This window comes from Talpa occidentalis, unplaced genomic scaffold (assembly GCF_014898055.3).
Source record: "Talpa occidentalis isolate TD23 unplaced genomic scaffold, MPIMG_talOcc4v2.1 talOcc4.16, whole genome shotgun sequence".
In the NCBI taxonomy this organism is placed as follows: Eukaryota; Metazoa; Chordata; class Mammalia; order Eulipotyphla; family Talpidae; genus Talpa; species Talpa occidentalis.
Window position 1 is genome coordinate 67,763,702 of NW_023601653.1, and position 72,089 is coordinate 67,835,790.

The window sequence follows — 72,089 nt, forward strand, 5'->3', positions numbered from 1 at the left end:
ATTTTCTTACCTTCTCGGTATCCATCAAGGTCCACCGCGGCATCGACTTGCTCTGAAAATTGGTTGTGCTGGGCTTGTTCTTCTATCCTTGGTTGTGATTAAGTCGAGTATTTTAGGTAAGTGAGTCAAGATCATTTGCTTTAAAACATATACTCAACTGCTATCATAACATAATTATCTTAACATAATTTGACCACCCAGACATAGTGAAAGACCAGTGAAATAAAAATAATAACAAAACAATGCTTTTAATAATCGGCCCCTATCCACTTTGCAATTTTAGCGTTTCATATTTTCTTCTGAATTTTCTGCTAAGTCTCCATAGGGATTTCACATGTGTGAACTTAAAAGAAGTTTACAAGAACATTAAAGAAGATTACAATTATGACAAAAATATGACAACAACAAAGAAAATTTAAGTTTCTACTCATTTACAGTTCCTTAACTATCAAAACATTCCAGAATGCGCACCTCCCTGATGGTGCAGGCGATTGGGCGCAGCGCTGTGAGGCTGTCCATGGCCTCTGTGGTGTGGTTTCGATCCCGGCCAGCCCAGAGGATGCCCACGTGGCACAGGGGATGCCCACATGGCGCGGCAGACCCCTCTTGTCTCACCCGCTGCTTCCCTCAGCAGTGTATTTCCTTCCCTCTGCCTTTTCTGTTCCCCGCTCTGTCTCTGGTGGGTCCTCTCTCCCTCCCATACATTTGGCCTATACCCCAGTTCTTGTGTGTGTGCATAGATAAATCTTTGAGAAAAAAAAATTCCAGAATGCAGTAACACTCTCTCTCTCCTGGGATAAATATAGTTATACTCAATCTGAAGAGGAAAAGTTTCAGAAAGATGTGTAAACACTTTAAGAATTTAACACCTTTAGTTTACTTGCCTAAAAAAAAACAGGCAACTCAATTTCCATGTGAGTTCACTTGTTCTGTAAGTTTTCTTGTTTGCTTATACATGTTGTCTTCTAACTAAACACTTTGTTACTGCACATCTGTTGTTTTAATTTTCTCTTAATATTCATGTTTGTTGAGCTCATTAGTTCCCTGTAGGGATAAATATTTTCATTTCAGCATTCATTTCAATATTTTAACCTTCTTAATTCTTATTTACTAGTGATATTCTTGCAACGGCAGTCATTGTCAATGGAAAAAAACATTGTGCATTTTCAAGATGTTCAAGAGAACAGAAAAGAAACTACAGGTGATCTTGGGGTTTAAATTTCTAAGAGTAGCCACTGGGATTTGATAGATACCCTGCATTACCTGAGCTAAGGCTCGTAACATTACATCTATTAATATGCCTTAACCACTTTAATTTTATGTTTTTTTTAAGATTTATTTATTTGTTTGTTTATTTGTTTATACAAGCACTGGGTACAGTCAGAAGCGCGGGAGGGTGAGAGTTTCACCAGAGCCAGAGCGGGGAGCAGAGCAGGCAGAGGGATTGAAGTAAACTGCTGAGGGGATCAGTGGGTGCTGCAGGAGAGGTCTGCACGCCATGCGGGACCCTCCTCCTGTGGCCGGCGAGCAGCCAGGGATTGAACCGGCGCCGCAGAGGCTGTGGGTAGCTTTGCAACCCAGCGCTCAACCGCTGCACCAGCGGGGAGGCCCTTTAATTTTATGTTTGACAAAACTGAAGCATGAAAAAATGAACAACTCACATAAGGTCATATGACTAGTCGGTGGTGATCAGATGGTACTTTAGTAATTTCTCCTTAGAGTCTGTGACGATCCAAATCACCAGAGCAAATGCCACATGACAAATTGATGCTCAGATAGTCAATAACCAGTAGTTAGGTTCTAAGGGGAAAAGTAAAATATGCATGTAAGTGGGATATTTTATTTTAATGAATACATTAGACTGATGTTAATCACACTCAAACATAAAGTGAATGTTCAATATTTATTGCATTAATCATTCAGATATTTTTTGTATTAATCATTAAGACATTATTGTATTAATCATTAAGACATGTTCCAATAAGTAGTGTATTTTGTTAGCCTATTGTTGGATGTACCAGAATGTGATATTTATTGTACATATTATAACAAAACAGAAATTTTAGGCTCTCTGAAAAATACTCTGGAAGTTGTTATGCCATAGGTCACATTAATTAGAAAATATGTAACTTGGCAATTGGAATGTTTCTGAAGACTTTTTTCTCCATGTTTGTCTCTAATTTAGGAAAGGAATTATTTGTTATTTGCTTTGCCTTATGCATGCTGTCTAAAGTAAGCATTTTTGGATCATTTGCATATGCTATCTATGTATCGACTGGTGGCAAATTTAAGGAAACTCTGAAATGTTTTGACTCTACCATCATCAGATTATGTGAGCTTGAACAAGTTGTTCTGTGTGTCAGTGACTTAGAATGGAAGATGTGGCTGCTTAAGTTACTCTGAAAACCTCTCCTATTCTAATATTCCTTGATTCAATGCATGTCCAGTGTAACGGCTTACCAACTCCTTATTCATTATACCAGAATAGATAGCCTGTCACAAACCACTCAAGATTATGATAAAATCACCAGTTTTACTTAAAGATACATGCAAAGACTTCAGAGCATTCATGATAACTTGTGCATGTGTGATGAGTTGTGGTGGGATGGAGACAGGTTAGAAATAATTACATAAAACATTGAGTAGAACTTAGCAGTTTCTTCTGCCACAGCAAGGTGGTAGCTTAGCAGCTTCTGCCACAGCAAGGTCTTGGAGCTTTAGCTTAAAGATTCCAGGATAATGGAAGTACTGACTTTGACTTTAAGAAGCTCACCATCTGAGAGACTAAACAGACAGGCAAAAAATAGAGGGCAATTGGATGAATACAATACAAATCTAAATAGCCAGAGAGAAAAATCACAAAGGAATAATTAACTCTAAGGGGGAGGCAGGGAGAGGTTTCACAGAGGAAGTGATACATGAACTGGGTTTTAGAGGGTGAACTGAAGGGGAGTGCAAGCCACGGAAAAACATTTAATGTTGAGTCATCTCTTCCGTTCCATTTATAGACACTCATACAACACCAGCTACCTGATAAAGGACTTCATTTTGGATTGGATTGAATTTTACATTATCAGAGAAGAAATGGAAGTGGATAAATGGCTCATTTTTAAATTCTAATATGTGAGTATGAGATAGGCTATATGAACATTCAGGTTACGTTAGGTTTTCATTGTAGGCCAGTAACATTGTTTTTATTTATTTATTTAATTTTTTATAGAGGCAAGTTATATTTATTTATTTATTTGTTTGTTTTGTTTATACAAGCACTGGGTACAATCAGAAGCGTGGGAGGGTGAGAGAATTCACCAGAGCCAGAGCGGGGAACAGAGCAGGCAGAAGGACCAAAGTACACTGCTGAGGGGAGCAGCGGGCAGCAGGAGAGGTCTGCCCGCCATGTGGGACCCTCCTCTGGTGGCCGGGGAGCAGCCGGGGATCGAACAAGCGCCACAGAGGCTGTGGGCAACTTCACAACCCAGCACTCAATTGCTGCACCACTGGGGAGGCCCAGTAACATTGTTTTTAAAGATTGAGTTTTGTAGTTTTAATTTAACTTAAAAATATTTAAGAGTTTCAGATTTAGCTGAGATGAGTTAAGTCTGATATCACATGACAATTTCATATACGAAAAGATTCATATGCAGTGGAGTTGTAGAAGAAAAGGAATTGAGGTCCTCCTTGGTGGCGCAGTGGTTGAAGACAGCACTGTCAAGCCATTGCCAGTCACTGCAGCAAGAGTTCGATCACAGGCCAGCAGGGAGCAACCCACATGGCGCAGCAGACCTCTCCATTCTCGCCCACTGCTCCCCTCAGCAGTGTATCACAGTAGATCCACCTGCTCTGCTCCCCACTCTGTCTCTGGTGAATCCTTTCACACTTCACACCTCTGGCATGTACCCCAATTCTTCTACACACACACACACACACACACAAATTAAAAAAAAAAAATCCCTAACTGGAGCGTATTGGCACATAGAAATTTTAAGTATTTTTTCAATACCTTAGTGGTTACAACCAGCATTGGAAAATGATTATGAAAGGGAAAAAAATACTAAGTGTCAGAGTGTGGAGCCCAGTCACTCAAACTACCCACATTGTGAGAAATTGTGTAGTATACTCTAACTTTGAGTAAAAGACATTTATGTAACAAATATACAAGGTCTGCAAAGGAGCTATGTGCTGTTTGCTACTGGGTGTCTCAGTATAGCATCTTGTGAAAATGACCAAGATAACGTCACTGTGGAAAGGCTATGGCTACACAGACTTTGGATGAGGTTTTGATGACATGTCATTGTGTATCCATGAATGATTTAATCAAGTTTGCATGAACCCACCACATTACTGACCACATGCTTTGCTTAATCACAGTCACGCTTTCAAGCACATCGTCTCCAGGCCACCCCAGATAGCCAGTGACTTTATCCTGTAGATTGAAGAAAATTCAGGCTGTGTGAAGTGAAGAATTTTTTCACATGACAAGTTAATAACAGACTATGGAGACTCAGTCCCCAGATTCCACAGCTTCTCTTCTGTAGATACATTATGAAGTTTCTTGCCAGAATGATTCTTCTTCAGTAAAGGTCCAGAGATTGACATTAGCCTTACATGAAAGAGTTGTACCATTATATTTATGAATTACTGGGACATTTAGCAGCCCCACTCTTTCCAGAGAGCTGTAGAAACACTGGCCAGATGAGGAGAAACATGTGAGAAAATCCCAAATACTAAAAGATGCCTTTTTTGCTCCATAGATTGCAGATTAATGGTGAAGAGAAAGAAAACAACTGCGCTTACATTTCAAAGACAAAAGTAGTATCTGGGGACTGTGCAGGGGATATTAACTGGATTTGCCAAAAGAAACTTAAACATCAGAAATAAAGCCTGTTCTGTGTGACCCTGGGGTGTGCATCCCCCTCCTGTCCCTGCCCCAACACACACGTCTAATTTTAGCCCTTAAAATGTAATTTAATGTTGAAATGGCCCGAGGTGACTTTAGCTGCACAAAGTGAACATATACAAAGATTTCTAAATATGGTTGTGAATCTCACAGAATTTCATGTCAAACCTATACGTTCTCTAAGTGAGAAACAGACATATAGAAAATCATACAGGGCCAGTGGCGCAGCGGTTGAGCGCTGGGTTGCGAAGCTGCCCGCAGCCTCTGCAGCGCCGGTTCGATCCCCGGCTGCTCCCCGGCCACCGGAGGAGGGTCCCACATGGCTCGCAGACCTCTCCTGCCGCCCGCTGCTCCCCTCAGCAGTGTACTTTGGTCCTTCTGCCTGTCCTGTTCCCCGCTCTGGCTCTGGTGAATTCTCTCACCCTCCCATGCTTCTGACTGTACCCAGTGCTTGTATAAATGATAAATAAATAAATCTTTAAAAAAAAAAAAAGAAAATCATACATCTCATTTTAAGAGGCACTGCTGTTTGTGGGAAAATGTTCACACCATTAAATGGTTTCTAATGCTGGTCTCTGTACATGGATCCTCTCTGTGCCTAAGCTCACATGCAGAAAAATGTAGTTGTAGTCAATGATTTCTAAAGATTGTGGATCTCTCATAGATTTTTCACACCATCAACTACCAGGTTGTGGCAGAACAACCACCAGAGTCCATAAAGACATGAAACAACTAATCTCACGTGGCCTGGCAGGCTCAGTCTTGCGGTTTATCCTGGACAGAATTCACATTACATCCACAGTAGTTCAAATGGGCACCACTTCTGTGGTGATTTTCCAAGCAAAAAAAGGAGAACAAAGGGGAAAAAAACAAACCTCATCAATGAGAAGAGGGTTATGCATTTTGCTGCTTTACAACACCTTGATTTCTTTCGTAATATACGTGGTTAGAAAGCTATTTATTTGCGTATTTTGTTATTATTAATATCATTATTGTTAGGAGGTTATTATTGCTACTACTACTACCATTAGGTCCTCTTCAGGGAACTGAGAGCAAAGAGAACAATGACATTCCTAATATTGCTACCCAATGCATGGTAATCGTTGATGCTCAATAACCATTTCCTGAACAAGGATGTAAGTAATTTTATCATCAAATTTAATATTTATTGAGTGGTTTACCCAGATGGTCACTTGGGGTCTCTAATGCCGTTGGAGTGACATGGTACCAGCCAGCTCTCCTGCTCACCTCTGGGGCTGCTGATGCAAGAACCTCACCAGGGCAGCAGAGTGATAACAACAGTTTTTCAAAAAGGATCTTTGCTTTTTTCAAATAATAATAAAAGCAACATAAACTGATTCTTCAACATGTAAAAGGTGACCCAATCACAGAGCTTGAATGAAATCTGGTCTCGCAGTTAAATGAAGCCATTTCCACTGTCCACCCCAGTGGACCATTTCAAAATTAACATCAAAACACCGCCCAGCTGATTAGCCTTAGCCTTATCCTTTGTGCTTTGTGGGAAATCTCCAGTGTTCAACTTTAGGAAATAGGCAAGTGTGACATGGCAAAAATTTCCCAGGTAAAGACATTCAATGAGAATCACTCCAAAATGTGACTGAAACCTACCCTCCAGGTAGTTTGTTTCCTTCTCCAAGTTTTTGTTTCATTATTTCTGTTCATTAGTAATAATGTCAGGTTGGAAACATGAAAAGCAATATCCAATTGTTACTGCAGTATTTCAATTTATTATTTGGTGCTGAAGTGAATACAGGATGATTTAAATTGATGCTTACCTCATAGGCGAAGTGATTCTGCAAACCAAGGGCTGGATCTGGAATAGAAGCACTTAATCAAACTATCCTTGCCTGTTTCTTCACTGATGGTTCTCAAGACCCTATAAACACGGCTGGCCCTGGTGGGCACACACTGTGGGTCTTGACTGGAGGATCATGCAAAATTCCTGTACATATCTAGGACAGAGTTTAAGCTCTGTAGGAAATTCAGGTGGCTAACAAAATAATGCTTCAAGAAAAACAGTCTGGGTTGAGAATGGCTTTGTTCCTGCTGTTTTTCTGATTGAATGCCACGTTTTCTTTATCTGGCGAAAACCTTGAATTATATTGTAAGATTCAAATAAAGTCTGTCTGCTGTGTAGATACCCATAATTGTTTCAGAGGGCAGTCATTGCTGTATTTTAATGTTGGTCACATACTTTGGATTAAATATATCATCTGTTTGGTGGTCTCTGGTTTTATTATCATGCTAAAATATTTCTAGGTCTTTAAGGCCATTTTCATGCACCTTAGCCCTAGTGCAGCATATAGTGGAACTACTTCTGGCTTATCCCTATTCTTGCGTATAGTTATGTTCATTACAGTTTATCAATCAGAGACAGACAAAAATAACCTAGAGGAATTGCTAAAACAAACCAAAATTACCTCCAAAATATCTAGTCCATAAAATCAGAATGAAAAAGTCAGTGGCCAATTATTCAAATTGAATTAATGAAATTATATAATGCCAAAATAGAATTATGAAACAGGAACATCTGTGCTCACTATTTCAGTGAATTTTGTATTTTGTTACAAAACTCAGTAACTTAAAAAAGCAGTTTTTAGTTTTGTTCATGCCATTTAGTTTTGCACAAGACAGCAGGAAGTTTCCTCTCATCTGGTCCTAGTTCAAGTTGTATTGTCTTGGGATTCTGTGTGCTTCTGTTGTAGAGCAACCCCGATACAAAACGGGGTGCCTGACTGTGGGTCCTCACCCGCGGGCTTAAAAGGACTTATCAATGCTTTACTGCAGGCACACGTGAAAGGTTAACAAAAGGTTTATTTACAAGGGAAGGGGAAATGAGGAAAGGTACAGCTCTGGGAGAAAAGTGGGAGACAAAGTTTTAAATGAGTCCTACCCAATCCGCCGATCAGGAATCCCAAAATGGCGCTCTGAGAGCTGGCCGCCAGCCAGGAGCCGTGAAGCCAGGAGGCGAGCGATCGCGAGCCAGAGAGAGCCCAAGGCCCACGTGTTTGGTTTTTATATCCAACCTGGCTACCCAACTCCACCCTCAGGTCCCAGCCACCCTCCCTTGGTGGTGATGGGAATTGTCTTTCCCAATGTCTTGATGGCTTTAATCTGGAGTGGGGGTGGGGTCCACAAAGCCTGTATGGGATTAACTCAGGACATCATTTCCCCCTAACACTTCTAGGAGTAGTTGACCAATCAGCTAAGGACCAACTGGACTTGGATGATTCAGTTTGTTGGGGTGCTGGGAACCATGCTACTCATGTCACCTGAGAAGGATCCGGGCATGGGGCAGATTCCTGAAAAGTCAGGAATCTGTTAGCTGACTCCTGCTAGATTCTCCTCATTTGTTTATGGCTAGTTTCTACCATTGTTAAAATACGCATTTAAACATAAAACTGTAAATGCTGTTTGATCAATTACTGAATAACCAATTTGATGGCAAATGGCACTGTGTGATTCATTGATAACATTGGTTAGTGAGCATACTAATTGTTGACACAGGAAAAGGGGAATGATACAGACCTTTGAGAATGGCCCAGGAAAACAACCAGCCTAGGAGGCTGCCAGGACTTGTTTAGATATACTTGTTAAGGAAGCAAACTTCCATGTCTATGGCTCTTTAGCAGGGAGACAGTTACTTTTCTTTAATAGTTCCCTTTTTCCTTAACAGTTCCCTTTCAGTAACAATGGGTATGGAAGCTGTTAGAGTGTGCATTCAAGAATAAGTCAGCAACATTTTTGTGACTGGTTAAGCTAATAACCATGGCAGCACAAATAATGCACTTGGAAGTAGTCAATGTTACAACTACTGATATGTCACGTATGAACCACACTGAAAACCAAAAAATAAAACCATCTCCAGCCCTGCCTCTGATGAAATATTTGTAATTCCTTAAAACAACAATCAGCATCTTACAGAAAAAGGAATTTTCCCTTGATCTAAAAGTTCGATACAGAAACTAGGCTGATGAGATAAGTATAGGAGTAATAGGGAGAAAAACTCTTCTGTTAGATTAGAAAAAATTCCTCCCTTAATTGAGAGCTTGGGGCTGGGGAAGTCAGTGTGGCTTGTCTAGCATTGATGCCCTCCAGGCCCTTGGTTCTTGAATATTGAATTAATACCTTATTAAAACAATATACTATTAGATGATGGTTTCTGTATAAAAGCCTTCTGTTTTTTGCTTTAATCATATGGTTATATGTTAGTCTACACTTTATAGGTTAGTTAGAAAAAATCCCTTGGTCTCTCTTCCCCAGGTAACTTCCTGCTCTTTATTTCCCCTGGCCTTAGTTAATCCTTCACCATAGTAAACATAGAAATGTTAGTTTCAGTCACATAAGTTATTGCTAGTAATAAAATAATTGTTTAAAATAAATGGCTATTCTAAGAACACTTTGGTTTAAGCCACTGTGCCTTCTTCAAAGAATGGTAAGACCTCTGTTGAAGGGTAGATGAACCCCTGGCGGTTCTAGAGGAAGATGTGATGATTGTTATCTTACTACTCTAATACATATGCTTATGTATCTTGTAATGTATACATAAAGGGCTGTTGAGACCCTCAGCAGGATGATGTCCACACCCTGATCAAGTGTTTGCATCTCCTCAACCCCACCCCCATTTCTACAATAGCACCTAAGCCTTCCCACATTTCAGGAACACCTGACACCCAGGTTGCTTTGGCTGGTTCACAGCATGGGGGCCAGGTGGTTTCCTGTGTGATTAGCAGAGAGGGCCACATGCTTATTCATCAGGTTATTGGAGGTTATTCACAGGCAGCTGAACAGAAGTCCAGAAGTAGGGGGGTGCAGGTTTACAGCTGAACACTACTCTCCCCTCATTTGGATACATCAAACGAAAATGCAGTCAAGGCTCAAGGAGTGAGAGTAATGGACTCCTGGTGGGATGGGGTGATGCACAGCCACAGTACACAGGGTGGGAGTAAATGAAGGGGAAGAGACCAGAACTGGTGCTTATTCTTCTACTTAATTTACAGAGGAGCCTTTCAAATTATTTCTACTCATACTATACTTCACACATTGTACATGGAGAGATTTCTTCTGGTAGTTGGGATGCTGGGACTAGATTGCCACAGAGGCGGTTTTTGAAAGGATTCAACAATCCTAAAATAGGCACAAACATAAGAAATGTAGGGCATAGGCAAGGTATTTTTAATCAGTAGATTCAATTAGTCTGGAAAGACATGTTCCCTCGTGAATGGACTTTAATTTTGAGCAGGGAAAAAATGCAAATGGTTTTATAACAGTGGGCATGACAAAGAGGGAAATAGTTACTTTCGAAGTAATCAAAAGATAATAAAAGAGCAATAGGCTCCTAGATCCGTGGTGCCAGAGGAATTTATATCATTTCATTTCAGGACCTCTTCTGACGTTCTACTGTCCACTGATCTTTTACTTTACTCCCCCATCCTTGCTTGTCTATGGAGGACAACACAGGGGACAGGAAGAAGAGTATTCGGCTCTAACTAGCAATTTCTATGGTCAAAATTACAGGAATCCAGTGTGTTTAGTTATGATTTTAGAAATACCTACCCGTATGCTGCAAACGTGTCAGACAGTTACTTATGTCAACTGTCATCACATCCGTTCACATTTTAAGAACTATATGTCCCTTTCCACGGGACTCTCTTCACAGCCACACAGTGACACTTGAGTTTGTCAGTCATTTTCCTCTAGTGTCACTGTCTCTGAAAACCAGACCTCAGGAAAATAGCATTAGTTACCACATTCAGGTCAAATCAAAAAGAGGAGTCATTGTTTAAATCTGGCAAGAAGGGCCTCGCTGGTGGCGCAGCAGTTGAGTGCTGGGCTGTGAAGCTGCCCGCAGCCTCTGCAGCTCCGGTTCGATCCCCGGCCACTGGTGAGAGTCCCACATGGCGTGCAGACCTCTCCTGCCACCTGCTGCTCCCCTCAGCAGTGTACTTTGTCAGTCTGCCTGTTCTGTTCCCTGCTCTGGCATTGGTGAATTTTCTCACCCTCCTGCGCTTCTGACTGTACCCAGTGCTTATATAAATAAATAAATAAATCTTAAAACTGGCAAGAAAGTCAGACTCCTGAGTTTCATTTCTACATTTATATGTGAGACCTACTCGCCGCTGTCTCATGGAAGGTCACGGAGTTGAACATTGTGGAACAAGTAATGAAACTAGATTTCTCCAACTGATGGTTTCCTCAGCATTATCCCAGCTTTCCAGCCAAGAAAATTCAGAGAAAATTCAACCTGCAATTGAGTAGTTGAATTTCTCGGTGATTCTTGCCTTCTCAGAATTTTTTTTTTAACACATTTCTCATCCTAGAGCCAGCTTTTGGGAGAGTAATGTTTCTTGTTCTTTTCCCTGCAGTGTGTTCAGAAAAATTCAAAAGTGAGTCTATTGCCACATTGTGGCCATAGCTAATAGCTGCAGCACTAGAAGGGTCAGTTTTAGGAGGATTCACATTACCAAAAGGGTTCAAGGATAATTCAGCAAGCATTTTCTTCACCTTGATCAACTTATTACAACTCTTCTACATAAACTTCACCTTTCTCTTACTTCCTTTACCTTTCTACATAAACCTTCTACATAAACTTTCCCTTTCTCTTATTTCCTGTTATTTTTCTGAATGATTTGGAAGTAACTTTTCATGTTAATAAAACTATGAAAAATAAAAATAATTCAGTATCTATTCTAACAAAATTTTATACCCTTATTTTCATAAAATGTCTTTTACATACTGTTTTCTTCTTAACTCTGGATCTAATAAAAATTTTAGGTTACTATTATTGGGTATAAAGAATAGTCTGTTTTATTTTATCTCTGACATTCATTTATTTCTGAGTCTATGCCAATATTATTATAAATTGCCCAACATTGTAGATTCTGATTTTTTCCTCATAATTTCAGCATCTATTTTAGAATGTGCCCCCCCAACTTTTCATTGAGAGGAGGTCAACACCCTTTAAAGTGATTGGACTTTGACTAGGTCAATAAATTGACACCTGATACAAATCAGAAAATCCAGTGTACTGAGAAGCTCTTGGGAACTTTGCTCTTGTAACTCGACCTCAGGCTGAAAAGAAGTGAAAACACACTTCTGTCCTAGTCACACTGGCACATGCACACACACCCAAGTGTCCATAATCAGGCACACGTGCCCCCACCTAAGTGCCACCTGCATAAAAACAATCAAAGCCACGGGTAATAGCCATCCAGGCTAGTAGCAGAAAAAGCCCAATGAATCCACTGACCCTACAGACAGACTTGAGAATCTCTACTCAGACTTGTTCAAAATCCAAGGAATTCCTAAACTAGACTTATTCTGAGCCTGAAATTAGAGGGAAAGGGCAGGAAGCAAGGAGTGGCTTGGAAAGTGACTAGGCACTTCAACAGTGACTTCCTGACTTGGAATAAAGGTTTTTAGGAATGTGAGTTAGGTTAGGAGAAATGGCTAGCTGACCCAGGTACTGCCTCCTGCCGCTGCTATATTGGGAAGTGTAGAAAGGAAAATTCCTCCTGAAAGTAGATGGAGGGAGTGGGAAATTTATAGACTGTGTTCCTCTTGTCAAAAAGAAAACAAAGAGAACAGTGTGTATTAACTCCCATGTCACAAAACCAAAACTTAATCAATTTTGCTTTCCCCAAAATGGAGTCTTCAATCAGTGCCGCTCAGCACTAGTTAGTGCACCTGCCTGATGCACCCTGCCAGCCCCCAGGGAGAGTAACCCAGCAGTAACCAAACTTTTTTTTTTTTCCAGTCTTCCAGATCTTGCTCCCTTCGACCTGTAGAAATCTCCCATTATGTACAGCTCCTTGAAGTGCCCTTGTATCTACTGCCAAATTCAAATTGATTTTTGTTCATATAAACTCTAAAAATGATAAATATCTCAATTTCTCTTTAACTGTGGGATGATGTCTCCGAGGGAGCAGGAGAAGGAAGGAGTGGGAGTGAGCAAGAGAATATGTTTCCTTGGCGACCCACATGCAGGTCATGCAGACATCAAACAAGAGGTTGACAGTAAAGATCAGACTTTACACCTGTGCTTCCTGTACCAAACTGAAAATTACAACCCTAGTTTTAGTTCAATATTGGGCATATAGAATAATGTCTTATTTCCCTTCTTTGCAATTTACTTAATATAAATAATGACACTTTTTCAATGAGTTTTTTTTTAGTGACTAAAGGATGCCATATGCATACTTCATATGCATATTTCATGTTATATTTTTACAGCGACTATCTGAAGTCAGGCAGAACACAGACACTGGGTTGGCCATAGAGGGGGCCTACCACACAGCCAGTGCTCTCTGACCACTATTGCTCATGTTGTCTGAGACCCCAAGCACCTTATTTCCAGAGTGCACTCTGATCACAGAGATGATACAAACTGACAGCCGAATACCCACTCTATTACACCTTCTAAGGAAAAGTTAGGATTAAAGCACAGTTCCCAGGTTCTGAACCGAAGCTGTGCCCTCTCCTTTGTACTGAGCTGGCCTTTAGTGCAGGGAAGTCCACAATACATATGACTTTGCCCTGGGATAAAAACAATGACTAAATGACAGGATCAAATATTAAAATCTTGAAATACTGTTTTCACCCTTCAAATTAGCAAATACCAGAGAAATTTAAAAAAAGTATTTGGGATTGTTAAGGGCAGATAAGAATTGACGGATATATGTTAGTGTTGTAAAATTAAATTGATACTGCTTTTCTGGAAAGCAATTCACAAGATGTCAGGATCCGAAATTTTCTCAAACCTTAGACCCAGGGAAATCCAATGTGGACAGAGATCCATTTCTTCTTATTTGTTTCACAGATACCACATTAGATTATTTGTATGGTTAAAAATAATGGTATCATGCAGCATACATTCTGAAGTATTAAGGAGTCTATTGTTCTAGATTCTGGACTGATCTAGGGTAATGTTAGCAGTCTTAGTGCTGTTTACATACATACTTGGATTTCCCTCCCTCCAGAAACATAATAGGATGTAATTCTCTGCCTCCCTGATATAAGGCATGGCCTCATGGCTTTTTCAGTTTTTGAAATACAAACCATGTGTGTTTAGCTGGAATTTTTAACCAATTTTCCCCAAGTGTGCACATCCCCAAACACTTTTCCCACCATTCACAATTGATAACAGCATTCCTGATGCCACCTTCCTTCTGCACCTTCTATTTTCGTGCCTACGAATCCCGCGGGTAGGGACAAGTACATGAATGGATAAACAAAATATGTTTCTAAGACTCTGCCCACTTCATCTAGGTGAAATTCTTTGTTTTTCTTGGTTTATAACATTGTATATGATTCAGAGATACAGGCTCTTAATATGGTGTTACCAGAAAGTTTTTGTCTGATTGTAAAACAGATATAATTGATATTAACAGATATAATTGATATTAAAACAGATATTATTTAAAACAGATATAATTGATATTAACACTTTAAAAATAATGTATAAATATATTCAGCATGCAAAATCTCCAAAACAAGAAGAAAGGTTAAAATCTATTTATACGAGGGGCCTCCCCGGTGGCGCAGCGGTTGAGCGCTGGGTTGCGAAGCTGCCCGCGGCCTCTGCGGCGCCGTTCGATCCCCGGCTGCTCCCCGGCCACCGAAGGAGGGTCCCACATGGTGCGCAGACCTCTCCTGCCGCCCGCTGCTCCCCTCAGCAGTGTGCTTCGGTCCTTCTGCCTGCTCTGCTCCCTGCTCTGGCTCTGGTGAATTCTCTCACCCTCCCGCGCTTCTGACTGTACTCAGTGCATGTATAAACAAAAAAAAAAAAAAAAAACAAAACAAACAAATAAATAAAACATGCCTCTATAAAAAAAAAAAATTAAAAAAAAAAAATCTATTTATACGAAACACTGAAATACCGAGACAGGAACAAAGAAATGGGGACCTAACCAATACAGCTGGACCCTGATGAGTGACAAGACCAAGCAAATGTCTAACAAGCTACAGTCTGATGAGAAGGTCTTCAGTGGTTGGAATTTATTTATCATATTTGCCTGAAATCACATCTGTCCTTGAAAACTTATACATTTTAATACTTACACTTAGCAGGAATAATTTTGTTTCTAATTCCATACTGAATAAGCAAGTCAGTGGCGCACACAGGTTCCCGAGACAAGTAAATGAAGTGAAACAGAAGTGGGTGAGTCCTCGGAGGCTCTTACTATTCTCCTATATCCACTGTCTCTCTGATTTCCTCCAACTGTTTCCCTCATCTCTGGTGGAGGAGACAGAGACATTCCATCAAGACCACTGTCCCAAATCTTTGATATTTTTAGAGTATATTCTCTCCCTTCTTTGTCTGTTATTACTGAACGTCAGTTTTCCCCCAATTGCACAAATTTTCTTCTGTATGTTGTTCTATTTTCTTTTTTTTTTTAAGATTTATTTATTTATTCATTTAAATAAAGAAGAACCGGGGTACAGGCCACATTTGCGGGAGGGTGAGAGGACTCACCAGAGACAGAGCAGGAAACAGAACAGGCAGACTGACAAAATACACTGCTGAGGGGAGCAGTGGGTGACACAAGAGAGGTCTGCAGCACCATGTGGGACCCTCCCTGGACAGCCTAGATAGAACCTGCACTGCAGAGGCTGCCAACAGCTTCACAGCAGTGCACTGAACCGCCTGCGCCACCAGGGGAGGCCCTTCTATTTTCTATTATGGTAAAAATACATAAGACAGTGTAACTTCATACCAAATTTTAACTGCACATTTCCATAGTGTTAACTTATTTGCATTGTTGTAAAACAGATCTCCAGAATTGCTTGTCTTACAAATCTGAAATTCTATACCAGTTTAGTAAATTCTTTGCTTCCCACACCCCAGTAGGTCACCTACTTGTTGTTCCTGTGAATTTTGCTACTTTAAATACCTTATACAAGTGAAATAATACACTCTTTGGACTTATTGCTTATAGAACCTAAAGACTCATCCACAATATAGTATGAGTTAAGTTTCCTTCTTCTTAAAATGGAATGGTATTCCACACCACCTTTTGTCTCTCTCTGGGAGTGGAGATTTGGGTTGTTTGAACTATTGTGAACAGTGAACAGTGCTGCTAAAAAAAAGTGATGTAAATATCACTAAAAGACTCTGCTTTCACAGTAATTCCAAAGGGCACCTGCACGCCTATGTTTATAGCAGCACTATTTACAATAGCTAAGATATGGAAACAACCCAAAACCCAAAATAGATGACTGGATCAAGAAGATGTGGTACATATACACAATGGAATATTACTCAGCAATCAAAAAAGATAAACACATGCAGTTTGCAGCAACATGGATGGAGCTAGAAGGGATCATGCTCAGCCAAATAAGTCAGAAAGAAAAAGAAAAATACCGGATGGTCTCACTCATAGCAGGAATTTAGAAAACCTAAATAAGAGACCAGGAAAAGACTAATCAATGCAAAGTAATAATAAAAATCAACAAGCAACTATAAACCAGAGAAACACTACGGGGGGTGGGGGAGAGGAGGGAGGGGCGGGGAGAGGAAGAACTAGAGTCAAAATAAGGGGGGAGGTGCAATTGTATGGGGAATATAACCAAAATGAAAATGCACACATTGTACAAAGTTGAAAAATGATGTAAGAATTATATAAAATAAAATATTAAAAAAAAAGACTCTGCTTTCAATTCTTGTGAATATACATGCAGACATAGGATTCCTGGATCACAGGGTAGTGTTTTTTGTTTTGCTTTTTTTTAAAGTTCAAGGACTCTATCATTTTCACAGTGGTTACACCATTTAACTATTCCACAACAATGTACTAAGATTTCAAGTTTTTCCCATTCTTTCTCATATTTGTCATTTACTGGTTTTGTTGTGCATTAACCATTCTAACTGTTGTGAGGCAATATCACATTGTGGTTTTGATTTGCATTTTCCTATGATTAATGATAATGAGCATCTTTCCCGATACTTTTTTTTAAAAAGATTTATTTATTTATTTATACAAGCACTGGGTACAGTCAGAAGCGTGGGAGGGTGAGAGAATTCAACAGAGGCAGAGCGGGGAGCAGAACAGGCAGACTGACGAAATACACTGCGGAGGGGAGCAGCGGGCGTGGCAGCAGAGGTCTGTGTGCCATGTGGGACCCTCGCCAGTGGCCAGGTTTTGAACCGGTGCTGCAGAGGCTGCAGTCAGCTTCACAGCCCAGTGCTCAACTGCCGCGGCCGAGGGGAGGCCCCCTATACTTTTTTTCTAAGATGTATTTATTTGTGCGTGTAAGAACTGGGGTAGAGGCCAGAGATGTGGGGGGTGAGAAGATTCACCAGATGCAGAGTGGGGAACAGAAAAGTCAGATCAACTGAAATATACTGCTGAGGGGAGTAGCAGGCGAGCCAGTAGAGGTCTGCTGCACCATGTGGGTGGTTCCCTGGCTGGGGATCGAACTCGTGTGGCAGTGGCTGTGGATAGCTTCATAGGTTGCGTCTTAACCCCTTGCGCCACCAGGAAGGCCCATTTCCATTTACTTTTGACCATCTGTATATCACCTTTGGAGGACTGTCTACTCAAGACCTTTGCTCACTTTTTAACCAGGTTCTTTCATTTTGTTGCCATTGACAAGGACCCATAGAAGTTCTCTGTATGTACAGGATATTACCTCCTTATCAAATATATGATTTGCAAATATTTTCTTCTATTTTGTAAATTGACCTTTACTGATTATGCCCATTGGTGCAAAACATTTTAAAATTTGCCTATTTTTGATTTTGTTACCTATGATTTGGTATTACATAAAAGAAATAATTTGCCAACTACAATGTCTTGAAGTTTTTCCTTATGTTTTCTTCTAGAGTTTCACAGTTTTAGGTCTTCTACTAGATCTTTAATCCACCTGCCACATATAGAGTGTAAAAGAATCCACTTTAGAGAAAAGAGTGATCCATCATCATTCTTTTGCATATGACTATATCGTATTTTCCCACAACATTTGATGAAGGGACTGTTTTTTCCCCATTGAGCACCCTGGGCCTCACTGTTAAAGATCCTATGGCCATTTAGATGATGTCTATCTCTGGATTTTCTAATCTTCATTGACATTTTGTCTGTGTTTATACAAAGACCAAGCTGTTTTGATTAGTGAATGTTAGGGTGGCTTTTTCAGTTTCTGAAAACATATATATCTTGCAATTTGGATAAGGATTCATTGATTGATTGAATTGACTTATCTATAGTACACAGCTTAACAATATTACTTTTCTAAAACAAGTATATAGATGTATTTTCATTTACTTACTGGTTTATATTTTTTCAGCATAATTTTATAGTTTTCAGTGTACATGTCAAACCTCTTCAATTATATTTATGCTGGGACATTTTATTCCTTTTGATGATTTGTGAATAGAATATTTTTCTTCATTTCCTTTCCAGATGGCTCATCATTAGTGTATAAAATGCAATTGAGTTCTGTGTATTGATTTCATCTTGCAAAGCTGGAAATGCTAGTTCTCTACATTTCCTTACCTCTTCGCCCCCAATGTCTGCTTAAAGAACTGCAGCATTGTCTGTGGCTCACCTCACTTAACAGTGGTTTCCAAACTCACCTGATCCTGTAAAATCTCCCAGTCAGGAAAGACTGAATGCAGTCCCTCCTGCGCTTCTGACTGTACCCAGTGCTTGTATTAATAAATAAATAAATAAATAAATAAATGAATAAATAAATAAATAAATAAATCTTTTAAAAAAAATAAAAGAAGTATTTTTAAAAGTGTTTGATCCCATTTTCTAATTGGACATTTTATTGTTGGATTTGGAGAGTTCTTTTTATATTCTGGATACTAGTTCTTTGACAGACATGCTTTTCTAATTTTGTTTTAGTTTTGAGCCTATGGTCCATTTTGTGTTATTTAAGATTTACCTCAAGGTTCCTTTTTTTTTTAACCATTGAAAATCCAGGTACCTCAGTTACATTTATTGAATTGATTTTATACCTTTGTGAAAATTCAGTCTGTCATATTTGAGTGGGTCTATTTATATTAATGTATGTAGCCAACATTCTGCCAATATTGTTTTAATGATTTTAGCAATATAATGAGTTGTAAATCATATAGAGTGATTCTTCCCACTTAATTTTACCTTTTTAAGATTGTTTTTGCTACTCTAGGGCCTGTACCTTCCCTCTTTAATTCTGGAATAAGTTTGTAGCCTATGCTTACAAAAGTCCTAGTTGGATTTTGATAAAAACTGTATTTAGTCATTAGGTCACATTGGGAAAAAGTCATTTAAGTGTAGAACTGATATTTTTATAATGTTAAGTCTTCAAATCCATGTATACAGTATCTTCATTTATCGAAATTTAACTTCATTATTTTACCAGCATTTTAAAATTCCAGCATCCATATACTGAATGTTTAAATTTTATACATGGTTATTTCTCTTTCTATATGTTAATTATTGGTATGGAGAAATGTGATTATATTTTAGGTTAAAAATATATATCCTGTGATCTTCCTGAACTCACTTATTAGCTCTAGAAAGTTTTGTTTGTATTTTTGGGATCTTCTACATAGTCTGAAAATGGGGGAAATAAAATAACTTTTATTTCCTTTGTAATCCATAGTCCAACTTGTTTTTGTCTTAATGCACTGCCTAGGACTTCCACTATGACATTAGAGGATATAATTACTGTTTCCTAAATGATTGCAGATAAATCATTTAATCTTTTACCATTAAATCTGAGGTTAACTGTGTATGCTTTTTGTAGGTCTTTTTATTGAATTGGGCTACTTTCCACCATTCTAAATTTCCTGAAAGTGTTTTTTTATGAAGTTTTTTCCCTGATTCTTGATATGATAGGTGATTTCTGTAGTTTTGATATTTTATTAGACTATTTCAGGAGGAAGTTGTCCTATTTAGACCTAGAATGTGCATTCAACCTAATTTTGTGGGCCATGTTTCCAACGAAACTCTTTTAGACACTGAAAATTACATTGACCTATCTATATGTTTATCTGATGCCAGTGGAACACCCCTAGTTTCTGTGGTGCTGCTTTGGGGCAGAAAGAGCTGTCCCAGACTGCTCAGCCTGTGGTTGGAGGTAGGGACTCTTTAGTCACAGAGATAAAGGCAGCTTCCTGGATGCAGGGAAGGTGCCGCTTATTCTGGGCTCTCACCCCCATTTGTGCTATTTGTCACCTGGAATGTCTGGGGGTGAGAAGGCATCTCAGGTTGGGCAGGGGCAGTGCTTTCCTTGGCTGCTGATGGTCAGGGATCCCATAGATCCCAAAGCTGGTGCTGTAGGACTCAACCTGGTATTGTCGGTGAGAAGCCATTAATCAGGGAAAGGAAATACTTTAGTGGGCTGCCTTTTATTTCAGATTGTGGTCAGGAAATGCCAGTGGAACCTTCTTTTAAGTGTGGTAGGGAGCAGCTGTGAGACACCCTGCACCAGTGTTGCAGCTTCAGTCCTGGAGTCCCTTAGTATCTACTTTCCTTCCCTTCCCTCCCATAATCACCCCACCCTCCCCCCAGCCATCTTAACATTTTAAAATTCTCCACCAGCTATTCCTTCTGGTATTTCTAGATAAAGGTCAGTAACAGATAGGTCTGCCCCAGTTTGTCATTACTGCAAATTGCACAGTTGATCTCATCCATATTTTCTGTCTGAATTCCTGTTGCAATAAATCTAATCTAAATTTTTTTTTGTCCTGGTTTATTTCCTATTCCATTATATTAATTTGTGTCTTTCTCTGTCTTGCTCTTATCTGCTCAAAATGTCTCAACACTCTCTCATCTTGTATTCTGAAATATATGAAAATTTAATTTTCTTTTTGACTGGGATAATAAAAGCACTCAATTTGAAAATGAAATATCCCGCATGTGATTCCCACTGAAAAGCACCAAAAGTCTACGTTGTGGGTCTGCTACTCCTAGGCAGCCCATTTGGCCACCATTTTGTCACCTAAACAAGGTCAAAATGGCCCGGCCAGTTAGGAACAGGAGCCCAAACCCTTAAGCCCTTCAGATCAAACAAGAGCACAAAGCTGGATCACACTGGGAAGGTTGTGCATCACAAGGTATGTCCAGAACACCCAGGGTGGGCGAGGCTGAGGACTGATGCATAACATGTGCATCAGGAGGTATGACCAGGAATGCCCGGGGGGCCGAGGATTAATATATGACAAGGGACCCCAGAAGCTTATCAGTGGAGTGCCTTGTTGATAAGATTAGAATCATGCATGACTGGGTTTTAGGGTGTATCATCAAGTAGATTAGAAGTGCCTGGAGGGCAGACTCACAATCCCTAATCTTCTACACCCTTCCCCTTTCTTTAATCTCCTTAATCTCCTTACAATCAATTACATGTGTCAATAAAAGGGTCAGGATCTTGCTCTTCAGCAGCATCCTGCATTATGTAGCCTGCTCCACGACTCCAGTTTGTCAGTGTGGTGTTGTCCGAGGCAATACTACCTGTTTCACACATTACATTAAAAAATAATGAACACTCTTTATACTCTGATTTCAACAAAACAAACATCAAAGTCTATTTCCAGTTTATTTCATAATGAGAACAACAATAAAGTACGTGAGGGCTCCAAATGTGCTTGTGTCTCATTGCTGTGTTACAGAGTAGATACTTTTTATCTTAAATGTTTTCAGGTTTTTGGGGGGAGTTTGTGTTAAACTTTGCTGGACTCAAAGTTAAGAAACTCAGGAGACTGGGCCTCCCTGGTGGGCAGTGGTTGAGCACTGGGTTTCGAAGCTGTGGGTCCCACATGGCATGCAGACTTCTCCTGCCCCCAGTTGCTCCCCTCAGCAGTGTACTTCATCAGTCTGCCTGTTCTGCTCTCCACTCTGGCTCTGGTGAATTCTCTCACTCTCCCATGCTTCTGACTGTACCACAGTGCTTGTATAAATAAATAAATAAATCTTAAAAAAAAAAAAGTAACTCAGAAGACTATTAAATCTATTCATGGGCCTCCCCAGTGGCACAGTGGTTGAGCGCTGGATTGCCAAGTTGCCCGCAGCCTCTGCAGCGCCGGTTCAATCCCTGGCCGCCGGGCGAGGATCCCACATGGCACGCAGACCTCCCTTGCTGCCCGCTGCTCCCCTCAGCAGTGTACTTCAGTCCTTCTGTTATAGGACAGGGAGAGGGGCAGCCCAAACCCCGCAAACCTGCCTATTCTAAATGGGTTCTGCCATCCGCCGCATCAACACAAATGTATGAGACATTAATGGGAAGGAACTTTAATAAAACTAGGAAACAACACAGGTAAGGCAAAGAATCTAGTTTCTAAATGAAGCACCCAGAGTTACCCGTCCCCTCGTGGGTAAAAGTCCATCCAAATGGGATTGGCCCAGAACAAGGCCCCAAAGCCTGCCACAAGTCTAAAGCATCTTCCAGTGGGGACCCACAGCAAAGGGTCAGAAACAACCAGACAAGCCCGGAAGGAAAAGAGCAAAATCAACATCAAGATAAAAGCTGCCATGGTCACCTCCCCACAGGTCTCAACCACATCTGTGTCACCCAGTCCACGACCAAAAGACAAGCGCAGTTTCTTCACGTCTCTAGGCTCCACGCGCCTCCTCCAGGTCTCCTGGCTCCATCCTGCTTCCTTCCTCAGTCTTCTCTGCCGCTTCTCTTCCTGCTCAGCTCCACCCTTCCTTGGGTGGGGCAGGGAACCTGGAACCTCCCCCTTTCCTGGGGACCACCCTGTTACACTTCTGCCTGTTCTGTTCCCTGCTCTGGCTCTGGTGAATTCTCTCACCCTCCTGCGCTTCTGACTGTACCCAGTGCTTGTACTAATAAATAAATAAATCTTTAAAAAAAAATTTATTCACAGTACAGATGGACTGCACATGTTTTTAAGCAAACTAGCTACACACTGTTAAGAGTAAATGCCTCTTTCTAGAAATACAAAACAGAAAAATATATCCAAACAGATTAATTCACTTAGTAAGCATTAACTGAATTCCCTGGTGACCTAGGGTTTAAGTCTCAGTGCTATCACCACCACAGTTTGAGTTCAATTCCTGGCCAGGGAGCTAATCCACATATGGCACAGCAGACCTCTCCTGTCTCAACCACTGCTCCCCTCAGCAGTGTATTTCAGTAAATGTGCCTGTTCTGCACCCCACTCTGTCTCTGGTGAATCCTCTCCCCCTGCACCTCTGGCCTACACTCCAGTTCTATGCAAAAATAAGTAAAAGCTTTAATAAATAAATAAATAAATAAATAAATAAAGTGGACATTCCACACAAGTAGTAGAACTATTGCTGGACTTTTACTTTTTACCAGAGAGTAGTAATGCAAAATAATAGTTTATGAAATATTTTACTATGAATCAGACCTACTGGCAAGAGATTTTCATCTGTGATTTCATTTGAATCTTAGGACTAGTCAGTGAAACTAATATTACTATACTTATTTTTCATGTGAAGAAACTCTGTTTGAGAGGTTGTATACGTTATTGTTGATTGTAGGTGCAGGATGGGCACTGAACAGATTTCTATGATCCACACAGATGGGGTAATGTAGAGATCTGGAGCCCTCGGTGGCTTTCTCAGTGTTTTAGAGCTTTACGTGTAGTTCAGCAATCAGGTACATGGCAGGCAGGGGTGCCAGGGGGCCAGGAGGCCAGTAGGCCTCCAAGCCCTGGGCAAGTCTTCACTCTTGGTTTCTCTGGCCTTGATTCTCCTGCCTCTCCTGCTTCTCTGTTTCTGCTTCTCTTGGTGATTATCTCAAAACTCCTCCCATGGCCCACAGAAGTAAACAAGACAATTTTCAACAATGTAACAACTGCAGGTGCCCCATCAGCAGGGCAATCCTAATCATGGGAGGGCAGAAAAGCCTGAAAAACCATTTATCCTACATTGACTTATATAAATTGAGGCAGACAGAAATTAGATAAACTGATTAAAGAATCAAGACTGAGTAGGGCCTCCCCTGGTGGCGCAGCGGTTGAGCGCTGGGCTGCGAGGCTGCCCACAGCCTCTGCAGCGCTGGTTCGTTCCCCGGCCACCAGCGAGGGTCCCACAAAAAAAAAAAAAAAAAAAAGACTGAGCCCTAGAAGCTGGGAACAGTCTCCAGAAAGAATTGGGAAAGGTACCCAAATTCTGAGTCTCACAATTAGAAATCTATACAGTCTATGAGAAAGACAATTTACATTTTCAGGGGTTAACTCTCAGCACTTTGAAGCTGTTGGCAGACCTTCAAGCACTGGTTAGATCCCCAGGCCAGGGAGCTGACCCACATGGTGCAGCAGACCTGTCCTATCTCCTGTCTTGCCCACTGCTCCCCTCAGCAGTGTGTTTCCGTAGATCTGCCTGCTCTGCTCCCCACTCTGTCTCTGGTGACTATTCTCACCCCCACCCCACCTCCACACCTCTAGCCTACACCCCGGTGTAAATGAATAAATTTTTTAAAATAGTGTTTTATTTAAAAACAAAAAAACAAAAAAAAACAAGGAGGTTTGTTAAAATTTACCCCATCCAGGGCCTCCCTCAGTGGCACAGCGGTTGAGTGCTGGGCCGCGAAGCTGCCCGTAGCCTCTGCAGCACCAGTTCAATCCCCAGCCGCAGGAGAGGGTCCCACATGGCGTAGACCTCTCCTGCCACGCCTGCTGCTCCCCTCAGCAGTGTATTTTGTCAGTCTGCCTATTTTGTTCCCTGCTCTGGCTCTGGTGAATTCTCTCACCCTCCCGTGCTCTGACTGTACCCAGTGCTTGTATAAATAAATAAATAAATATTAAAAAAAAAATTTACCCCATCCATTTAGAACCTACTCTTCTGGAAACTGGGATTTTTAACAATGCCATACACCTTGAAATCTGTCTTTGAAATTACTGATTTGCTCAGAGATGACAGCTTTTGTTGTCCTTGATGCAGATTGTTCGCAGGAGCAGTCCAGCTCCAGCCTGTGCCCCTTAGTTGAAACCAGGAACCCTTTTAACTGTTGGTTTTAGTTTAAATTATCAAGGTCATAGCTGGTATGAAATGGAATCCATGTTTTAGATATATATGACTTGGAAACTGTGAAAGAATACTAGTCATAAAGGTCATGGTTGACTTAAATTTTATTTGTGAGTTAAGTCATCCAGAGAAAAAAAATCTTTGTTTTTACATATATTTCTGTGAAATATAGCTTCTTTTGTGAAAAAGTGTGCAGAAACTAAGCAATCAGCAGAATCTCACAGTGATGGAGGCACATCCTCAGGCATGTTTTCAACATAGTCTTTGAAACACTGTGCTGGTCTCCCAGGATACAGAAGTGAACTTGACATAGTCCCTGCCTCTTAGAAAATCCAAGATAAAATGGATTGTAAGGCAAAGGGCATTATGAGTGTTAAAAAAGTTTACTTACTATTCACCAAGAAAAAGATTTAATTCTGGCATTTTAAAAACATACAATATATTGGTTATACAATAAAATATATACAATATAACAAAATGTGTATAAATATATATAATAAATCTGTAACAACCACATATAATAAAATTTCAAATAATTACAAGAAGGTAGAGTAATATGCCAATAAAATGGGAGAAAGGAAAATGCAGAAGAGAAAAAATGCATTGTAAAATGTTATTTCGTCCTTTTTTGGGATTAATCAGTACAGTGTAGCTGAACTATAGAAATTTAAGACCTTTTGTTTGTCAATAGCATGTTCACAATTCTGATTGAATTCTGAATGCTAAAAGTGCTCAAGTAACTATCCATCACTTAATCTGGGATAGAAGAAGAATTTTGAATATAATAAAGGATAAAATAAAGAATATCCTTTAAAGGTATCATAGTTATTTAGCATATTATAATTTGAAACATAAACACAGAGTTAAACTGTCCGGAGTTTTAAAACAGAGTAAAAAATAAATATTTTTACTACTCTTAAATTTCACTATATATTTGTTACAGTAAGAGAATTTGGAATTTATTCAAAGGTCACAGGTCAATTATAATTTTTCTCATTAAATATTAAAATGATTTTGCATGGTTTCAGTTAGCATGGTCATTTTTATGGTTCTCCATGTCAGACTGTTTATATAGGAAGGTTTTACATCTGGCCATAAGAGGTAGAATTCATAGATATTAATTATATTCTGGTTTCAAAATATCAGTATCAATTCATACCAAAATACCTTCTTAAGTTAGAATCATGTTCTACCAAATCCCTGTATTATACTACATTATGGTAGTTTGCATATTGGTTGCTAACACATAGTATGATGAGTAGTGATAGTGTTTTTGGTAGAATAAGCTATAGTTCAGGGCCTCCCCAGTGGTGCAGCGGGTTGAATGCCATGTTGTGAAGCTGTCCGCAACCTCTACAGCACAGGTTCGATGCCCAGTCGGCCAGGGAGAAACCCACATGGTGTGACAGACCTCTCCTGCTTGCCCGCTGCTCCCCTCAGCAGTGTACTTCAGTCAATCTGCCTGTTCTGTTCCCCACTCTGTCTCTGGTGAATCCTCTCACCCCCTACACCTCTGGCCTGTACGCCATCTCTTGTATGCATAAATAAATAAATCTGAAAAAAAAAAGAATAAGCTATGGCTCAGCAACTGCATTCAGCAAATTATAATGCCTGACAGTGAGAATTATGAATGGCTACTGGCAATGGTTTTGATTGACCAAGTAATGAAGATGCAACTGTATACAACAAAATACAATGCATTTCTCACAAATGGTTGGGAAATTCCCTATGAAGAGTTTAAACTCATTTGGCACTTGTCAGTATAATTATTCGGCTTACTACAAATCCATTTCCTCTTTGTGTAGATCCTGCCACTGCTGACTCCATTTTCAGTCAGGTAGGCACATGTCTCACCTCCTCCGATGACAAACCTAAAACCCAAAACAACATCATTAAATATCCATATGTTGAACTTCTACATTCATTCCTCCATTATAACCTAACTCTAGTTTATTGAAAAGCACCATTTCTGTATTTAGTTCCTTTACATTGTCAAGGTCTGTGACTGTCTATCACGTCTGTCATTCATCTGTACCAAGCCCAGGTATGTGGCTAACAAGGTATTTAATGAGGGCTTGCTGTTGCAGCAAATGAACTGTTACCATCAATGCCTTTAGTGAATATTATTTTCAATCTTCTCCCTGTTTTGACCCTCCTACCCCCCTACCCCTGCTGTAGGCCTCAGATCTAGGGTCAGCTTGCTAGTTTTACTAGTCAACTCTTTAGATGGCATAGCTGTGATTGATGGTAGTGGTTTGGCCTCTGGGTTTTATCTGCTCCACTGAAATGGTCACAGTTCAAAGAACTATTCCCCAGTTCTTTACACTTATAAACCTTTAGGAAATATTCCTAAATGGTTTCCTTGAATACTTCTTTTGTGATAGATGCAACAGTGGGAATGAACAGTGAGCTTTGGAAATCTGTGGCAACTATTCTTTGTGGCTTTCTAGGAATTTAGAACCCCTGCTGTGCCTCATCTAGCCTTTCTGCATTCTAAAGATACTCCAGCAGAGAAACATTTAAATCATTGCTCAATGTATAAGAACCATGTTCAAAGTCATCCTCATATTAAAGATTTCAATGAAAATCACAATTAGTAAAGTTTTTCAAAGCCACAGCTAATAAATGGAAGGGGATAAAAATGATGTGCATCTCCTACCCTCCTAGTACAGTGAGTTTTCCATGATCTTAAGTTTGCTTTCTCACAAAGACAATACTCATACATACCCACACATACACACAGTAGAAAGTCAAGTCCCCAAACATACGTGATATTGTATCCAGCGTTGCCTGCCCACTTCCAGCTGTGATTTGGCGACTCTCTACTAAGGCCTATCCATGGGTCAGGAAAGCATTTGTATCTTTTCAGGAAATTCTATTATGAAAAACATAGAAAGTGAAAAACATGTTTCTCTCCTATTACTCTTTGGTCTCTCTCCCCTACAGCCTTCTCTTTTAAGATGGCAGCATGGCATCAGGGAGAAGTTAAGACTTTAGGGTTAGAATAGTCCCTAGTTCTCAGCTCCCAAACTCATTTTCTGTCTCTGATCCAAAATTATCTCAAAGTCACCATCCACCCCTGCTGGGCTGACAAAGACCCAGGTAATAATTGTGGTTCTAGTAGAGTATGAATATCACCCTCAGTCCCCATAACACCCTATTTGGATGATAATTTCTATGATAACCATACTTCTCTGTACAATGGCAACAATACATCCAATCTTGTGGGTTATATTGAGGATTCCATGAAAGAATGAGTCTGAAACATCTCACAGGGTTCCAGGCAGAGAATACCACCAAGCTAGGCATACACAATACTTTCAAGTCCACCTGGAGTAGGATTCTTCCTTCTCTTTCAGCCTTCACCCCAAGCAGCCTCCCCCTCCCAGGAGCTAGGGATCCAACAATCCTCACCATTTCTTTAAGGGTTTCAATCTGAACAAGATTGGCTTTTTCTGAAGCACAGAAGAGCTGGCTGAATGACCAATTTCTTACGTCATCCGAAAAATAATAACACTTGCTTCCAAATCCAATCCATCCTTCGGGGCAGGTTGCATACACAGGTTTTCTTGCTAAAAGTTGGATTATAACAATAAATTGTTAATAAATGTTCTCATCCTTTTTATCTACAGTTCCACTTAGTATCCTCAGGTCACTTCTGAAGTATGGGCTTTCATGTCACTTTCCCAGCTCATCACTAAGTGCCTTACCCTAAGGACTATAGTTATCAGTCCCGTAGTCTCCAAGTGGGAGACTGTGCACCTCACTTCCTGAGGGGTACATGGGCCCTACTTGTTTCAAGCAAATCAAATTCTATAGCAATGTTTTTTATGAATGATTCTAACCTAATTTCTACAAAAGGTAAACCCTAGTACACACTGCCTGCATTTCTTGCAGATTCTGCTTTTCTATATATTCCTTAATATTAGCCCTTCAGGGCCTCCCCTGGTGGTGCAGCAGTTGAGCGCTGGGCTGTGAAGCTACCCGCAGCCTCTACAGCACAGGTTGGATCCCTGGCCACCAGCAAGGGTCCCACATGGCGCAAGAGACCTCTCCTGCTGTGCCCGCTGCTCCCCTCAGCAGTGTATTTCGTCAGTCTGCCTCTTCTCTTCCCCACTCTGGCTCTGGTGAATTCTCTCACCCTCCTGTGCATCTGACTGTACCCAGTGCTTGTATAAATAAATAAATAAATCTTTTAAAAAAAAATTACCCCTTCAACCTCTGGACACTTGTTACCTGTTACAGGTTTTACTAGCTGAATTTCTTAAGAGAGTGAAAATGTCCCAGTAGACAAAATGTAACAAAATTAAAAAAAAAAAAAACAATGTAGGACTTCATGTAGTTTTCTGTTTTATATATATTTCTGTTAAATATGAATAAAAATATCTTGGCCTTCCCTACAAATTCTGAAACCAGCCAGAGTGTAAGCTACTGGAAGAAGGGATATTTTTGTTTCATAACTTCACCTTCTCCTCCTCTAACATCATAAAAAAACACACACATTGCTCCTTGGAAGGTCTAGTAAATAAAAGTATACTTCATTTGAAATATTGAATACCACAGAAAACTTTTATTTCCCCTTTATATTTAAAGATAAAATTACTTACATATTATACTGTGATAAAATTCTATAGTAGAAATATAATATATAAACAATCATTTGAAAAAAGCAAAGTAAAATTTTCCAAGATTAAGGATGGATTTGCTCATGTATGTTTTTAAATGGATAATAGTGGGTAACAGGTCACAGCAGAACTTCAACTCCAATATAACAGGTTAATTTTTAAATGTCAGTATCTACAATGTGCTGAATATTACATCATTTGCAACTATTTAAAACTCTGAGGAATGATGTTAGATAATAACACAAAACTTGGTCAGGGGATATTTAGTTTTCTAAAATGTTCAGGTAATATTCTAGAGTTGTAGGAATAAAAAGCTTTAGAAGATCACTAATGAAATCAGAATACATGTATCAGTGACTTAGTAATACTGATAAATCATTTCTTCCTGAATAAGTGTCTCAAGAAATGCTAAGCATCTATTGCCTCTATATACATTGGAATTTTTGTTAAGCATATAGTTCTCTGATACTTCTGTGCACTGTCGTTCTGCATAAGTACATGTCAGAAACGTACAGATTTGACCTGAGTGAAATAATAAAATGCAAACCTGAATGGGGCATGTCAGGAAATAGCTTCATAGATGAAACACTTAAACTCATAGCCTTTCTTTCATCAGGGCTGGCATCTACATTCTTCCCATTGGCTCAGGAGAAAATCGTTAGAGTTATCTTTAACTTTTTTTTCTCTTAAAACTTCATATCGAACCTAAGATGGAATACTGTTGTCTCACCTTTCAAAATATCCAGATCTGACCACCCTGGTCCACCTCCATTGTCAACCTCAGGTCCAAGCTATCATCATCTCTTGCCTAGATTTCAAAAGATTGCCCTGAAAGGTCTTGCTGATTCTACCCTGTCTTCTAACAACCTCTTCTCAATAGAGCAGTCAGAATGAATATTCTGCAATGAAAGTCTCATCATGATTTCCCTCTTCCTCATCTTCCCCCTTGAACTCAGAGTAAATGCTCGAGCCTTTAAGTGTTTTACAAAGCTCTTAAAATCCAGTGGTTCCCACCTGATGGCTCTTCCTTGTTCTCACATTGAACTGAGGCCTCATTGCTGTTCTTCAAACCCAAAGATATTTCTCCTTAGGGATTTTTTGTCTACCTGTTCTCTCTACCTGGAGTGCTTTCCCCAGGTAGTCTATGATGACTTCTTCTCTTTCAAAAGTTTCCTGAAAGAGCCTCGTAAGGAGATTTACTTGCCACCCCTCTATTGTAGCATGGCCTTCTCCATCCCTACCTTTGTTTATTGTATTTGCAGCTTCCTTCTAGAATGTAAGTTCCCTGGGAGCAGGGATGTTTGTGTTTTGTTCACTGATATACCTCAAGCACTTCAAACAGTCTGTGGCACATAATAGACTTCAAAAATATTTATTGATAATATCAATGTGTAGATAGCATAATAAGGTTTGGGGAACAAATAACTTACCTGCCAGAAGAACAGAAAGTACAATCACTGCAGTTAGAAGCACAACACAGATGACACTGATGGCAGAGGTTAGATGCTTGCTTTGGCAAAATCTTTTACCTATAGAATACAAATGTCATAATTTCAATCTCATGAAGGCCTTACAAAGAAAACTTAAATTTACCAGAGAAGCATCCTCTAAAGTCAGTGCCTCAATTTCCTTATTGCCAACTCCTTTCTAAAAAGGTCCTGCTTCATAAATGTTGGCCATGGTCTCAAGAGGGCAGAGATGAGAGAAACTGAAGTATTTCCCCCTACAAACTTCTTCCAGTGATTGGAAGAAGTATTTAAGAGAGAGCAAGAAACAAAATGAGTAGAAATGAGGGTAAAAAAGAAATATACAATTAATCCAGATGTACCTCCAGAATGAAGAGATCTGGTTAGAAGTACTAAGTGAAGCTTTCGGAAATAAATCAGTGGCATTCATCATATTACCAGAATTAAAGAAAGTACACAATCATCTCAGTAATTGTAGAAAAAGCCTGTGAAAATTTAACATTCATCCACAACAATTCCCAAACACCAAGAACAGAAAGACTTTCCTACACCTGATAAAAGCCATCAACAGAAAAGGCACAGCTGGTATGAAGAGCAAATGTTTTCCTCCACAGATCAAAAACCAGGCAGGGATGTGGTCCCCCTAATCCAATTAAACACTTTGCTGAATATCCCACTAGTAGCCATAAGAAAGAAAAAGAAGAAAAGGCAAAGAGTGTGGAAAGAAATAAAAGTGTTTCTAGAAGAGATATCAGTTCAACCCATCAAAAAAAAAAAAAAAAAAAAAGCAAATCCTTCAGTTTAAGCAAGTATCTGCATTGGAAACACCTTCACAAGAGCCACTGACCCAGGTTTTCCCACCACGCCTCACTCTGGGCCCACCTGCCTCACACGCCCCAGAATAAACCCACTCATATATGGTCATTTCATATTTGAAAAGGATGCCAAGAATATGAGTGGGGAAGGACAATTTCTTGAATAAGTGATATGAAAAATGGATAACCACATGAGAAAAAAAAAATGAGCCTTATTTGACACCACTCACAAAAATTAACTCAAAATGGATTAAAGACTTTCATGTAAGACCTGAAACTCAAATTCCTAGAAGAAAACAGGAGGAAAGCTCCCTGACATTTGTCTTGGCAAAGACTTTTTTGGATATGACACCAAAAGAATAAGCAATAAAAGCAAGTAGAAAACTGGAAAATATCTGCAAAGTAGAAGAAACAATTATCAAAATAAAACGGGAACAGAAAGAATGGGTGAAAATATTCACAAGCCTTCTCTCAAAATTCAACATCAGAAAACAACCCAATTTAAAAACTGACCAAAGATTTGATTTTAGATGGATGGTAAATACACACCTAAAAATATGCTCAGCAAGTCATTAAAGAAAAACAAATTAAAATATAATGAGCTACTGCTCTATAGCCATGGGCATGGCAAATAAAATAACAAGCGAAGTGGAGATAAAGAAATGATGTGGAAGGAATTCTCCTACACTGTTGGAAATGTAGAATGATACAGTCACTTTGGAAACATGTTAGTAATTTGGCAAGGTGAACATAAAGGTACCACATGCCCGAGTTAACCTGTCCCTATCCCAATCTTATTTATGCAAGAGAATGAAAACCTCCATTTACACAAGAGCCTGGACATGACTTTTTTAACAAAGATTTATTTATTTATGCATAAAACTGGGGTACAGGCCAGAGGTGTGGTGGGTGAGAGGATTCACCAGAGACACAGTGGGGAATAGAACAGGTGGATTGACTGAAACACACAGCTGAGGAGAGCAGGGGGTGTGATAGGAAAGATCTGCTTTGCCATGTGGGTTAGCCCCCTGGCTAGGGATCAAACTGGTGCTGCAGTGGTAGTGGCTGAAGATAACTTGACAGCGATGTCTTTAACCCCTGCACCACTGGGGAGACTCTGGACATGAATTTTGATAGCAGCTTTATTCAGTAACCCAAAACTGGTAATAATTTGAGTATCTTTCAACTACTGAATATCTTTCAAGTCCTATCTTTCAGCACTACGAAAAGGAAAAATCCTGACCATATGTTCACATTTGCTCATTTCTCATTCCACTTGGCTTGCCAAATTTTAGTTGGTCTTCACCTTTACCCCCAAAATTCCAAAACTCTGACTGGCCCAAAAGCTTTGCAAGAAGCAATGGAGTGCAGTCAGGCACAGCTGACCTCATTCATATGATGTGCAAAGAACAGCACAAGTCCCCACTCAGGAGCCCTGTCCCAGCAGTTTCCAGGTTGATTCAAACGAAGACCAAGTTCTGTTTTTGAATCATACCTGTATTTAGAAATATAGGTGTGAACCTGTATTTCTGAATCACACAGAGTGCTGTAAGTCAGCATTACTTCAACACAAAAATAAAATCAGAGAAATTTGTCACAGAAAACAAGCTCCTGTGGACTCTCTTTCAACCATTACAAATTTTCTTTACTTCATGACTATCTCTCACAGTAACAGGGAGAGTGAGTTAGTGAAATTGTAGTCAGGGAATCAGAAATGTAGGGTTGGACTAGGTTAGGCAGTAGACCATGACATCTGGATTTGGCTCAACCTTTTGTTCTCTCTGGTTCTACACTACAGCAAAGGTGTCTTAAAACTCTATATCTCATGACTCCCATGATTTTTGGATAGCTAAAGGGTGACATGAACATATTGCCTTATGTCTCCCCAATAAATGTACCCCTCTTCTTCATCTACTAAAAGCCCCCCTTCTTTGCTCCTGTATTTCCCTATATCTCTCATATTCCTTTGTATCAAGCTCCATTTCCTCTTTCTCTTCCCCTTTCTAATGCTGTGTCCTTGCTAGCACCCTTCCACGTTTCTGCGCCTCTCACATTTCAGCACAACAAGATTTGAGTACAATGATCTTCAAATTTCTAGTTGGAAAAATCAGCATTAGGAATTATCTCCCAGAAGAACAAAGAAATGAACCATATTGCAGGCCTGATTTTAATTTTTATATTTACAGAGTCAAAAAGTTGAGCTAGTATGCTGTTGGAATTTCAAAACAGCTTTTGCAATGTGTACCTGTTCTGACTGGTCAAATAGTTCAGATGCGGCAGCTCTGGACTTACAACATAATTGCAAAATTAACATTTTTTTTTGGTTAAATATGAGTCTTGTTTTTTTCAGGGAAAACAATCAAATTCAGGGGAAGAGGAAAAGGAAAGAACATATATATGTGTGTGCATATATAAATATACACATATATATAATTATAAAAAAGCAAAAGATAAAGGTTCAGTAAAAGCTATCCTTTCTGCTAGACTGAGGTACAAACACACTTTATGTTCTTCCTCTTTTCTCATCAAATTTTCTGTAAACTAAAAATGCTAAAGAATTTGCTGTTGAGAGCAGTCTCCCACAGCCTCCCTCCCCCACACCCATACATCTGTTCATAAATTACAAAGGATACATACATCAGAAATCCCAGTTGTTGCAGGCAACTTTTATTGCTATATATGTGTGTATAGGTGTGTGTATATATATGCACACATACATATATACGTTACATACATGCATTATACACACACACACATACATACATATATGTGTATGTATATATATGTAAAAACAAGATTGTTGGAGTGCAAGATTGCCAGCCTTCTGGGTTATAAACAACCTGTGATTTAACATCATAATGTGACTTGCTAAGGTACAAATTGCCAGGAATGTGGGGGAAACAGGAGGATTAACAATATAAACACAAAGAACATTTCCCCCTCATCCTCTTGTAATCCATTTACTGTTTATAAACCCTGCCCCAAAAATGTGTAAGTACATACACAGCAATATAATAATTGGTGTAAAACACATCCCAATTCTCTCATGCATCAATATTCCCTCACGACAAATTATGGAGAATGACAATGACGTGCTAAGACTCCTGAAATGTGGCTTCCCTAAGGAGTCCCAACAGAAAGAAACTTCCCCTTCCCTCTTTTTCTTTCTTTCTTTCTTTCTTTCTTTCTTTCTTTCTTTCTTTCTTTCTTTCTTTCTTTCTTTCTTTCTTTCTTTCTTTCTTTCTTTCTTTCTTTCTTTCTTTCTTCTTTCTTTCTTCTCTTTCTTTCTTTTCTTTCTTTCTTCTTTCTTTCTTTCTTTCTTTCTTTCTTTCTTTCTCTCTCTTTTTTTTTTTTGTTGCAAATTTTAAGACCCATACGTTACCCAATCCTCCTGCGTCCTTGTCATCTCTGGAGGCAGCATCTTCCTTTGTCACTTTCAGCAGAGAATGCAAAGACTTGGACATTCTGTTTGCAGGAGCACTATTAAAGGCACTGAAAGACAAATGTATGGACGAACTCTGAATGCCTCCTAGAGCACAGCTGGCTTTTTCAAGATGAGAGGATGGCTTTGCTGAGATGACTTTGTGGACCTGAGGTGCGCTGAAGCAGGCTGTGTTCACTGCAAGGGAAAATGGGTGCGGTATCTGTGGGGAGAAGAGCCTACTTAAGTGAGGAGGAGCCAAAGTAAAAATGAAACTGAACTACTGCAAAATGAAAGCACTATAGGAATCAGTCCTTAAGTTTTGTTAACCTCAGGTGCAGGCATGAGATCCTGCATTTCATATCTGCACTTCCTACTAGAGTAAAATCCTTTCACATATAATAAATTTTTGAAAATTTTTCTTGAAAAATCCTTTCACAAATAATAAATGGATTGTAGAAAGACATCAGACCATTAATATTTCCTGAACCTCAACCATATACAAAAGACAAGGATCTGGTCTTGAGAGAATCACACTCCAGAATAAGAGAAGGACTAGGGTATAACGTTAATTAGACTGTAAACAAAATAAGTGAAGCTGTTAGCATTCCAGAATTTTTAAATGCAAAGTGCTTTTAACTTGGAAATATCAACTCCAGTCAAAATGGATTAACAGGGACTGGGATTTATGCTACTGTCTGAATCAACTAAAAAGGAAAAGAGAAAAGAAACTATAGATGAAAAAAACCCTGAGCATCACACAATGCAGGGCAGTAGCCATCTTGTTAGCAGCCCACCTGTGGGCACCCTGGCACCCCCATACCTGTACACTCTAAAGGGATTCTGCCATGTGTCACATAAAGACACAGCATACTCTTTAGTGTGAAAGATCTTTATTTTAAAATATATATATTTTTAAAATTTATGTATTTGTGCATACAAGAGCTGGGGTATAGGCCAGAGGTTCAGGGGTGGGGACGCAGGAGTGAGAGGATTCACCAGAGACAGAGCAGGGAGCAGCAGCAGTGGGCAAGACAGGAGAGGGTGCTGTGCCATGTGGATCACCTCCCTGCCTGGGGATCATACTGCAATGATAAAACTGCTGTGGATTACTTCATAGTGCTGAGACTTAACCCCTTGCACCACCAGAGAGGCCCTAGTGTGACAGATCTTTAATAGAACAATTGTGCAGAAAGAAGGAAGAAAAAGGATATAGTTCTCCAATAAAATACCCAAAGTTACCCATCCCCTCGTAGGTAAATGCCCAGCAAACTAGGTGGCTCAAGGTGGAGATGCTGAGGCTTGAAAGTCTAAGGCACCTTCTGGAGGGTGAAGGGCACCAGGCAAGTCTTTGGGACACAAAGAGCAAAATCAAAGCACAAATGAAATAATGGCTGCCAGTGTCAGCCTCCTCATATGTCTCTCACCCAGTGTCTCCTCCATACCTCCCAAGCCCCTGGTGCAAGTCCAAAGCCAAAAAGCAAGGGGGCTGTTCTTCTCCATGTGTCCCCCTCCTGTGCCTCCTGCCTTCCATGCTCTACAGCTACATCCAGCTGCTCAAAACATCCTTCCCAGGGACAGGAAACACAGAAACTTCTTTTCATGGAGATGCCTGTTACACTCTGAAAAGATTATGAGGACTCCAATTGCCCCAGCTTTACCCAGTATCGTAGACACGGCTTAAGAAGGGGAAACCCAAGCAAGTGCCAGTGGATTCCATGAATTGCCTCTGAAAAGCTCAGACACAAGAACCCTAGGACAGAGCATCAGAGAGGAGGAGACATTCCCTTCTAACTCCATCCTCGCTGCTGTGAATGGCATGAGTTTATCTTTTTTGATTGCTGAGTAATATTCCATTGTGTATATGTACCACATCTTCTTGATCCAGTCATCTACTTTTGGGCATTTGGGTTGTTTCCAAGTCGTACCCATTGGAAATAGTGCTACATCACAGTCATTTTCAACCTGATTTTTGTTCCCCTAAGTCAACTACTGTACAATCAGCAGAATTTAGATGTTTATTATTGTGGTAGGTGCTGAGAAACAAAAGATTTGCGGGAAAGGGCTGAACAGATGCTCCAGGGTGGCCCAGGTGAGGCAGGAGATTTCTCTGTTTAGGCAAGAGATTGGCTTTTAAATGGAGGATTATACGGTTCCAAGAAAAGTGTTAAGAGAGCAAGGACAATATATTATGAAAACAGTGGCACACCTAGGCTGTAGGAAACTTGAGAGGGAGAAATATATATATTTTGACACAGCCCTACTCTGCCACAGGGAACTTAAGGATACTCAGACCCAGATAAAAGACGAGTCTCCTCAAGAAGCCGGCGTCCCTGGTGTTAACTTACTAGTACACAGCACTGTATGGAGGGGAAAATTACTTTTTCTTCTAGAGGTCAAAATGAGGATTAATTTGGAAGAAGAGACTGAATGGAAAGGGGTTCCAGCTGCTTCTTCAACTCCCCCCCAGATAGGGCTTGGATTATATAGGCTGTGGAGATGGGGGGAGGGGGGAGGGTCTTTTTAGCAAAGACCACAGAGCAGAAACAAACACTTGCTTTCACTGGAATAATATTCTCAGGCACATGTTAATCACCAGACAGGGCAAAACACAATTCAATTCCCAGACAGGCAGTAACTTAACTCGTGATGTCTGATAGTCATCTGTATGAGAAAGGCAAGAATTTAGGGAATGAATGATTTTAGCCTAAGGAAAATGGCCTTTCGCCTCCTGTCAGGGCTCTCCAGGGCAGAGGCTTCAGGCTTCAGGCGGTGGTGCTTGAAGATGCTGAGGACAGGGCTCAGAGCAGGCTGGTCACAGTGGGCCATTATCTCCTGACTTTGCCTCTGCTTCATGGCCACATTTTGTTCATATTTATTTTCACAATGGAAAAAAGAGGATTCAAGCCAGTTCCAAAAAAAAAAAAACCAAAACAAAAACAAAAAACTATTTTCATTTAAAACACCAAAGCTTTCACAAATTTCTACCCCAGGCAAAACAGGGAGAGGGTGGGGGAGATTGAAACCAGAAAGGGAGAAGTCCCTGAACCTGAAAACCAGGACCTGTCTAGGAGCCTTTGCAAAAGCCTTTAAAACCATGGAAAGTTCCGAGTCTGTAAAATCTGATACCAAGGGCAAGTCCAGGCCTGGGAACTACGGGAAGAAATCTGGTCAGAATTTTTGTAAAAACATCACAAAGGCCAAGCAGAGGAGATATCACTCTAGGTGAAGCTGGAAAAGGCTTTTCTTTTTTTTTCTTTCCTGGTTTTTGGTTCTTCCAGTGATGAACTAACGAGGTGCTCTGGAGGAAAAAATGTAAGAGTGTGGCTGGAGGACTCTCAGGGCTGCCAACTTCCTGTGCTAAGTCTAGGGAGAAAGGGGCAGTCACAATACCTCGTGTAGGAGTCTGCAGGTACAGATACAGCAGAGGCTGCTCACAAACACCCTATGACTAATGATCTGTTTTCTTTGAAATTTATTTATTTATTTATTTCAAAGTTTATTTACTTATTTATACAAGAACCTGGGTACAGGCCAGATGGGCGGGAGGGTGAGAGGATTCACCAGAGACAGAGCAGGGAACAGAACAGGCAGACTGACGAAATACACTTTTGAGGGGAGCGAGACAGGAGAGGTCTACTGTGCCATGTGGGATCCTTGCCGGCCCCCTGCACCACCAGGGGAGGCCCTGTTTTCTTTGAAATTTGATGGGGATTCCTGCCCTAGTGAGGCCTGAGAAAGTGTTGGACATTGATGCCATCAGAAACTAACCAGGCCATGGGCCTCCCCAGTGGTGCAGCGGTTGAGCACTGGGCTGCGAAGCTGCCTGCAGCCTCCGCAGTGCCGGCTCAATCCCCTGCTGCCCTGAGAGGTTCCCATATGGCGTGCAGACCTCTCCTGCTGCCCGCTGCTCCCCTCAGCAGTGTATTTCGTCAGTCTGCCTGTTCTGTGCCCTGCTCTGGCTCTGGTGAATTCTCTCACCCTCCGGCGCTTCTGACCGTACCCAGTGCTTGTATAAATAAATAAATAAATCTTAAAAAAAAAAAAAAGAAACTAACCAGGCCTGGGCCTCCCTGGTGGCGCACGGGGTTAAGCACCGCACTATGTAGCAATCCCCAGCCTCTGCAGCATGAGTTCCATCCCCCGCTGGTCTGGGGAGGCTCACATGACACAGCAGACCTCTCCTGACTCCCATACTGCTCCCCTCAGCAGTGTATTTCAGTAGATCTGCCTGTTCTGCTCCCCTTTCTGTCTCTGGTGGGTCCTCTCACCCCCCGCATCTCTGGCTTGTACACCAGCTCTTGCATGAATAAATAAATCTTAAAAAAAAAAGAAAGAAAGAAACTAACCAGGCCTAAATTAGTAAACCAGGTTCAAGTGACCAAGGATGTGACAACAAACTCTGGGGACTGAAGATGATGAAACCAGGGGCACCAGCTGTGATGGGCTACTGTGACAGGCTATTCATTCCTGATGAACTTTGTTTAACTCCTAGAAAAAGTCCAGCTCAAAAAGAGATATCAGAACGGTTTTTGGGGACAACATACCTGCCGTTTCTCAGATCCTGGCTTTCTGACAATAAAGTGTGCCCATATAAATTCAATTCTGTTTCTGCTCATTGGCTTTGACAGCGACAGACAATGAGACCCGGCTTTTCTGGCTACATGTGCTCTTACTGTTCAGGCCTGTGCGCTCCAGCAGACTCTAGGTTCTCCACCTGCACTCCCACCCCCTTTCCACTGGTCTAAACCCCAGCCATATGCTTCTGCATTGCCCCCCAACTCCATCTCCAACCCTCTCCATTGCCCCAGATACCCCCACTTGCACTCCATTGACCCAAACCCCTCTCCATTGCCCTGAACACCCCCCCCCCACTCCCTCTCCATTGCTCTGGACCCCTGACCCCTTCCCTATTTCCCCCCATCCTTCCTGTTTGGAGACCTAGTGAACTATAAACTCTTTCCTGGATTTTCTTTTTTTTTTTTTTTTTAAAGATTTATTTATTTATTTATACAAGCACTGGGTACAGTCAGAGGCACGGGAGGGTGAGAGAATTCACCAGAGCCAGAGCAGGGAGCAGAACAGGCAGACCGACAAAGTACACTGCTGAGGGGAGCAGCGGGCGGCAGGAGAGGTCTGTGCGCCATGCGGGACCCTCTTCCGGTTGCCCAGGAGCAGCGGGGATTGAACCGGTGCTGCAGAGGCTGCGGGCAGCTTCGCAACCCAGCTCTCAACTGGTGCACCAGGGAGGCCCTTTCCTGGATTTTCTTAAGGCGATCAGATTTCAAAGCTGAGGAGCTGTCTTCAGTGAGATGTGTCCAGTAGGAGGAGTGTTTCCTTATGTACTGTTAAAACAAGATAGCAAAGGCAGAAACTGGTTTTATCAAGAAATTTGTTTTCTGGTGAACTATTGTAATCTCTGAAATCATTTAAAAGCTTCAGTAGACGGTGATAATAAGCAGATGATTCTTTGGAAGACAGTTTGTTCATTTAAGAAGAAACTGAACATACTGGTAAGATCTGGTAATCTCCTCCCTTGGCATTTATACAAATGCTTTGAAAACTGATATCACCATAAAATCCCTCCTCTTTCTGGGTTCTTCTTCAGATGGAGGAATAATCAATTTGACGGGGGAGAGGGCAAAAACAATTCTGCAGATCCTGCCAACATTTCGGGAGGATGGGGTATTGAGGGATCCAAAGGGCTAAGGAGAGAGGAGAGGGAGGCGTCCCATGAAGAGGAGATGGCCTCATCGTTGCTCTGAGAATAAAGATGAAGTTCTCAGGCAGAAAGGACATGTTTGCAGGTAAACCTGTCCTTGGATGGTTCTCCCCAAACTACATTCTTCTGGGTCATAAAAAAAAAAAGTAGAGCAGTGATTGATTCTTTGGAGAAAGGGCAGATGCACAGGGGATGAGGGTCTCTTCTTAGTTTAGGGAATACTTGGGCAAGGACAAGAATTTCTTAGACTCTAGGGCTTTCATTGCTCTTAACTCAAAATAATCCACATGCCAGCATTAGGTATCTTCACAAAATGAATTCTAAGAATCTTGGGGTGACCTTCACTTGGAAGCAACCAAGATGCCTGTCAGTGGATAAGCAGTATGGAGCATCCAAATAATGGACTATTGTTCAGAGACAGAAAGGAAAGCTTTCAAATGAAAGCTGCTGAGTGTGGGCCTGTACCTGACAGCACAGAAGCCAAAAACCGTGCCGCCAACTTTTGAGAAAAGAAGCTGTTGAACACCAGGTCACCTGGCAGGAGATTAGACACAGGACTCTCAAATCAGTCTCCCTGAGGATAGGGCTCGGGGCAGTATTTGTGGGGTTGAAGAACAGATATAGAAAATGTATTTTGGGGCCTCCCCTGGTGGTGCAGCGGTTGAGCGCTGGGTTGTGAGGCTGTCCGCGGCCTCTGCAGCACCAGCTCGATCCCCGGCCGCCGGGCAAGGGTCCCATATGGCGTGCAGACCTCTCCTGCTGCCCACTGCTCCCCTCAACAGTGTATTTCATCAGTCTGCCTGTTCTGTTCCCCGCTCTGGCTCTGGTGAATTCTCTCACCCTCTCGCGCTTCTGATTATACCCAGTGCTTGTTTAAATAAATAAATAAATCTTTAAAAAAAAAAAAAAAAAGAAAAATGTATTTTGGGTGTCCTCCCTGGTGGCCTAAGGGTTAAGTCTCACCACTATGACCACTGCAACCTGAGTTCCCTCCCGTCCCGGGAGCTAACCTACATGGTTCAGCAGAATACTCTTGTCTAGCCCACTATTCCCCTCAGCAGTGTATTTCAGTCAGTCTGTCTCTTCTGTTCCCCACTCTGTCTCTGGTGAATCCTCTCATTCCCCATACCTCAGGTCTATACCCCAATTCTGCTACACAAAAATAAAATTAAAAAAAGAAAAGAAAATATAAGATGGTAGCTTCTGATGAGCTGCTTTCTGCTAAATCATGATGTCACTCAAATTTGGATCCAGAACTGCAACAAACTGAGCACCCTTTGCATCTGAAGTTGTCCATCTAACCATGAGCCATTTTCTATGGCTATTTTTGATCCAGAAAATGAGCTGTCATCTCGAGGACAGTGACAACTAGTCTGGGCCTGTGCTCTGAAACATAATTTACCAATTTATGAAAGATTATGGACTTCTACTTGTCGAAAATGGGTGGGAGCATTTTGGTCCCATGGTTGTCAGCTCACCCTGCTGTTCTTGCAAGATAAACAGAAATTGAAAATGATCTTGTGACCAGCAGAATTTCAAAAGTTTGCTTCAAGAAAGAAAGCATTTATATATATATATATATATATTAAACAGATCTATCTATCTATCTATATATATAATTAGATCTATTTAAGTGCATGTACAGTTGATATACTTTAACAAAGTAACACAGTAATGGCTGATGAACATTTATGGAAATTTTGCCTTGGCTCTCAGATCCTTGAAAGACATCCATGGGTTGCAAAACTGGCAAGAGCCTAGGTGATTTATGTCTCAAAGGGGCAGAGAGAAAGAATTTATAATTATAAATTTTCTAAAGTAAATGCTTTAAGAAACAGGGGGGTCAGAAGACTATGATCAGGAAAAATCCCATCTAAGATTATACAAGCAGAGGGCAATCTTATGCGTATATAAAGCTTATTCAGAGATACCTTGATATTCATTGATCCTCTAGATTTCTAGTAGAAGATCTAACAAAATTTTATTTAAGGGAAAATCTCCCCTACCCTGCTAGGTTCTTCTTGGATTGGTCAAGTAATCAAAAGAACAGGTAGCAGGAGAAAAAGAACAAATTTAATTATGTACATAGCTGTAAATTCTACAGTAAATCACATAGAAAAAGAGAGTTTTTATCCTTAAACTGAATGGGATAAGAGACTTGGGCTTCAAGGATAGAGTAGCACCCCACATGACGGGAAGAGGGTGACTTCTAGGGCAAAACCAGTTGCTCTGTAACTATGTGTTAACCACATAGATTTCTCTGTGAAGTGGTTATTTCTGGAGATGACCTTAAAATGAGTAATCCTAATTCTTTTAGGTACTTAAGGTAATGGTAACTGTTTCTTTTGAAGTTCAGAGACCTTTGACCTTAGTTCCACATGACAAAGTGACATGTCTTGGAAAAAGCCTCTGAACATCTGGGAAAGGGCTGTCATTCATTCACAAAGTCTAAACAATAAGAATTACATTTGTGTTGCAAGCACTTAAAAGACTCTTAGCAAAACAACACAATAGGTATTGTTTGAATCCACTCAAATTTAGCCAAAATATTTAAACAGGAACTGAGCTGTCATTTTAGTACATGGACAACCTTAGGCAAACTGAGGCTGGTATGAGATGCATCTCCCCAGTAGGGTCAGATGGGCTTTTCTCAAGATATCTGCAGTGGCCACTTCTGACCATGTCACCTTGATATGAGAAGCTACAGGTCCACTGAGGCCCTGTGAGCCTGAGTCTGTTGCTTTAAAAATGCAGATTAAAAACAGGAAAAATGTCCTGATCCACTCTTTTTCTTTAGAATTCACAACCACGTAAATTCTCCTCATGTATGTGGTTAAATTTTGACTTTTCTTCCTACTAATCTGACAGAAGTTAATTTTTCAGGACCAGATAGGATGCAGACTTACTTACCTGGACAGTGTTTTGCAACCTCCCAGGCTGGGTAGGTTAACCATGGGCTCTAGTAATTTGAAGGAAAATTTTGGAGACTTTGTCATCATTTTCACAGGTCAGAATGGTAAGCAGGGGAAACCAGCCAGCAGGGAGATACCAATTGCACCTTCTTCCCCAGGGTGACTCCGCCCTTTTATCCCCTCCCTCTAGGCACACCTGCACATGTGCACACACCCACATGCAAAGTGTCCACAATCAGGCACACCTGCCCCCCACCCAAGTGCCTCCTGCATGAACATGATCAAGGCCACAGGTAATAGCCATATAGGCTAGTAGCAGAAAAAGCCCAATGAATTCACTGACCCCACAGACAGACTTAAGAACCTCTACTCAGACTTGTTCAAAATCCAAGGAGTTATTCTTTCTAAAACTCGACTTCTTCTGAGCCTGGATTTAGGTGGAAAGGGATTTAGGAAGCAACTGAGTGGCTTGGAAGGTGACTAACCACTTCAACAGTGACTTTCTGACTTGGAAAAAGGTCTTTAGGAATGTGAGTTAGGTTAGGAGAAATGGCTAAGTGGTCCAGGTACTGCCCTCCTGCCTCTGCTATATTGGAGTGAAGAAAGGGACATTCCTACTGAAAGTAGGTGGAGGGAGTGGGGGAGTTATAGACTAGTGTTCCTGTTGTTAAAAGAAAAGAAAGACAACACTGTATGTTACCCCCACACCACAAAACTGAAATTTAATAAGCTTTGCTTTCCCCAAATTGAAGTATCAGCCAATCAGTGCCACTTAGCACTAGTTGGAGCACCTTACTGATCCACCGTGCCAGCCCCCAGGGAGAGTAACCTAGCAATAACTAACCTGGTTTTCTTTGTCTTCCAGAACTTCCATTTTCTTGCTCCCTTCAGCCTATAAAAGTCTTCCATTATGTACAGCTCCTTGAGGCTCCCTTGTACCTGGTGCAAAATTCAAATTGATTTATGTTACTGTAAACTCTAAACAAGATAAATGTCTCAATTAATCTTCAACTACAGCATGACGTCTCCAAGGGAGCAGGAGAAGGGAGGAGTGGGCATGATCAAGAGAATATGTTTCCTTGGCAACCTACATGAAGGTCATGCAGACATCAAAAACAAATGGTTGACGGTGAAGATCAGACTTTACACCTGTGATAAAGTTTAGTGCTTTTGTAGCTGGAAGACCAGAGTTCCAGCTACCTGTCACCACCAAATGACAATAAAGTTGAGACAGGAATTGAATCTTTAAATGCGCTTTACTCAGAGAGCCAGCAATCTGGAAGACGGGGGCTTAACACTCTAAAGAAACCGCCTTAACATTTCATTTCCAGCTACCTTTTTTCAGTGTGTTGAACAAAGAGAGTTCAGCAGTGAGCAGGCCTTCCCCACTGCCAGGAACGTACCTGAGCTCCTTATCGCCCTCCAGGCCTCAGGCTCCTCCCACTGTGCTGAGACTGGTCTGCAGATAGCACTTGCTCCCTGCTCTCCTCTAGATGTGTCCTTCAGGAAAATCAGCTCAGAGCTCTTAGGCCATAAGCAGCATGTGTGTGCAGATTTCTTAGTATACCAGCTTAGTGTCTTACCCGGTCTCCTCTCCCTCCCTAGCCTTTATCACTTCCTGTGCAACACAGAACATAAAAACCCTAGATGTCTAATTAAAATTTGGACATCTAGGCCTCCCTCGTGGGGCAAGGGGTTGAGCACAACACTATGAGGCAATCCGCAGCCTCTGCAGCATGAGTTCCATCCCTGGCCATCCAGGGAGCAACCCACATGGCGCAACAATCCTCTCCTGACTCAGCTGCTGCTCCCCTCAGCAGTGTATTTCAGTCAGTCTGCCTGTTCTGCGCCCCACTCTGACTCTGGTGAATCCTCTCACCACCCCTTGAACCTCTGGCCTGTACCCCTCAGCACTTTTATGCATAAATAAATAAATCTTTAAAAAAAAATTGGACTTCTAGAATAATGACTTATTTCCCCACTCGACAAAGTTACTAAAAATAAATGATGACACTTTTTCAATGAGTTTTTTGAAACTCATTATTTTAAAAACGTCCTATGCATATATACTTCATATACGCATTTTGTGTTTCACTTTTATAGCAACTGTCTGAGGTCAGGCAGACCACAGACACTGGAAGGGCTGTGGAGGGGGCCTACCACAGCCAGGTGCTCTCTAACCTCTATTGCCCATGTTGACTCAGTCTCCACAAAACACCTTATTTCCAGGGTGCAGTCTGATTGCAAAGATGATACAAACTGACACCTACTAAGGAAAAGCTAGGATTAAAGCACAGTTCCGAGGTTCTGAACTGAAGCTATGCCCTCTCCTTTGTACTAGGCTGGCCTTTAGTGCAGGGAAGTCAATAATACATATGAATTTGCCGTGGGACAAAAACAATGACTAAATGACAGGATAAAATACAAGAATCTTTAAATACTGTTTAAAGTAGCAAATTCAAATTAGCAAATACTAGAGATATAAAAAAAGTATTTGGGATTGTTAAGGACAGGCGAGAATTGACTGTTACATGTTAGTATCGTGACATTGCAATTGATACTGCTTTTCTGGAAAGGTATTGGCAGGATGTCTGGATCTTAAATTTTTTTACAACTTAGACTCAAGGATAAACGATGTGGACAAAGATAATTCCTCCTTATTTGTTTCACAGATACCACATAGATTCAATTATTTGTATGGTTAAAAACAATGGTATCATGTAGCATACACTCTAAAGTATTAAGGAGTCTATTGTTCTGGATTCTGGACTGTTCTAGGATAGTGTTAGCAGTCTTAGTGCTGTTTACACACACATCCTCGGGATTTCCTCCTTCCAGGAGCATGATAGGATGTAATTCTCTGCTTTCTTGAACTCAGGCATGGTCCTATGACTTGTCCAGTCTTTGAAAAACAAACCATGTGTGTTTTGCCAGAAGCTAAAAACCAATTTTCCCAAGTGTGCACAATTCCCCACACACTTTTCCCACCTGTCATAATAGAGAGCAGCATTCCTGATGCCACCTTCCTTCTGCACCTGGCTCCTGGAGGATGGAGGTGCAAAGCAGAAACTAGAAACTCCAGTTAACTGCTTTGGTTTTATCATTTATTTATTTATTTTTTATTTATTTAATTTTTTTTTGGAAGAAAGAAAAATTTTTATTTCAATGTCTTTGAGAGCAAAACATAGAATATCTTCTACTAATGAAATATCAATATCTTTGGGGCATTTTTTTTAATTAATAAATTTTATTTTTATATTCCCCATACAATTGCAATCCCCCCATTCTGACCCCAGTCCCTCCCCTCCCGCCCACCACCCCCCAAAAAGTGTCTCTGGTTCATTTAAACAGCATTTCCACTTCTAAGTTTATTTCCCAAAGAATTGAAAGCCATGATAGTTATTTCTACACCAATAGTCATAGCAGCATTTTCCTACTAGCCAAAAGGTGGAAACCCAATGTACATAAGCAGATGAATGGATAAAAAAAAAAAATACATTTCTAGGACTCTGCCCATTTCTTCTAGGTGAAGTAATTTGCTTTTCACTATTAAGAAAAAGAATGTTGGGCCTACCCAGTGGCGCAGTGGTTGAGCGCTGGGTTGTGAAGCAGCCCGCAGCCTCTGCAGTGCCAGTTTGATCCCTGGCAGCTCCCCGGCCACCAGAGGAGGGTCCCGCATGGCGCACAGACCTCTCCTGCCGCCCGCTGCTCCCCTCAGCAGTGTACTTCAGTCTGCCTGCTCTGCTCCCCGCTCTGGTTCTGGTGAATTCTCTCACCCTCCCACGCTTCTGACTATACCCAGTGCTTGTATAAATAAATAAAAATAAATCTTTAAAAAATAAATAAATAAAATATATTATATCTTTAAAAAAAGAAAGAAAGAAAAAGAATGTTGCTTACAATGGGGACTCTCAGCCTCACACTTTGCCACCTCAAGAGCTGAGAACAAAAGAATAATGCCTGTGCTAGCTGAGGAAAACAATGAGTAAACCACGTATTCATACCCATCCAGTTTTCATGTCAATGTAAAATCAAAACATATACACAAATGAATACAAAGCATATAAACAACCTGCCATGGAAATCCAGCCAAACACTAGAGAGTTGAAAATAAGAATCTCAGGAAAGGAAAGTCCACATGTGAGATGACTGGGACTCTAGATTCTCCACTAGGATTAATGGTTGTGGTTAATATATATATATATATATTTTAAAGAGAACCTCGCCTCTGTCTCATGGGCATGATTAACGAGTAACCTCTCCCCCATAACTCGTTTCATTAGCTTTGCACCAGGAATCACTGTGTTATTCTTGATTTGTACTCATTAGCACATTTCTTTTTTCATTTTTAAAGATTTATTTTATTTATACAAGAACTGGGGTACAGGCCAGAGGCATGGGGGGGTGAGAGAATTCACCAGAGACAGAGCAGGGAGCAGAACAGGCAGATCTTCTGAAATACACTGCTGAGGGGAGCAGCGGGCAAGACAGGAGAGGACTGCCGCATCATGTGGGTGTCTCCCTAGCCGGCCAGGAATCGAACCCATGCTGAAGAGGCTGTGGACAGCTTCACAGCACTGCACTCAACCCGCTGTGCCACTGGGGATGCCCAGCACATTTCTTGCCTAGATAGAGTTCAGTTTCATCCTGATCATAAATACCTTCAGTTTTAGGAAGAGCTATAGTGCCTTCTGGCTCCAGAGACCCTGATTATAGCCAGCAAAAACGATCTAGGGCCCTGCCTTCCACCACACTTTAGAAACCCTGTTTCCAGCAGGCCTCCACAGGCTCCAAGATGGCAGAAAGAACTTGTCTTTAATACTGAAGCTTAAACTAAGTAGTTCGTATGCTGGAAAATAAAACCAAGGCTAAATTGTTATTACTTTAAAAAGTATACAAATGTTGGTAAGGTAACTTAGCTAGGTTCTTTCTGTGACAAAGGTATAAGTGCGTTTGATAGACTTTTGATCTGCTAACAAATACAAATTTAAGAAAATTAAATTATAAAAGTGACCAAGTATGTCAGTGTGGTGGCATAAGACAGCTTTGGCTTTGATCCCCTTTTTAACATGTAAAATTCAGCACCCGACCAAGAACAAAGGTGCCTCTGTGGGAGCTGTGTACCTAGCATCACTAGCCAAGGGCTCTAGGGGAGTCTTGCTCAGCTGTGCACCAGATCATAAAAGGCAGGACACTCCCCCAGGTGATGGAACTGGCAGGAGCCTGTCCCGGCACTGGGAAAATGCTGATATGGGTAGATGATACCACAGACAAGAGAACATTCACAGACGTTCAGGTTTCAGAGAAGTACTGTTAGGGGGAAATGATGTCCTGAGTTAATCCCATACAGGCTTTGTGGACTCCACCCCCACTCCAGACTAAAGCCATCAGGACATTGGGAAAGACAAATCCCATCACCACCAAAGGGAGGGTGGCTGGGACCTGAGGGTGGAGTTGGGCAGCCAGGTTGGATATAAAAACCAAACACGTGGGCCTTGGGGTCTCTCTGGCTCGCGATCGCTCGCCTCCTGGCTTCACGGCTCCTGGCTGGCGGCCAACTCTGAGAGCGCCATTTTGGGATTCCTGGTCGCAGATTGGGTAGGACTCATTGAAAATTTTGTCTCCCACTTTTCTCCCAGAGCTGTACATTTCCTCATTTCCCCTTCCCTTGTAAATAAACCTTTTATTAACCTTTCACGTGTGCCTGCAGTAGAGCATTGATAAGTCCTTTTAAGCGCGCGGGTGAGGACCCACAGTCAGGCACCCCGTTTTGTATCGGGGTTGCTCTACAACAGTATCAGTTGTGGCTCTGCTACTCCTAGGCAGCTTATTCAGCCTCCATTTTGTCACCTAAACAAGATCAAAGTGGTCCAGCCAGTTAGGAACAGGAGCCCAACCCTTCAGCCATTCAATCAAAGAAGAGCACAAAGCTGGACCACACTGGGAAGGTTGTGCATCAGGAGGTATGTCCAGAATGCCTGGGGGGTTGGGGGGTGGCTGAGGACCCATGCATAACATGTACTTCATGAGGTATGTCCGGAATGCCCAGGGGGCTGAGGACCGATGCATAACACATACTCCCGACTTATATATCACGAGGTATGACCAGGAATGCCTGGGGTGCCAAGGATTGATATATGACAAGGGACCCCAGAAGCTGATCAGTGGAGTGCCTTGTTGATAAGATTAGAACCATGGGGTGGGGATTAAGGTGTGTCATCAAGTAGATAAGAAGTGTCTGGAGGGTAGACTCACAATCCCTAATCTTGTACACCCTTCCCCTTCCTTTAAACTCCTTAATCTCCATACAACCAATTACATGTGTCAATAAAAGGGCCAGGATCTTGCTCTTCAGCAGCATCCTGCATTATGTAGCCTGTTCCACAACTCCTGTTTCTTAGTGTGTCCAACGCGACACCAGTATTTCATTTTCCATCTGTGCAATTCAATTATTTATATCCATATCTATATCTATCCATATCTGTATCTGCATATAAGTTTGGACTTGTGGTGTGTTGCATCAGGCAACACCACACTGATAAAGAAACGGGAGTTGTGGAGCAAGCTACATAATGCAGGATGCTACTACTGAAGAGCAAGATCCTGGCCTTTTTATTGATTATACAGCATTAGTTGTAAGAGGGAGGAGCAAAAGGAAAAGGGAAGGAGATTAAGAGGATGGAGATTAAAGAAAGGGGAAGAATGTAGAAGATCAGGGATTGTGAGTCTGCCCTCCAGGCACTTCTTATCTGCTTGATGGCTTGGTGTTGTCACTGAGATCATGACCTAGCTCCCCAACCACAGTTTTAATCTTATCAGCAAGGCATTCCACTGATTAGCTTCTGGGTCCTTTGTTATACATCAGCCCCCTGGGCCTTCCTGGTCATACCTCGTGATGTACAAGTCGGGAGTACATCTGCCATCAGATGTTATGCATTCATCTGTCATCAGATGTTATAACATGTTATGCGTTCCTGTCATACCGCATGATGCATAGCCTTCCCAGCATGATCCAGTTTTGTGCTCTTGTTTGATTTGAAAGGCATCTTGCAGGGTTGGGCTCCTGTACTAAACAGAAGGGGTCATTTTGATCTTGCTTAGGATTTAAAACTGTAGGTAACAAAATGGTGGCCGAACAGGCCACTTAGGAGTAGCAGACCCACAGTAGTAAGAGAAACTTGAATCAGTTCTCTCCCAACCTTAGAGTAAAGAAAGCCCAAGTCCCGCCGAAGGGAGCAAGGGAGAGCCAGTGAGTGAGAAGTGCAGGAAGCCACTGTAGAAGACATTCTCCCCCTCAGCGCCCCAGTAATGAAGGGAAGTTTCTTGTCTAGGGGAAGGGAGGAGCTTGAGAAACAAACAGATGAGAATATCAGAGGCTTTAGGGACACAGACTCCCTGACTATTGCTGGATTCCATCTGGAGGCACACCCAGGAGCTGATGGGAAGACCTCACCCAGAAATTCCCTCCCCCCACCCCCCACCCTCCATACACACTCTTTGTGCCCACAGGCATCCAATACCTCCACCCAACCTCCATTCCCTACTCTGGCTGGTACTTTGTATCAGTGAGATTAGCAGCTGCAGGGTAAGGAAAAAATATCAGGCTTTTCTGCCCTCCCGCCATCAGGATAGGTGAGAGAACTCTGTGATCCTGAATGCATGCCTGATGGTGGTCACCTGAAGTGGGTACACCTGCGCTGAGACTGTGCTTTAAGGGCGGTGTCACGGGGACGCCAATAGAAGCCGAGTAGAAACCGAGTAGAAGCTGAAAGAGAAGCTGAGAGAGAAGCAAGAGCAGCAGAAGCTGAGAGAAGGCCGGAGAGCCCAGAGTGAAGACCTGCTGGGGGCTGGAAGACCTGCCAGCCTCCCGGCCCCCCAGTGCCTCTGCCTGCCGTGTACCTGGTAATCCCAATAAAAACCTGCAAAACCATTGAGAACTCTGACTCCTCCTTTACCCGGTCTGCATGAGATCAGAAAACCTTCACTGTGTCTATTCCTGACCCTACAGCAGCACAAACAACAACAACAAAAAACTAGACGGGAAGTACATGCAAAAATAACTCAGAGGTGAAAGGTTCGGCATGGTAAAGAAAAGGAGAGCCAGGCTAAATTTCTCAAAGGAAGGGAAAATTTATTGTGCCCCGGGCAGACCTCATGGACCCAAGGTGGGGATCCATGAAGCGGCGCCCAGTGTGAAGAGAGATGTCTCTTTTATAGGGTGACTGGAGGTCAGGCAGGAAAACTGGGCTGGCAGGGGGGAAACTGGTTTAGGTGGAACATAGTTGTTTTTCTTTTTTTTTTTTTATTGTGCTTTGAATTCTTGTTTTTTTTAATAATAAATTTTATTTTTATATTCCCCATACAATTGCAACCCCCCCATTCTGACCCCAATCCCTCACCTCCCGCCCCCCACCCCCAAAAAAGTGTCTCCGGTTCATAGTTGTTTGTTGATTTTGATTTTCACTTTCTTATACTTATTCATTTTCCTGGTCCCTTATTTAAGTTTTCTAGCTTCCTGCTATGAGTGAGACCATCCGGTATTTTTCTTTTTCTTTCTGGCTTATTTTGCTGAGCATGATCCCTTCCAGCGCCATCCATGTTGCTGCAAATTGCATGTGTTTATCTTTTTTGAATGCTGAGTAATATTCCATGGTGTATATGTACCACATCTTCTTGATCCAGTCATCTATTTTTGAGCATTTGGGCTGTTTCCAAAGCTTAGCTATTGTAAATAGTGTTGCTATAAACATAGGGGTGCAGGTGTTCTTTGGAATTGATGTTTCTGTGTCCTTTGGGTAAATACCTAGGAGTGGAATTGCTGGATCATATGGAAGCTCTATCTTTAGTAGGTCAAGAAATCTCCACACAGCTCTCCATAGTGGTTGGACCAGTTTGCACTCCCACCAACAGTGCAGGAGAGTTCCTTTTTCTCCACACCCTCGCCAACATTTGTTGTTGCTAGTTTTTTTAATATGTGCCATTCTCACTGGTGTAAGATGGTATCTCATGGTAGTTTTGATTTGCATTTCCCTGATTATAAGTGATGTTGAATATTTTTTTCATATGCCTGTTGGCCATTTGCATTTCCTCTTCAGAGAAGTTTCTTTTTAGCTCTTCTGCCCATTTTTTGACTGGATTATTTTCTTTGTTGTTGTTGAGTCTCATCAGCTCTTTGCAGATTTTTGTGATCAGTCCTTTATCATTAGTGTTGTGTGCAAAAATGTTCTCCCAGTTGGTGGGGTTTCTCTTTGTTTTTGTTATTGTCTCTTTTGCTGTGCAGAAGCTCTTTAATTTGATGTAGTCCCAGCTGTTTATCTTTGCCTTCACTATCACTGCTTTGGGTGATATGTCTGTAAAGATGTCTTTGATGTGAATATTACGTAGTGTTTCACTTATATTTCCTTCTATGTATTTTATGGTTTCAGGTCTTATGTCTAGTTCTTTAATCAATTTTGAGTTGATTTTTGTGTATGGTGTGAGGTAGTGGTCAAGCTTCATTCTTTTGCATGTAGCAACCCAGTTTTCCCAGCACCATTTATTGAACAAACTTTCTTTGCTCCAATACATAGCCTTTGTTCCTTTGTCAAAGATTAGTTGATCATAAATCTTTGGGTTTATTTCTGGATTTTCTATTTGATTCCATTGGTCTGTATGTCTGTTCTTGTTCCAATACCATGCAGTTTTGATGATTATGGCTTTGTAGTATAGTTTGAAGTCTGGGAGTGTGATGCCTCTATTCCCTTCTTTTTTTTTCAGGAGAGCTTTGGCTATTCGGGGTTTTTTTGTGATTCCATATGAATTTCATCAATAATTGTTCTATTTCTTTGAAGAATGACATTGAAATTTTGATTGGAATAGCATTGAATCTGTATATTGCTTTTGGTAGGATGGCCATTTTCATAATGTTTATTCTTCCAATCCATGAGCAGGGGATGTCTTTCCATTTCTTTGTGTCTTCTTCTATTTCTTTTAACAGTGTTTTATAGTTTTCTTTGTATAGGTCCTTTACCTCTTTTGTTCAATTTATTCCCAAATATTTGATTTTTTTTGTTTCAATAATAAAAGGGATGGTTTTTTTAATTTCTTCTTCTTCAGATTTATTGTTTGTGTATAGGAAGGCTACTGACTTTTGTGTGTTGATTTTGTATCCTGCCACTTTACTGAACTGATTGATGAGTTGAATTAGTTTTTCTGTGGATTTTTTGGGGTTCTCTATGTATATTATCATATCATCTGCAAATAGTGATAGTTTGACTTCTTCTTTTCCTATTTGGATTCATTGTATGTCTTTCTCTTTTCTTATTGCTCTGGCTAGGACTTCCAGTATTATATTGATAAGTAGTGGTGAGAGTAGACATCCTTGTCTTATTCCAGATCTTAATGGAATTGCTTTCAGCTTTTCACCATTGAGAATGATACTGGTTGTTGGCTTGTCATATATGGCCTTTATGATGTTGAGGTATGTTCCTTGTATCCCAAGAATTTCAAGGGCTTTTATCATGAATGGGTGTTGCACTTTGTCAAAAGCTTTCTCAGCATCTATTGATATTATCATATGGTTTTTATCTTTCTTTTTGTTGATGGGAACACAGTTGTTTTTCATGGAGCTGAGTTGTTTTTCTCCTGTTTCTGGCTTCAGTTTCGGTTTGATGCTATCAGTGGTCCTGGTGTCAGGGCCATCTTGTCTTTTTCTATGTGGGCTTCCTCATTCCTGGCCCCTGCATCGACCTTTCAAGAGGGAGAAACCAAACCGCAGTGTGGGGAGATAAACAAGCTTAAGAATTTCTCCCAAAAGAGGGAGCAAGAAGCATGGGGCAGGGGTACAAGGCCAGAGCAAGTGGCAACAGACTGTCTCTCTCACTTGAAGACAGCAGTGAAGACTGCAGTTCACATGTGGAAACAGGAATGCAACTGTCCTGGAACATGAGGAATCCAGCACATGACATCAGCTAAAGGGCAAAAGAATCCTCCAATAATCAAACCCAAAGGCACAGAGATCTGGAATTTCTCAGATGAAGAATTTAAAACAGCTGCTTTGTGTAAACACAAATGATGAGAAAACACAGAAAGATAATTTAGGGAAATCAGAATAAACAGTATATGAACAAAATGAGAAATTTAATACCGAGAGAAATCATATAAAAGAACCAAACAGAAAATCTGGAGCTGAAGAATTCAATGAATAAAATGGAGAATGCAATAGGAAAGAAATCACTATCTGTACCTGCCAACCCCTAGAAACAAATTAAACCTCCAATGATGAGTAAATATAATAAGAGGTAAAAGGTAGTTAAGCAGGTAGGTAGGTAAGTAGGTAGGTAGGTAGGTAGGTAGGTAGGTAGATGGATAGATAGAGGTATGACTGGATAGGTAATGGAATTTTTTGTGTGTGTGTATAAAAAGGACAGAGATCCTGTCATTGGCAACAATATGGAAGAATCTTGAGGGCATTGCGCTATGGAATTGAGGCAGAGAAAGACAAATACTGTATGATCTGACTTCTCGGATAATCTGAAAAAAACTGAAGTCATGAACCAGAACAGATCGGAGTTGTCAGAAGTGGGGAGGTGTGGGTGGGAGAAATGATCGCATGAATGAAAATGTCAATAATATGTTTTAGGCATCTAACATGCAGCAAAAGCCCTTGACCTTTTGTTAGAAAGCTGCTTTGGTTTTGTTTCAAATAAATGCTCTTGCCTTTACCACCAGGTTCACCGCAACCACCTCTCACCATCCAGCTATGGATTTACCCTGTCCTTTTGTTTCTTCTGAAGACCTGGTTTAGACATCACATTTTTTGTTGCTGTGCAAATAGTGTATTTTGCAATTTATATTTAACTTACACTTACATAACACTCCTGACAAATATATGAAGTATTACATAGTAGATGTTTTCTAAGTACTGACTCAACCTCACAAGTAGACCATCTCACTATAAAAAAAGGGCTTTGAGAATTTGATTTCTAGCAGCTGCCTTTTCTCCCATCTACATGCTGTGTATTTGGTGACACCAAAATGATAGGAGAATTGTGCTATTCTAAAAGGAAACACAACTCTTAGGGTATAGAAGTGAGACTTAGCAAGATGGATGCTTGTTTGTGAATGTTGACTCAGGCAAATACTCAGAAGGCCATTGCTAGCTGCCACATGGCTGACCACAGCTATAAATAGCAAAGTGCTTTAGGGAGTTCTTTGTGTTACTTCCTGTATGTGAAAGTGACCGACCTAACTCTTTAGCCATAGAAATTTATAAACCATCCCTTGCCCAAAATTTCTGGGCAGTATCTTTTTCTCTTGATATTGCTACAAATCTTGTGAATCTCTGTATCATACACATGGAACAAACTGTGGACAATACATTGACTACTTGATAGAATTTGCATTTAGTTTTGTATAAATCAGTAGGTTCAGTTGGTGTTTAGACATCTTTAATTTTCGCATTATAATATGCTTATGTTAACTTCAGTTATAACACCAAATCTTTCTTTCTCTTTCTCTCTCACACAAACACACACACAAAAATTCTTCTTTTTTTCTTTTTTTTTTTTAAAAGATTTATTTATTTATACACGAGCTGGGGCACAGGCCAGAAACAGGTAAGAAGATTCACCAGAGACAGAACGGGGAGCAGAACAGACAGATGGACCGAAATACACCACTGAGGGGAGCAGCGGATGAGACAGGAGAGGTCTGCCTCACCATGTGGGTTTCTCCCTGGCTGGCTGGGAATCGAACTCATGCTGCAGAGGCCATGGACAGCCTCACAGCGCTGTGTTCAATCCGCTGCACCAGCAGGGAGGCCCATAAAATCTTCTTTTGTAAGCAAATATAAACACTATCTGTCTTAAATATGGAAAATACATTAGGAGATAATATGAGTAAATTGTGCTTCCTCCTGCTCCCTGCCAAATAGTCTTATGTGCAAATCCTAACCCACAACCCCAGATTGTGACTATAATAGGAGATAGGGTCTTTAAACGAAGAAATTAAGTTAAAATCAGGCCATTAGGGTGAGTCCTAATTCAATATGACTGTCCCTATATGCAGAGAAGGTTAAGATACATCCATGGAGAAGATCCTGTGAAGATATGGAGAGAAGATATTTACAATCCCCAAAAATAACCTGCTTCAACACCTTGATCTCAGGCTTTTAACCCCTTAGAACAATATGGGAAAGAGAATCCAGACTAGGGCACTTTGTTATGGCAGCTCCAGCAAACCCAAACAGGAGGAGCTGCACACCTACTCCCCAGCGCCAACATGGAGCACAGGACAAGCACAAGTACCTGAGACAGGGATTCATTTTTTTTCAGCTATCTCCATGGAATTGTTCTCTGGCAATGCAAGTATAGCCGTGGTTCAGGGGAAATGTTCCATTTTTTTAAATTGCAATACAGGACCTCCCTGGTGGCGCAGCAGTTGAGCGCTGGGTTGCAAAGCTGCCCGCGGCCTCTGCGGCGCCGGTTGGATCCCCGGCTGCTCCCCGGCCACCGGAGGAGGGTCCCACATGGCACGCAGACCTCTTCTGCTGCCCGCTGCTCCCCTCAGCAGTATACTTCGGTCCTTCTGCCTGCTCTGCTCCCTGCTCTGGCTCTGGTGAATTCTCTCACCCTCCCGTGCTTCTGACTGTACCCAGTGCATGTATAAACAAAAAAAAAAAAAAACCAAACAAACAAATAAATAAATAAAACATGCCTCTATTAAAAAAAAATAAAAAATAAAAAAATAAATTGCAATACATTGGTTTACAACATTATATATGATTCAGAGATAAAGGCTCTTAACATACATGTTACCAGAAAATTCATGTCTAATTGTGAAACAGACATAATTGATATTAACCCTTTAAAAATAATGAATAGGGCCTCCCCAGTGGCACAGTGGTTGAGCGCTGGGCTGCAAACAATACATTGTTCAATCACCTGTGGCCACTGAGTGTCCCACATGGCGCACAGAACTCCACTGCCGCACCCGCTGCTCCCCTCAGCAGTGTACTTCATCAGTCTGCCTGTTCTGATCCCCACTCTGGCTCTGGTGAATTCTGTCACCCTCCTGCGCTTCTGACTGTACCAGGTGCTTGTATAAATAAATAAATCTTTTTTAAAATAAAAAAATAAAAATAATGCATAAATATAACCTGCTTGAACAATCTCCAAGAACAAGAGGAAAGGTAAAAATGCATCTATTTTTACAAACACTGAAATACTGAGACATACACAAAGAAATGGGGATGTAACCAATACAGCTGGACCCTGATGAGTGAGAAGACCAAGCAAAGGTCTAACAAGCTACAGTCAGATGAGAAGGTATTCAGTGTTTGAAATTTATTTATCGTATTTGCCTTGTTTATCTGCCCTTGAAAATTTTTAAATTGCAATATTTATACTTAGCAGGAATAACTTTGTTTCTAGTTCCATATCTGAATAAGCAAGTCAACAGAGCACACAGATTCCTGAGACAAGTAAATGAAGTGGAACACAAGTGGGGTGAAGCTGTTGCACCCCCATTTAGTCCAGGTTTGAATTCCTGTGAGCATTTTATTTTATATGTATACTTGGTGATTGCATAATATGGTTCTTCATGCCAGCAGATAATTGCCATAACAAGCAAACTACAACAAGTAAAATGAAATGAGCCATCCATGAATATCCATGTGGATAAAGACTTATCAGCTTATATTTCCAGATGTTTATAAATTTTGTAATTTGCAGTTTTGCAGACTTCTATTTGAAGGAGGCACCCTTACCTTGAATAAATTACTTTTAGTGACAATGGTGGGTCCCTGGCATTCTCAGTCATGCTTCATAATTTGATATTAAACTTCAGTGCACTAAAAGCACCATTTTGCTAATTTTTAAATTATGTCTACGAGGTAACAATTTACCCACTGTATGTATTTTAGGCATATAAGTTCCACAATGTGTGCTATCACACCATGCCCACCACCAAAGTGCCATGGGGCTCTAGCCCACCCGCTCCCACACCCCCTCTCCTTTTGGTGGTCTCTTTCTGCTGTCAGATGTCAAGGGCCTTTTCCACATCTACAGCTCCATTTTCTGCATTTTGTAGCTTTCTTTGGAGCACAAATATTTCAGGGAGAATTTAGAGCTTGGGGAAGGCATAATAGAGGGCTTTATTTTGCATGAGTATTTAGTATTTTACAACATTGTGGTAAGTATTGCTTATCAGGATGACTGGGTTGGGTTTTTTTTGTTGTTGTTGATTTTGTTGGTTTTTTTTTATTTTTTTAAGGGTCCCTTTAAGTTATACATTAGATGAATACCTCATTTCCCTCATCCTGCTCATGGACCTGAGCAAGGTGTTCAAAAAACTGAAGGTCAGAGGTACAACAAACAAGCCTTCCCACAATTTGTCAGACAAAAAAGCAGTTAGTTCACTAAATCCATTATTGAATATTCAAATACAGTGGACTCGAAGTAAATGGCCAGTGTCACTAATTTATTTGGAGAAACCCACAGCTAGAGGTGTGAGTGGGTTGGGGTGCAAGGGCGATAACAAAGTATTTCAGACTGGGCACTTCCTTTTGCTGATCTTGCATCAGAGGACCTAGAGTTTGTCCCCCACATAAGGTCAGTGCCACTGTCTCCTCTTTGCCATGGATGGACAAGAGATGTACCCTGAATTAAATGTATCCAGGAATTCAGGTCTTAAAAGTTCATCACCCCCATCTGTTCCTCAGGGTAAGTGACTTTGATTTTTCTTTTCCCCATTTGTTTATATTCCATGGTTAGTTTTTCTTGATAAATATGTGGTATTGAATCATTGCTTTGAATGAGTAGCAGTCCCAGATTAATGTTAAGTGTAGCCTGCCTGGAGGTAATCCCCATTGTAAGGAAAAGCACATCCTACAGATTTATTTTCATTAAAGTATGAGTGGTAAAAATGAAAATCATATCTATTACTGTACCTTGGTTAAAAGACCCTGAAGAAGTATTTTACATGTCTGAACAAAGGAGTATTTTTAGGGACACATTGCTACCTTTATGCAGTAGTACCCCACCTCATTCAAATACTCTACAAAATACTAAGATCAAGCCCAATGTATTTGCATCCATACCATGCCTTTCAGAATACAAAGTGTAGCCTTACTAATGGACATCCTTCACTCTCAGAAGAGCAGAGGAAATCTTTTTGGAAGAAAGTCATATTCAGGAGCAAAAACTTGAATATAATTACAATCTGATGACTTCTAACTCTGAAACTTCATCCTTGAAAAGTATCACTAGGGAACCTATTTGAATGTCTGTTAAAAGCCACACATTTCTCACTGCCAAAGGAGGAGTATTCTGCTGAAAGAAATGGAGCTCTGAATATCAGGGCCATCTGAAACCTAGCCAAATTTACTAACATCAATAATATTACAATTTTTATTTAACCTGATTATGTTAAACATTTGGATGTCCTCTTCCTGTATGGTTGCATATGGATTTGAAGCTATTAATCAATGTTCATGTTGGGGGCAAAGTAAGGATAATCGAATATGTTTTAATATACTCTTCATATGGGAATTAAGGGAAACCGAATTCTGATAACAGCATTAGGGTTTCCTCAAGGCTGTTGTTTTTTGATAGTACAAACAAGATTTTCTTTTTCCTTATTCAGGTTCAGTAACAATGGAGGGGAGGGTGGATGGAATTGTAATAAGGGCTGTCAGAAAGATAGTGAGATGTTTTTCTTCAGAAGCTACTCTCTATGACCCCATATAAATGGGTCCAGAAAATTTACCTACTCTGATACATTCATTGTCTAGAAAATATAATCTTGAAGGTAAATCTCAGGGGGGAGGGAATAGAATAAATTTAGAATAAAATATGTGATTATACATACTGCTCTAGTATCGCAGCATCAGGAAACCACTGTTGAGTCTCTGACCGAACGGTCAGGTTGTGGTAACATGTACGATAGTGATTGTATCATGGGCTGTCAGTACAGCTGGAGAGATATATGACTTATTTAGTTGTGGCCTAGGCTCAGTCTTCTAGATCAGGTATTGGCAATGTGCCTTTAGAATTTATTCAAAAGTCAGCACTTACTATGTGCCTGCTTTGCACCACAGCAGAGTCTACAGTCACAAGTAAAACAGAGGGGTAAACCTTCTCCTTTATTGTATGGAGCCATGCAAATAAGCCAATAGCTAAGTATTTATGAAAGGATCAGTTGATAATGAATGCAATTGACCAAAATAACAAAGGGAACTGGAATTTGTTTGTGGCAGGGCACAGAACATCATGGAAAGCCTCCAGGACGGTTTGACATTTAAGTCAAGACCTGGAAGAAATGCAGGTTCTTTTGGAAAGAACCTTCTGGAAATTGAGCCCGCAGTTGCACAGTTCTGAGAGGATGCCTTACCTGTCTTGTTGTAGGAGGAGATGTGAGTTAGAGTGAAAGGCAGCACACAGGAGATGAAGTTAGAGATGCAGTGGGACACCAGGTTGAAGAGGGATGTGTAGATGCCTTTACAGATGTTTATGTTTCTTGATAGAAAACCATTAAATGGTGGGCCTCCCCACTGGCGCAGCGGTTGAGCGCTGGGTTGCAAAGCTTCCCGCAGCCTCTGCAGCGCCAGTTTGATCTCCGGCCACCGGGTGAGGGTCCCACATGGCGCCTAGACCCATCCTTCTGCTTGCTGCTCCACTCAGCAGTGTATTTCGTCAGTCTGTCTGTTCTGCTCCCTGCTCTGGCTCTGGTGAATTCTCTCACCCTCCCGTGCTTCTGACTGTACCCAGTGCTTGTATAAATAAATAAATAAATCTTTAAAGAAAAAAAAAAGAAAACCATCAAATGGTATAGAACAGACTATGTACATGCAGTCAATGGGTAACCCACACAATTAGATTCACCTTTCTTTCCCATTTGCTTCTGTAAATCCATTCAATCCAACCTCTTAGAGCAGTAGAAAAGTGATTCAGAAGAGCATACCCCGAGGTGCAAGGTGCTTCACACGGTTCCTTACACTTTAGCAAGAATGAATAATTCTTTTCAAAAGTCACTCCAAAATGCCTTCTTTCTATTGTTAAAAAAAAATTAAGGGAAAAATAACAATATTTACTGAACATTACTCTGTACCAGACCCTATGTTTAGCATTGCAGAAGAATTGCTTCCAAAAATCCTTTGTAAACCCTTATGAAGCAGATATTGTTTTACATTTTAGCTACGACATTTTTATAGTTCATGAAGGTTGAATCCTTTGCCCAAAGGAACATTCTCAGATGCATGTCTAGAGACATGAAAGTCTCTGCTCTTAACCTCTGCCAGAGTTCAAGTAGGGACCACATAGGCCTCTGTCCCTTTTGCAGTGTGCCAAGAGAGGTAGGATAAGGCAGAAAAGAGGTAAGAAGGTAACATGATTGTTTGTCTACAATTGAAAGGAGTGAGAACCTAGGGTTTGTCTTAGGCTCATGGGCTGGGTGTAGCCACCTGCATCACGCTGGCACTCATTGATAGTCTATCAATATCTCAGTTAGTTTTCTCCTGTTCAGGTGGATGCCCAGAGCCTCGGAGTCTCCTCTGGGATCCCACTCACACCTGCCACCTCCCATGGTAGACCACATGTCACTACCTTGAATCTAATCTGCTTCCTCCCATATCTTTTATCACATTTAGTTACCCTAATTCCATATCCTTAAGGACACTCATAAGAACAAACTCCTATACGATGAGATCACAGCAGTTGTCTATAATGTGATAAACATAAGTCAATTGTTGAGAGCATGTAGAGAAACAAAGTTAAGGTGGACTTGAAAGTCACTCTGGAACATTTATTGAGAGTAAAAGACAACATTTTAGCACATCTGATTCAAGTTTTTAATAAGTAACTCAAGGCAGGTAATCATTTATATTGAGAAATAATAGAAAACTATAAAAAAAGCATAAATAATATTAATAAATCAGTAACTGTAGATAAATTAGAAAACTTTTACTTGTGAAGACCCTGGATTCTAATATGATTTAAAAGAGAATTTGTAGGGCCTCCCTGGTGGTGCAAGGGGTTAAGACGCAAACTATGAAGCTATCCGCAGCCTCTGCAGCATGAGTTTGATCCCCTGGCCGGCCAGGGAGCAACCCACATGGCAGAGCAGACCTCTCCTGTCTTGCCCGCTGCTCCCTTCAGCAGGGTATTTCAGGGAATCTGCCTGTTCTGCTCCCCACTCTGTCTCTGGTGAATCCTCTCACTGCCCACACCTCTGGCCTGTACCCCAGCTCTTGCATGCATAAAAAAATAAATCTTTTAAAAATATAAAATAGGGGCTCCCCTGGTGGTGCAGCAGTTGAGCGCTGGGCTGCGAAGCTGTCCGCAGCCTCTGCAGAGCCGGTTCAATCCCCGGCCACTGGCATGCAGACCTCTCCTGCCCAGCCTGCTGCTCCCCTCAGCAGTGTATTTCGTCAGTCTGCCTGTGCTGTTCCCCTCTCTGGCTCTGGTGAATTCTCCCACCCTCCCACGCTACTGACTGTACCCAGTGCTTGTGTAAATAAATAAATCTTTAAAAAAAATAAAAAATAAAAATATAAAAATATAAAATAAAATAATATAAACAGAATTTGTAATTATAATATATCTAGTATTCTACAAAACAAATGGGAGCAAATATTTGTTACCCTTAATTAAGAGATATGAGAGTTATATTGTATAAAGATAATTTAGTATGGATTAGCACAATAAAGTTACAGCTAATTTAATGTTTGGAGTTATAGTCCAGTGTTTCCCAAAAATTTTTTTTTTATTTAAGTAAAATTGCACTACACATTATATTATATTGTTATATAATGTTACATAATGTTATACAAAATGAATCAATGACAAAATGTTAAAACACTTATTCTAATTCGACATGTAATCAACATTGTAACATTATATAATGTTAGATTATATGATCTCCCAAAATTTAATAAATTCCTTTTTTTAAATTTTCCCTATAAAATCCATTTTAAAGATGTCCAGTAACAAAATACATTGATAAAGTTATGATTAATTTATCATTCACTTTCATTAATTAGCTAATTAACTTCTGATGAACATGAGACATACAGTTTATTGTATTCGATATGTTAGAGGAAAGCAAAGATATTTGACATTTGTTTAGTCTATGCAATGTAGGCATCAGTTCATATGACATTATGCTCACTAAAATAATTAGCAGACCGACAAAATACACTTCCTTGATTGCAATACACTTGGTCTTAATTGGAGATGATTTTTCTGGACAACAAAAAGCAGAGGAATCCATGTCCACAAACAGAATTTTATATATTGTAGTGACTAAAATGGTGTTTGTCACAAAATAGAACCTCACAAAATATATCTTCAATAAGTGAAGCTGATCCTTTTTTGACAAAATAATTTTGACATACTCTCTGGAATAGGACAGATGTTTTATTTTTTTATAGCACTTGGCAATTTTCAAAATATCTTATATCTATCTCACTTGACAATTTGTAAACCAATCTTTTGTACATAAGACAGCATAAATATTTCAGCTTTCATCAGTGAGTTAACTTCCAGGTAAATCTGGTAGAGAATTAATTTTCTGGCACTACATTAAGAAGGCTGATAAAGGTTCTTTTCTGTCCCCAGTTGTCCAAATGTGATCAAAACTGCCAGTGCTGGTCTCCCTATGGCACAGGGGTTAAAGTCTCAGCACTATCAACCTATTGCCACCCACTGTGACATAAGTTGGGTTCCCAGCCAGGGAGACGACCCACATGGCACAGTAGACATTTCCTGTCTCAACTGCTGCTCCCCTCAGCAATGTATTTCAGTAGATCTGCCTGTTCTGCTCCATACTCTGTCTCTGGTGAATCCTCTCACCCACTGCACCACTGGCCTGCATAAATAAATAAAAATAAATATTAAAAAAAAACTACCTGTGCTTTTTGTACCAGTGAACTCAAGGGAATAAATGCACATATTTTCTTACCTTCTCAGGTGTCTGTCAAGGTCCACCCTGGCATCAACTTGCTCTGAAAGTTGGCTGTGCTGGGCTTGTTCTTCTATCCTTGGCTGTGATTGGGTTGAGTATTTCAGGTAAGTGATTCAAGACCATTTGCTTCAGAACATATACTCAACTGCTATCATAAATATAAGAGTATCTTAACATAATTTGACCACCCAGATATAGTAAAAACCAGTGAAATAAAAACAATAACAAAACAATACTTTTAATAATGCTCAGCCCATATCCACTTTGCAATTGCAGCGTTTCATATTTTCTTTCTGAATTTTCTGCTAAGTCTCCATAGAGATTTCACATATGTGAACTTAAAAGGAGTTTACAAAAACTTAAAAGAAGATTACAATTATGAGAAAAATATGACAACAATGAAGACATTTTAAGGTGCTACTCATTTACAGTTTCTTAAGTATCCAAAAAATTCCAGAATGCAATAACAATCTCTCTCATGGGGTAAATGTAATTTATACTCAATCTGAAGAGGAAAAGTTTCAGAGAGAAGTGTAAGCACTTTAAGAATTTAGCACCTTTATACTGACTTACTTAGTAGAAAACAGGCAACTCAATGTCCAAGTGAGTTCCCTTGTTTTGTGGATATTCTTATTTGCTTATACATGTAGTCATTGCAGTTGCCAAACTAGACACTTTGTTACTACACCTCTGTTGTTTTATTTTCTGTTCATATTTAAGCCTGTTGAGATCATTTAGTTTCCTGAAGAGATAAATATTTTCATTTTATTGTCCATTTGATTATTTTAACTTCCTTAATGCTTTTTTACTAGTGATATCCTTGAAATTGACGCCATCATCAACAAACAATTGTAGTGGGGATGTTCAAGATGTTCAAAAGAACAGAAATGAAACTACAGGTGATCTTGTGATTTAAATGTCTAAAAGTAACCACTGGTATTTGATAGATACCACCCATTACCTTCCCTAAGGCTCATAACAGCGCATATATTAATATGCTACAATCACTTATTCTACGTTTGACAAACTGAGGCATGAAAAGATGGACAGCTCACATAGGGTCATACGACAAGTCGTTGGTGACCAGATAGTACTTCAGGAGTCTCTCCTCAAAGTCTATGATGATCCTAATCACCAGAGCAAATGCCACATGACAAACTGATGCTCAGATAGTCAATAATCAGTAACCAGGTTCTAAGGGGAAAAGTAAAATATGCATGAGTGGGATATTTTATTTTAATGAATACATTAGACTGATGTTAATCACACTCAAACATAAAGTGAATGTTAAATATTTATTGTGTTAATCATTAAGATATTGATTGTGCTAATCATTGAGATATTATTTTATTAATCATTAATATATTATGTTCCAATAACTAGTGTATTTTGATAGTCTGTTGTTGAGTGTACAAGAATGTGAAATTTATTGTACATATTTTAACAGAACAGAAATTTTAGGCTATCTGAAAAATACTCTGGAAATTGTTATGCCATAGGTCACATTAATTAGAAATTACGTAACTTGGCAATTAGAATGTTTCTTAAGACTTTTCTCTCCATGACTCTAATTTAGGAAAGAAATTATTATTTGCTTTGCTTTATGCATGCTGTTAAAGTAAATACTTTTGGATCATTTGCATATGTTATCCATGTATGGAGTGGTGGCAAATTTAAGGAAACTCTGAAACATTTTGACTCTACCATCATTGGATTACATTGATTTGAAAAATTTGTTCTGTGTGTCAGAGACTTAGAATGTAAGAAGTGGGTGCTTAAGTTACTCTGAAAGCCTTTTCCTGTTCTAATACTCCTTAATTCAATTCATGCCCAGTGTAACTGCTTACTAATTCCTTATTCATGGTACCAGAATAGACAGGAGTCTCAATCCCCTCGAGATTATAATAAAATCAAGAGTTTTACTTACAAAAACTTCAGTGCATTCACGATAACTTTTGCATGTGTGATGAGTTGTGGTGGGATGGAGACTGGTTTAAAATACAACACTTTATTCTTTCTTTTTCTTATTGTAGAAAGGCCAAGTCTGTTGAAGTGCCCCACAGACTGGATTCTGCTCAGAGAGAAATGCTTGGTTTTTATTTCTAATTCTTCCCAAAACTGGACTAACAGTCTAGCTGACTGCTTAACAAAAGAAGCCAGTTTGCTGCTTGTTCAAGATCAGGAAGAATTGGTAAATAATTACATGAAATATTGAGTAGAACTTAGCAGTTTCTACTGCCACAGCAAAGTCTTGGAGCTTTAGCTTAAAGATTCCAGGATAATGGAAGTACTGACTTTGACTTTAAGAAGCTCACCATCTGAGAGACTAAACAGACAAGCAAAAAAATAGAGGGCAATTGGATGAATACAATACAAATCTAAATAGCCAGAGAAAAATCACAAAGGGATAAATAATTACCTTTAAGGGGGAGGCAGGGACAGGTTTCACAGAGGAAAGTGATACATGAACTGGGTTTTAGAGGGTGAACTGAAGGGGAGTGCAAGCCACCAACAGAGAAACATTCAATATTCGGTCATCTCTTCTGTTCCATTTATAGACACTCATACAACACCAGCTACCTGATAAAGGACTTCATTTTTGGATTAGATTGAATTTTACATTATCAGAGAAGAAATGGCAGTTGGCAAATGGCTCATTTTTAAATTCTAATATGTGAGTATGAGATATGCTATTTGAATATTCAAGTTAGGTCAGGTTTACATTGTAGGGCAGTGACATTGTTTTTAAAGATTGAGTTTTGTAGTTTTAATATAACTTAAAAATTTTCAAGAGTTTCAGAATTAGCAGAGATAAGTCTGATATTACATGACAATTTCATATATGAAAAGATTCATGTGCAGTGGAGTTTTAGAAGAAAAGGAATTGAGGGCCTCCTTGGTGGCTCAGAGGTTGAAGATAGCACTGTCAAGCCATCACCAGTCACTGCAGCACGAGTTTGATCCCAGGCCAGCAGAGAGCAACTCACATGGCACTGCAGACCTCTCCTGCCTTGCCTGCTGCTCCCCTCAGCAGTGTATTTCAGTCAGTCTGCCTGTTCTGTTCTTACTCTCTCTGGTGAATCCTCTACCCACCAACACCTGGCTTACACCCCAGTTCTTCTCTGTATGAAAAAATAAATCTTTAATAAATGGAAGGAGGAAAGGAAGGAAAGGAGGGAAGGAGGGAGGGAGGGAATTGACACCATCCCCTTTGGAGGGGGCACATGAAAATTTTAAAAATCTCTAACTGGGTCCACCCTGGTGGCCTAGGGGTTGTCTCTGCTTTATCACCACCACGGCCTCAGTTTGGTCCCAGGCCAGGGAGCTACCCACATGGCACAGCAGACCTCTCCATTCTGGCTTGCTGCTCCCCTCAGCAGTGCATCACAGTAGATCCACCTGCTCTGCTCCCTGCTCTGTCTCTGGTGAATCCTTTCATACCTCGCACCTCTGGCATGTTCCCCACTTCTTCTTCACACTCACACACACACACACACACACACACACACACTTAAAAAATAAATCCCTAACTGGAGCCTATTGGGACATAGAAATTTTAAGTATTTTTTCAATTATCTTAGTGGTTACAACCAGCATTGGAAAATGATTATGACAGGGAAAAAAACACTAAGTGCCAGAGTGTGGAGCCCAGTCACTCAAACTACCCACATTGTAAGAAATTGTGTAGTATACACTACCTTGTATAAAAGACATTTATGGAACAAATATACAAGGGCTGCAAAGGAGTTATTTGCTGTTTGCTACTGGGTGTCCCAATATAATACCTTGTGTAAATGACCAAGATAATGTCACTGTGAAAAGGCTATTGCTACACAGACTTTGGATGAGGTTTTGGATGACATGTCATTGTGTATCTATGAATGATTTAATCAATTTTGCATGAACCCACCACATTACTGACCACATGCTTTGCTTAATCACAGTCACACTTTCAAGCACATCGTCTCCAGGCCTCCCCAGATAGCCAGTGATTTTATCCTGTAGATTGAAGAAAACTCAGGCTGTGTGAAGTTAAGAATTTTTCACATGACAAGTTAATAACAGACTAGGGAGACTCAGTCCCCAAATTCCACAGCTTCTCTTCTGTAGATACATTATGAAGTTTCTTGCCAGAATGATTCTTCTTCAGTAAAGAGGAAGTTGGAAGATCCAGAGATTGACATTAGCCTTACATGAAATAGTTGTGCCATTATATTTGTGAATTACTGGGACATTTAGCAGCCCCACTCTTTCCAGAGAGCTGTAGAAACACTGGCCAGATGAGGAGAATCATGTGAGAAAATCCCAAATATAAAAGATGCCTTTGTTTTGCTCCATAGATTGCAGACTAATGGTGAAGACAAAGGAAACAACTGTGCTTACATCTCACAGACAAAAATAGGATCTGAGAATTGTCAGGGGAATAATAAGTGGATTTGCCAAAAGAACTTAAACATCAGAAATAAAGCCAGGGGCCTCCCCCGGTGGCGCAGCGGTTGAGTGCTGGGTTGCGAAGCTGCGCAGCGCCGGTTCGATCCCCAGCCAATAGCCAGCGAGGGTCCACATGGCGTGCAGACCTCTCCTGCCGCGACTGCTACTCCCCTCAGCAGTGTATTTGGTCAGTCTGCCTGTTCTGTTCCCCGCTCTGGCTCTAGTGAATTCTCTCACCCTCCCACACTTCTGACTGTACCTAGTGCTTGTATAAATAAATAAATAAATCTTTAAAAAAAAAAAAAAAGAAAGAAAGCTGGTTCTGTGTGACTCTGGAGTGTGCATCCCCCTCCTGTTCCTGCCCCTTCACACATGTCTAATTTTAGCCCTTAAAATGTAATTTAGGGGCCTCCCCGGTGGCGCAGCGGTTGAGTGCTGGGTTGCTAAGCTGCCCACGGCCTCTGCAGCACTGGTTCGATCCCCGGCTGCTCCCCGGCCAGCAGAGGAGGGTCCCGCATGGCACGCAGATCTCTCCTGCCGCCCGCTGCTCCCGTCAGCAGTGTGCTTCGGTCCTTCTGCCTGCTCTGCTCCCCGCTCTGGCTCTGGTGAGTTCTCTCGCCCTCCCGTGCTTCTGACTGTACCCAGTGCTTAAATAAATAAAATAAATAAATCTTAAAAAAAAAAATGTAATTTAATGTTGAAATGACCTGAGGTGACTTTAGCTGCACAAAGTGAACAAAGATTTCTAAATATGGTTGTGAATTTCACAAAATTTCATGTAAAACCTATTCATTCTGTAAGTGAGAAACAGACATATAGAAAATCATACATATCATTTTAAGAGGCACTGCTGTTGTGCGGTAAAATATTCACGCCATTAAATGGTTTCTAATGCTGGTCTCTATACATGGATCCTCTCTCTGTCTTAGCTCATGTCCAGAAAAATGCAGCTGTATTCAATGATTTCTAAAGCTTGTGGGTCTCATAGATTTTTCATACCACCAACTACTGGGTTGTGGCAGAACAACCACCAAAGTTCAGAAAGACATGAAGCAACTAACCACACATGGCCTGGCAGACTCAGTCTTGCTTGTTTATTCTGGACAGAATTCACTTTACATCCAAGTAGTTCAAATGGGCGCCACTTCTGTGATGATTTTCCAATCAATAAAAGGAGAACAAATAAACCAACCTCATCAATGAGAAGAGGGTTATATATTTTTCTGCTTTACAACACCTTCTTGATTTCTTTCAAATATACACAGTTGGAGAGCTATTTATTTCCCTATTTTGTGGTTTTTTTTTTTTTAAGATTTATTTATTTATTTATACAAGCACTGAGTACAGTCAGAAGCACCAGAGGGTGAGAGAATTCACCAGAGCCAGAGGAGGGAACAGAACAGGCAGACTGACGAAATACACTGCTGAGGGGAGCAGCGGGCGGCAGAGGAGGTCTGCTGCACCATTTTGGACCCTTGCCGGTGGTCGGGAACGAACCAGCGCTGCAGAGGCTGTGGGCAGCTTCTCAGCCCAGTGCTTAACCTCTACGCCACCAGGGGAGGCCCTATTTTGTTGTTATTATTAATATCATTATTGTTAGGAGGTTATTATTGCTACTCCTAGTATAGGTCCTCTTCAGGGGACTCAGAACTGCGAGAACAAGGACATTCCTAATATTGCTACCCAATGCATGGTTCTGGTATATCGTTGAGGCTCAATAACCATTTCCTGAACAAGGATGTAAGTAATTTTATCATCAAATTCAATATTTGTTGAGTGGTTTACCCAGATGGTCACTTGGGGTTTCTAATGCCGTTGGAGTGACATGGTACCAGCCAGCTCTCCTGCTCACCTCTAGGGCTTCTGATGCAAGAACCTCACCAGGGCAGCTGAGTGATAACAACAGTTTTTTCAAAAAGGATCTTTGAATTTTTCAAATAATAATAAAAGCAACATAAACTGATTCTTCAACATGTAAAAGGTGACCCAATCACAGAGCTTGAATGAAATCTGTTCTCGCAGTTAAATGAAGCCATTTCCACTGTCCACCCCAGCACAGTCTATTAGGACCATTTCAAAATTAACATCAAAACACCGCCCAGATGATTAGCCTTAGACATATCCTTTGTGCTTTGTGGGAAAACTCCAGTGTTCATCTTTAGCAAATAGGCAAGTGTGACATGGCAAAAAATTCCCAGGTAAAGACATTCAATGAGAATCACTCCAAAATGTGACTGAAACCTACCCTCCAGGTTTTTTGTTACCTTCTCCAAGTTTTTGTTTCATTATTTCTGTTCATTAGTAATAATGTCAGGTTTGAAACAGGAAAAGCAATATCCAATTATTACTGCAGTATTTCAATTTATTATTTGGTGCTGAAGTGAATACAGGATGATTTAAATTGATGTTTACCTCATAGGCAAAGTGATTCTGCAAACCAAGGGCTGGATCTGGAATAGAAGCACTTAATCAAACTATCCTTGCCTGTTTCTTCACTGATGGTTCTCAAGACCCTAGAAACATGGCTGGCCCAGGTGGGCATTCACTGTGGGTCTTGACTGGAGAATCATGCAAAAACCCTGTACATATCTAGGACAGAGTTTAAGCTCTGTCGGAAATTCAGGTGGCTTCAAGAAACACAGTCTGGGTTGAGAATGGCTTTGTTCCTGCTGTTTTTCTGATTGAATGCCACGTTTTCTTTATCTGGCGAAAACCTTGAATTATATTGTAAGATTCAAATAAAGTCTGCTCTGCTGTGTAGATACCCATAATTGTTTCAGAGGGCAGTCATTGCTTTATTTTAATCTTGGTCACATACTTTGGACTAAATATATTATCTGTTTGGTGGTCTCTGGTTTTGTTATCATGCTAAAATATTTCTAGGTCTTTAAGGCCATTT

At 40.6% G+C, this 72,089-nt stretch overlaps 1 protein-coding gene across 1 annotated transcript; it reads right to left on the bottom strand.

Moving 5' to 3' along the window:
• Positions 1–24,978: 24,978 nt before the first annotated feature.
• LOC119247728 (C-type lectin domain family 2 member H-like) lies at positions 24,979–35,447 on the bottom strand. Its single transcript, XM_037514373.2, has 6 exons — positions 35,147–35,447; positions 30,914–31,012; positions 28,273–28,430; positions 27,627–27,733; positions 26,638–26,729; positions 24,979–25,180 (listed from the first exon to the last, which is right to left on the bottom strand). Exons 1-6 carry the CDS (start codon positions 35,226–35,228, stop codon positions 25,077–25,079), a joined length of 642 nt encoding a protein of 213 aa, XP_037370270.1. The 5' UTR covers positions 35,229–35,447; the 3' UTR covers positions 24,979–25,076.
• Between the last annotated feature and the right edge of the window lie 36,642 nt (positions 35,448–72,089).

Coding starts and splice junctions, on each gene's coding strand:
- LOC119247728 (XM_037514373.2), bottom strand. CDS start 35,228: ATGTCCAAGTCTTTGCATTCTCTGCTGAAAGTGACAAAGGAAGATGCT. Junction 31,013..35,146: donor CAAGGACGCAGGAGGATTGG/GTAACGTATGGG, acceptor TGTATTCTATAG/GTAAAAGATTTTGCCAAAGC. Junction 25,181..26,637: donor AAAGAGGAAATGGATTTGTA/GTAAGCCGAATA, acceptor GGATTTTCTAAG/AGGCAGGGACTATGTCAAGT.